Source organism: Quercus suber, unplaced genomic scaffold (assembly GCF_002906115.3).
Source record: "Quercus suber isolate HL8 unplaced genomic scaffold, Cork oak 2.0 scaffold_510, whole genome shotgun sequence".
Lineage (NCBI taxonomy): Eukaryota > Viridiplantae > Streptophyta > Magnoliopsida > Fagales > Fagaceae > Quercus > Quercus suber.
The window spans coordinates 63,870-129,394 of NW_027069959.1; the positions used below are offsets into that span (position 1 = coordinate 63,870).

The 65,525-nt window shown below is 36.8% G+C and overlaps 4 protein-coding genes and 1 pseudogene across 5 annotated transcripts; all 5 read right to left on the reverse strand.

The window, feature by feature from the left end:
* Positions 1–2,928: 2,928 nt before the first annotated feature.
* On the reverse strand, positions 2,929–3,478 carry LOC112017443 (acetylornithine aminotransferase, mitochondrial). Its single transcript, XM_065763496.1, has 2 exons — positions 3,389–3,478; positions 2,929–3,312 (listed from the first exon to the last, which is right to left on the reverse strand). The coding sequence occupies exons 1-2, from the start codon at positions 3,476–3,478 to the stop codon at positions 2,929–2,931; spliced, it is 474 nt and encodes a 157-aa protein (XP_065619568.1).
* A 2,214-nt stretch (positions 3,479–5,692) lies between these two features.
* LOC112017447 (purine permease 21-like) lies at positions 5,693–6,833 on the reverse strand (annotated as a pseudogene).
* Positions 6,834–9,184: 2,351 nt separating this feature from the next.
* On the reverse strand, positions 9,185–9,784 carry LOC112017445 (probable purine permease 10). The gene has a single exon (XM_024049893.2). It carries the CDS (start codon positions 9,782–9,784, stop codon positions 9,185–9,187), a length of 600 nt encoding a protein of 199 aa, XP_023905661.2.
* Positions 9,785–15,061: 5,277 nt separating this feature from the next.
* On the reverse strand, positions 15,062–19,296 carry LOC112017449 (probable purine permease 10). Of its 2 annotated transcripts, none has more exons than XM_024049899.2 (2): positions 19,161–19,296; positions 15,062–16,473 (listed from the first exon to the last, which is right to left on the reverse strand). In XM_024049899.2, the coding sequence occupies exons 1-2, from the start codon at positions 19,195–19,197 to the stop codon at positions 15,326–15,328; spliced, it is 1,185 nt and encodes a 394-aa protein (XP_023905667.1). In that variant the 5' UTR covers positions 19,198–19,296; the 3' UTR covers positions 15,062–15,325. The 2 variants fall into 2 exon arrangements, with proteins under 2 accessions (XP_023905667.1, XP_023905666.1); XM_024049898.2 differs by having other exon boundaries at positions 15,062–16,476.
* Positions 19,297–24,506: 5,210 nt separating this feature from the next.
* On the reverse strand, positions 24,507–49,960 carry LOC112017450 (protein REDUCED WALL ACETYLATION 1). Its single transcript, XM_065763506.1, has 14 exons — positions 49,822–49,960; positions 49,685–49,740; positions 49,524–49,596; positions 48,530–48,688; positions 47,764–47,913; positions 47,366–47,621; positions 32,190–32,305; positions 32,010–32,096; positions 31,871–31,892; positions 25,734–25,839; positions 25,533–25,595; positions 25,362–25,418; positions 24,761–24,857; positions 24,507–24,678 (listed from the first exon to the last, which is right to left on the reverse strand). The coding sequence occupies exons 1-14, from the start codon at positions 49,834–49,836 to the stop codon at positions 24,523–24,525; spliced, it is 1,413 nt and encodes a 470-aa protein (XP_065619578.1). The 5' UTR covers positions 49,837–49,960; the 3' UTR covers positions 24,507–24,522.
* Between the last annotated feature and the right edge of the window lie 15,565 nt (positions 49,961–65,525).

Sequence of the window (65,525 nt, forward strand, 5' to 3'; positions counted from 1 at the left end):
ATCTTTCCTTCGAAGAGTGTTTTGAATAAACCTTTATTTCCTGTCATATGCCTGGAACAACCACTATCCAAATACCAAAGACAAGAATCACGTGCCTTTAAGGCGGTTAAAGCAGTATAACATACATAATTCTTATCACATGTGATTGTGCCAAGATACTTAAGGAAAGATTTACCAATAACAACAAAAGGCAAAGACAGCAAGTAGACAAGTTGACAATTAAGCACAAAGATTTTCCAAGAATCCATGACAACAGGGGTCAAGGATCAACTCAGAGATCAAGAAATCTCCAACAAAAGAGCTACCCGCTCTGATACCACTTGAACGGTTTTAGACCCCTTAGAACAACCAGATTGGTTAGCCTAGATTAATTAGCCAAGTTGTTACTTAGTCAAATTAAGATATAAAGCAGCGGAAAATAAATGAACACAAGATATGATGACCCAGGAAACCTCACGGTAAAAACCTGGGAAGGATTTGACCTAGTTATCCTCAAGGTAAACCTGAATCCACTATGCGAAAGAATCGAAGTTCATACAGAAGGACTACAAGCTCCCCGCTTGACTTCCTAATGCTACCCACCAGTAGAACTTACTGACACAACCACGTGCAAGCTCCGAATCCACCGACTCCTTCTTTCTTGGATTCTCCAATCAGCTACAAGCACCCCCGCTTGATATTCTTTAAGTTTCAATGGTAGCAACCAAGTTGATCATCAAGATATTGATATTATCTCTAACTTGAAAACCCTAAGCTTTGTGTAAAGGAAAGCTCCTCTAGATCTCACAAGAGATTTACACAAAACAGTAATGTATGAGCAACAATACAACTAGAGCAACCTTCAAAAACGTGGCTAGGGTTTAGTTTATATACCTAGGGTAAAAACATAAAACCCTAAACGTTTAATGAAGTAGGGCTGAGTTGGCAATTCTGTAGAATAATCAACCTGTGCGATTCTTCGATCGGTCGAGTCTATTCTTCGATCGATCGAGCCAGGCCGAAAGTCCCAAGTACTTCTGCAGCCACTCGATTCCAACTTTACAATAATAAACCAACTTTGAGCAAGCCTAAACAAGACTAAATACATTGTTTTGATCATGGTTTGCCAACATTACAAATTAAAGTTCTAAATACATAAAATCCTAAGACCTTAGAACCTAACACAAAGTACACAAACTAAGCTTGAAGATCTTAATAGCTAAACTAATTAAATCACATTCCTTACCAAATTAAAGGTTTTCTATAAAAATCACTTCAATTTTTTTTATGTATAAGCAGACACTTATTTTCTATTTAATACTTTACAATGAAAATTCATAATTAAGATTAAAATCAATGGCCGCCTTATGGTTTAATGGCATTCTATCCCCTTTGTGGAGTTGGTTCCAGGGTCTGATTCCTCCATCTGACACTAAGCCAAAGGAAATTTAACATCAAAAAAGTTTGTCATATGGAATAACAAAATTTACTACCAAGCAGAGGGACTAATCACAATTATCTACCATATTATTTCTTCAGTAAACGGCTTGCCAGACAAAAACTGATACCTCAAAATAAGATGTTGGGCCTTTTGTTCACAATTTAGATCCATCAGACACCTTTGCTCAACAGACCAAGAAACCTACCAAGCAAACTATTTCAACTCTCTCTCTCTCTCTCTCTCTCTCTCTCTCTCTCTCTCTCTCTCTCAAAAAGCAGAGGGTTTTGCACGGACACCAAACAGAGTATCAGAATTAATTCTCTCAGTACAATAGAACAGGGCCATGAAGTCCTATGTCAATTGACTCTTAAAGAGGCTCAAGGGGTTACATACAATTAAAAATATATTTTAAAAAAAATAAATTCTAGCTAACACTTCTGTCCTTAAAATATCTTAAATAATTCATATATTGTTTCCACCATTTACGAGGAAAAAACTTAATATAGGCAAGCCCCACATTCTTGAAAACTCATATAACAAAAGTTTTAAAAAGAATAAGCTTGGTAAATATTTATGGGCAAAATAAAGGAAGCAGATGCATATTAATTATTGGTTAAAAAACATAATATAAAAGCAAGTGTATTTCAAACAATAGCAGTGGAGATTAGAAAGCTCAATTCATCAAGTTTGTAGCTCTCCATGTTGACAAAAGAAACTTACACTTCAGAAGGATGTGAAGATTTCTTATATTCTAGAAACTCTGCATATATCCATGAGACGAAAATTGGGATAATTCCAAGCAAAAGGGACACCTGGAACATATATAGGGAAGCTTCATTTAGTATCAGGCAAATTAGTCAAAGGAAAAAAGAACTAAGCAGTAAAAGGACACCACCTCTGCTTTGCCAAATTATTGAAAAGATCCTTTACATTGATGAAACTAGTTTACCATACCTTGCCATGACACCACCTCCGTTACTGCTATTTAAAAAGAAAAATTGATACATTCCAATAGGTGATCTTAGTGTTCTTAAAAAAAAAAAAATGGTGTGGAAAATTAGGTACTATAAGAAACAATTTTCTAAACTAAAAAGTTCTGCACAACGTAAATAAGACTCCAAAGACTCTGGAGAAGAAAAATAAAATTTCCCAAACTATCTTTAAAGACTTTACAGTACAAAGTCTTTACAGGTACAAAGTCTTTGGATTTTATATTTGTAATTTTCAAAACAAAAAGGTATATAAATTGAATTAACATTATTTGAACAATCATAAGTTCAGAATTATCAATTTTTATTTTGATTTTTATCACAATGTTTGCAGTGTAGGCATAGCAACCCCATTATGTTTAGGAGACATATGATCTAATTTGGGTTTTCAAGTAAGAGATTTGGATCACATAAACTAGCATCTATAATAGAGTATCTTTCCAAAATGAACAGCTGCTTACCTCGTCAAAAACCAGGAGAGAACCAAAATCCAAAATCATCACAAGCTCTACGCAAGGATTATAAAAATTCCTTTGTTGCACTATATATGCCACCTTCACCCTGGATAGGTTCTACAAATACAGCCACAGTATTTCCACACTGAATCAGTTCCGTTGCAGCTTGTATATTACCATACTCCAAGAATGTGACTCCAGGCATGACGGGCTCAAAGGGTGACCGGTAATGCTCTTTGCTTGTCAAAGCAACAGCCCCCATAGTTCTCCCATGGAAGCTGTTTGTAAAAGAAATGAACTGTGTTGCTAGCTGTCTCTCATCAGGATGTGAAAATCTTTGAAATTTTCTTGCAAATTTGATAGCAGCTTCGTTAGCTTCTGTCCCAGAGTTTGAGAAAAAGACACGATCAGCGAAAGAACAAGCCACAAGGCATTTTGCAAGCTCCACCTACAGCAACAAGACGTTGCTTTATGTTTATGGTGAGCAAATTTTGTTAAAGTACTTAAGCAGCTAATGCATATACAATCACAATAGGCCAATTTTTGTGATTGGCAGATGTTCTATTTGCAATGAACAACATTAGGATATCTTTCTGCTCATATTCACGTTTCATTTCCTTTATTTATTTATTTATTATTATTTTTTTATGATAATTCATTTGGGGTCTTTCTGGCTTCATTGGTCAGTAGGCAAAACTCAAAAACTTCACAATATGATTCTGACCTGTTAATAAGTACCACTTGCGATTGAAAAGTGAAACTTTTCACTGGTAATAGTTACAATTTGGCCCAGTTTTTTGGTGTTTGGTGCGGTAGACATATTAGGCTAAGTAGCACAATCCTAGGATTTTGCCATGACACCACCTCTGCTTTGCCAAATTACTGAAAGATCCTCTATATTGATGAAACTAGTTTATCCTACCTTGCCATGACACCACCTTCGTTACTGCTATTTAAAAAGAAAATTGATACATTTTAATAGGCGATCTTAGTGTTCTTAAAAAAGAAAAAGATGGTGTGAAAAATTAGGTACTATAAGAAACAATTCTCTAAATTGAAAAGTTCTGCACAACGTAAAAGAGGCTTCAAAGACTCTAGAGAAAAATAAAAATGAAATCTCCAAAACTCTCTTTTAAGACTTTACAGGTTCAAAGTCTTCAAATTTTATATTTGTAATTTTCAAAACAAAAAGGTATACAAATTGAGTTATCATTATTTGAACAATCATGAGTTCAAAATTATCAATTTGTATTTTGATTTTGATCACAATAGTGGCAACGTAGGCATAACAATCCTATTAGGCTTCCATAACCCACCTTTATACGTTCGCTGTTAAAAATACAGAAAACATAACAAAAGCATAAACGGCATTGAAGTTATTTCTAAAAAACACAATGAAGTTAGTAGTGCAAAACGGCATTGCCTTACTTAAGTATAAACGGTGCCGTTTTGTTCTCCTCTTAAGTTGACACTGGACGACATCGTTTGAAGCTGCTTGTCTTCTTATTCAGAACTCCTCATTAGCTTCCAGTCTTCAGTGTTAATGTCCAAGTCCAAGAGATCTTACGCGCTCCGCAGATATTTTTTGTTATTAGAGATTTCCCTCTCTTGTTAATGCACATTAATCACGTGTGTATTCAATGTAACTAATCCCAATCTTTACGGGATTATTGTTAGTTCCTTCTCAGTTCTAACAACGGAGAAGTGGGTTCGAAAGTTACAATTACTCTGGTCATGGAAAACCTCTTATTATTAGCTCCAGTAAGTACCATCACCAGTTAAAGCTACTGTTACATTTGTTATTTGCATGTGAGAAGTTTTAGGAGTATTTACAAGGCATTAAATTCTCTAAGATCATATGGGTCATTTCATTTGCTTGTAATATTTGTTGTGTTGGTTTTGATTTGAGCATGTATTAGAGAGAAAGAACTGATCAGCAATATCGTTTTTTAATGTCCTGACAATGGAAGATACCTCAATAGGGAAAAATTGCCACTTTAAAACCATGGGTAAGCAATTTAACTGTAATGTGGTTCAGTATCATAGATCCAATATGTGGGCTTGTGATATCTAAAAATGCTGTTTTTTTCGTACCATAGTACAGTATCAACCTGACAAATCTGTGGGTATTTTTTTTAGTTAGTAGTTATAATCAGCATTTTATAGTTAAATGGCTTCTCTGCCAAAATTTGAGTATCTATAATTGCAATAAACAGTTCAAACATTTCCCCTCAAAATTCTTTGACTGGGGTATAATTTTTTGGCTACCAACAGGCTTCACATATTAATAACAAGTCTTGAGATTGTTAAATAATGGGGAAAACAGTGTCAAATATTCATTTTTTTGTGCCTTGTCTTAAAAGTCCCAACCTTGGAAGAAGACTCACTTTTACTTAAAATGCATGTAACATAGTGATAGCTATATGATGAAGAATTCAACAAATTTTTATCCTAAATTTGGTTTGAAAAGTCATATTCTAGTGTTATGCTTTACCTTTGGCCATATATGCCACCACATATTTTGCATTGGTTCTATCTCATTTGTCAGTTCTGGCTTTCCTTTTGCCCTTGAAGGACCCTGAACATGCTTTGCTATCTCATATTTTGCATTGGTTCATGTTCACCTGCTGTAAAGGGGGTATAGAAGTGGTGGTTCTGCTGTTGGGGTTTGTGGGGAAGGGGTTTGGGCCCCTTTAATTTGCCAGATTGATGGTCTAACATGGCAATATGCACAAGACTTGCTACCAAGTGCGATACCCAAATTGTATGAGTAGTTTAGACAAAATAAAAAGGGCCCAATTATAGTTACTGGAATCTGAAATATTGTTGGAAATGGAATGAACAAGACCATGATTTACACTTCGTGTTGAGAAACAATGGCATGGGGTTTACCTACAAGTTTGGAAATATGAGTTTGTAAACCATTCTAGGAATCAAGACATAGGAATAGCTTTAGTGCTCATAAAATTTGTTTCTGTGGAAAGTGGAATTTTTTGATAAATATTCTTTATAGCCCATCTTGTTCGTCGGTAACCTCTTTCAACAGGGGATGCATTGAAATTTCTTCCTTAACATCTCTCTTTTCAGCCTTGGACTCAGAATCATCAAGGTAGTGTTGATAGAAATATGAAATAAAGCCCCAAATAGCCAAAACCATGGAAATCACCTTTACCCCATCCATTTTGTCATGGAAGAAGATTATGGCTAGAACTGGAATAACAGGCAAACCCAACACACTTATGACATTGGAGAGCAGGGAAGACACTTCATGTATCAAGCCTTCTGTGCCAATATTGAAAATCTGCGAAGCTATAGCTGTCCAAATCAAAGTACTGACATAAATAAACTTCCCCAGTTCAAACTCGTCCATCTCTCTCTTTAGACCTTTCCACTCTCCGCTTGCAAAGAGCCCCACCAGTGTAGCACAAATTGCTACCAGTGACTGATAGATTATCATTTCCAAATCACTATAAATGTTTCCCTTCTTAAAATCTTATGGAAGGAGAGCTCTGTAAGGGAAAACATCAATCCGAATCCAGCAGATGCACCAACAGTGCAAAAGAGTCCAATTTCATAATTCACATTAGAGTTTCCGATGGGGCTCGTAGAATTGGTTTGAAATACCAGCAGGGCAGAGGAGATGGTGAGAAGGACTAGAGAATTGATTATAAAAGGAGTAAACTTCTGGGAATTTATAAGGAAGGAGAAGAAAGCATTGAAGGTCAACTGGGATGTGCAAATTAGTGCAAAAGTAGATAATGGAAGGTGCAAGAGCCCAACTGAATACATCATGCTGTTTGCTGCCTGAAGTACACCTAAAGAGACATATCAAAGTAAGGATTTGTTGGGATTTGTGGGCCTAGTTTTGTTTGATCTAGTTGACAACCTGAATAATGTTGCGTGGTCTTTAATGGGAGATTTTCTAAAGCTTAGTCCAAGCAGAAAATTTTTGCCCGTTTTGTAGCTCATTGCGAATCCTGTGCGCAGGATGTAGAAAACGCAACTTTGGTGATTAGGGTTTTGTTGTTGTTGTTGTTCTTGAGAGACCAAAAACACTATACTGCCGCACTTTGTATTTTTCACTGATAATAGTGAAATTTCTACAACTTTGTGGACGAAGGCAAATTGCTGAACCAAATAAATATTGTCTTGTGTGTTTTTTTTTTTTTGTAGTGTGTTTTCTCTAATTTTGTTTTTAACAGGTTGGGAATTTCGGGTTTAATTCCTTTCAGGATTAAGGTGGAGGGCTCATTCCTGTGGATACTGTTTGCAGTAGGCTTTTCGGGTGGAGAGATGTAGTAGTAAGGAATGATGATTGGGAATCCTGCAACTTGCACTAGTGTTGCTGTCCATTTGCTCTTTCCACCTTTGTCATGGTAGAATCTTCCCAATAGTATAGCTCCTGACTGGCCAGAGAGGACAAGAGTGTAAAGGTGCTCATTCGGAGCCACTGCATAAAGTTTTGGGTTGAGAGATTGTTGATTGGCTGGCGGCATTGATATGACCAGGTGAGTTTGCTTCTTCAGCTTCTTGAACTGGTAAGAACGTGTAAGGGATTACTAGGGAGAAACTTTGCTATCTTATGAATTCCGATTTAATTTTGATGTGTATTGCTTTCTAACTAATTAGTTTGTCAACAAGCATTATTGTTTAGCAGCATCAATAAACACACTCAATCTATGCTATTAATAGGGTCTGTTTTATTCTGAAAAATTGAGGGTCTTCCACTGAAGTGTATGTGCTTTCTTTGTTAACTCTTTATGTTTTGTACTTTTCTGGCTCCCTGATCTTTATCAAAGATTCAAAACTAGTGATGTTTGATGTACAAAATATAAACTATTTTATAACATATTCATGTTGCTCTGTTCCCATTTTATTGCTCTCTCTAGTTATTAGTTAGGGATGTGCACCAACTCAACTCAATGCCTTGGGTGGGTTTTTTTTGTGTGTTGATAGATTGGGTTGTGTTCTAAAACTTTTTCAAAACTTGGTTTGGTTAGGTTTGGTTTGGCAAAATATTTGACCCAAGTAACTTGGCCAAACTCATGCAATTAATAGTTTATAAACATATTTGTATTTTAAGGTTATTTTTTAAGGACAAAGTTTAGTTAGAGCATTCGCATCAAGTCTTTATAAATGTGTAAAATACACATTTTGACCACTTTTACACATTTTGCACCCAAAAACCCATACATCAGCTCTTCTAAAATCATTCAAATATGTGTAAAACTATAAACGAGCTACAGTACCCGTGTAAATTTACACGGGTTACTGTAGCTCATGTATTTATTTGTTTAATAGTTTTTTCTCTCTCTCTCTTCACTGCCACTCAGCTCCCTCTCTATCTATCTCAGACGCACGCTGCCTCTCTTTCTCTCCACAACTTTCATCCTCAGTTCTCTACCTATCTCACATCTCTCACTCTCTCGTTCAAAGCGTGCCACCGGCGCTGTGGGTCACAACGTGGCGAGGTCGATGAGGATGAGCGTGGCGAGGTTGATCGCGGCGATGATCGGCGATGATCGAATGATGATGAAGAATTCAACAAATTTTTATCCTAAATTTGGCTTGGAAAGTCATATTCTAGTGTTATGCTTTCCTTTTGCCCTTGAAGGACCCTGCACAGAACCTCTCTTTCATGTTGTATTCATGGGTTCTCAGGACATCTCTATTTTTATTGCCCATCACCTTGACATTGTTCATTTTCACCTGCTGTAAAGGGGGTATAGAAGGGGTGGTTCTGCTGTTGGGGTTTGTGGGGAAGGGGTTTAGGCCCCTTTAATTTGCCAGATTGATGGTCTAACATGCCAATATGCACAAGACTTGCTACCGAGCGCGATACCCAAATTGGATGAGTAGTTTAGACAAAATAAAAAGGGCCCAATTATAGTTACCGGAATCTGAAAATATTGTTGGAAATGGAATGAACAAGACCATGATTTACACTTCATGTGGAGAAACAATGGCATGGGGTTTACCTACAAGTTTGGAAATATGAGTTTGTAAACCATTCTAGGAATCAAGACAGAGGAATAGCTTCAGTGCTCATAAAACTTGTTTCTGCGGAAAGTGGAATTTTTTGATAAATATTCTTTAGCCCATCTTGTTCGTTGGCAACCTCTTTCAGCAGGGGACACGTTGAAATTTCTTCCTTAACATCTCTCTTTTCAGCCTTGGACTCAGAATCATCAAGGTAGTATTGATAGAAATATGAAATAAAGCCCCAAATAGCCAACACCATGGAAATCGCCTTTACCCCATCCATTTTGTCATGAAAGAAGATTACGGCTAGAACTGGAATAACAGGCAAACCCAACACACTAGAGTCCAATGTCATAATTCACATTAGAGTTTCCGGTGGGGTTCGTAGAATTGGTTTGAAATACCAGCAGGGCAGAGGAGATGGTGAGAAGGACTAGAGAATTGATTATAAAAGGAGTAAACTTCTGGGAATTTATAAGGAAGGAGAAGAAAGCATTGAAGGTCAGCTGGGATGCGCAAATAAGTGCAAAAGTAGATACTGGAAGGTGCAAGAGCCCAACTGAATACATCATGCTGTTTGCTGCCTGAAGTACACCTAAAGAGACATATATCAAAGCAAGGATTAAGGTGGAGGGCTCGTTCCTGTGGATACTGTTTGTAGTAGGCTTTTCGGGTGGAGAGATGTAGTAGTAAGGAATGATGATTGGGAATCCTGCATCTTGCACTAGTGTTGCTGTCCATTTGCTCTTTCCACCTTTGTCATGGTAGAATCTTCCCAAGAGTATTTCTGCTGACTGGCCAGAGAGTAGAAAGAGTGTAAAGATGGTCATTCGGACACACTGCATAAAGGTTCTGGGTTGAGAGATTGTTGATTGGTTGGTGGCATTGATATGACCAGTTGAGTTTGCTTCTTCAGCTTCTTTTACTGGTAAGAACATATAAAGGGATTACTAGAGGAGAAACTTTGCTATCTTATAAATTCCTTTTTAATTTTGATGTGTATTGCTTTCTAACTAATTAGTTTGTCAACAAGCATTATTGTTTAGCAGCATCAATAAACACACTCAATCTATGCTATTAATGGGGTCCTTTTTATTCTGAAAAATTGAGGGTCTTCCACTGAAGTGTATTGTGCTTTCTTTGTTAACTCTTTATGTTTTGTACTTTTCTGGCTCCCTGATCTTTATCAAAAGATTCAAAACTAGTGATGTATAATGTACAAAATATAAACTATTTTATAACATTTCATGTTGCTTTGTTCCCATTTTATTGCTCTCTCTAGTTATTAGTTAGGGATGTGCACCAACTTGACTCAATGCCTTGGGTGGGTTTTTTCGTGTGTTGATAGATTGGGTTGTGTTCTAAAACTTTGTCACAACTTGGTTTGGGGCAGGTTTGGTTTGGCAAAATATTTGACCCAAGTAACTTGGCCAAACTCATGCAATTAATAGTTATAAAACATATATGTATTTTAAATTTATTTTTTTAATTCATTTGGATTTTGGGACTTATTTTATATATGTTAGTTGAATTTATTTTGGTATTTGAGGCTTAGTTTTGATAAAATTGAAATATTATTCCTAATTGTGTAAATTGAAATCATTTATATAATAATGGTCTTAGATATCAATGAAAACATTTTTTTTTTGTTTGTTTATTAGGTATAACAAAATGAGTCCAACCCAACTCAACCCCTATGGTCAAATTGATTTGGTTTTCAGAGTTGCCCTGACTTGAGTTGAGTTAGATATTTCTGAAATTGAGAAAGTAGAATTAGATTGAAAAATACTCGAAACCCAGCCCACCCATGCACAGCCCCCTTCATTATATGTGCTTTAACTAAGAAGAATTAAGCATGAGTAGGGCTTGTGAAAGAAATGCTGATTTTGAAGCAATAGAGTACTAATTACTAAACTACTAATAATAAGCGTCTACATCTATACGTTGAGTGAATATTCAAACTAAAATTGATTACATATTACTTCGAAATTTCTATGTTAGTAAAGAAACACATTAGTAAATACCTTTTATGAAAAAAATTATCTGATGATATTTACTTTTTTATTATTAATTTTTTGGTATAGTTTATGTTACTTAAAACTTTGATAATTTGTATCTAGAATGCCAATATGATTGTGAGACCGTCCTAGTATGCATTGTGTTTCTAGGAAGTAATTCAGAACTCCCCAGATGAGCTATGACAGCAGGATTGTGTCATCAGCTCATCACATAGAGGACACTTACTAATGCCTTTCCTACTGTTGAGACTAGAGAATTTGCACTTCCTGTATAAATTATTTCTTAACAGGTAATGACTATCATACACGGTGTGTGCGTATATACCATGCAACAAGGGCTGAAATTGTGTTTAAAAGTTTAAAAGTCGTATTTTACATTTCACGATCTCAATAGAGTGTCTATGGCTGTGTGTGATAAGTTGTGTGCAACAAAATTTACCATTACTTACATTGTGAGTTGATTAATGTGTTACAATGCTATACTGCTATACAGTTTTCTTTCATATCCATCAACTGTTATACTTCCTATTTCAAACTAAGAGATACCTACGAAAAGCTTTTGTACTAAAATGATTTTAATATTTCTTCCTTATAATTTGGAGGGGAACAAAAACAGAAGGGGAAAAAGAAAGAATATACGGATGGACTGAAATATTTAGCAAAAAGAACAAAAAAGAAAAGAAGAATATACAGGTTAGCTGCTTTTCTTCTCTAATCTTTGGAAACAGAATTTTGACTTACCCGTGACTTGGAGTTGCAGATTTTGAGCTTGCCCCATGTTGAAGGTGAATATAGGAGAGAGAGAGAGAGAGAGAGCCTTTATGCACAAATAAATTGAAGCATGTACTTGAACTGCATGCAATTTATGGCTGTAATGGTTGTCCTACTCCAATGATGTTAGGTCTTATTCCATAATTAACACGTTATTGCATCATTTTAAACATTTATAGCTTCTCAACAATTGCAAAATAATATGGGCTCAATCACAATAGTGATCCAATATCATGATAGATATGGTTTAATTTGATGATTTATATTTCTTGGTATGAGTTTTTAAGTTGTATGGATTTCATTTTATTTTACTTTTTGTAGGTAGTACGATGAATATCATTAAACTATGTTGGGATTTTGGCAAAATTATACCATTTTGCAGTAACCTTTTTGTATGTAAATCATCAATGCAACTGCCAATTTCACTTAAAAATTCATAGTTTGCTTGATTTGCTTCAATTGAATATATGCTTCAATTACAGGACTATATGAGAATTAATTTACCCTAGAACTCCCATGATCTATTTAGATAGGCACATGTTGTTGAAGATCTTAAGCTTTTTAAATGTGGGAAACAAAATTTGAGAGAGAGAGAGAGAGAGTTTATGTACTTGAAAACTTAGCAGGTACATGGATTGCATGCAACATGCATGCTGGGTGATGGGTTTCCAGTACCTATAATAGTATAATGTGCAGTCTTATTCCATAACTAACACCTTATTGCACATTTAAAACAGTTTCTTTCTAATAATATTTGAAATGGTTATATCATATGAATGGTGTCACCATATCATTTGAATCTTGTTAGCCTTTATTTATTTATTTATTTATTTATTTTAATAATAGTTACAATAAGTGGGTAGGGGAATTTGTGTCCTAATTCTCCTTATTAATAAATCGGATTAGATAATACCACTAAACCACAAAGTGAATAATTACACAATAAATAAGGAAGAAGATTGAGAGATATGGTAGAGATCAGTCCTACTAGTTTATCTGCTTGACTAATACTACTTAATTAGCCATTCCATACAAGTAGAAAGATTCGAAAGTCTTCTTTTGTAGAAAATTAGCCTTACATTGATCTAAGCCTATCTTATGCATTCATTATTGTAGTCTAGGCAAACCTTATTCATGATCCATTAACCTCTTGTAGTGAGGAGGCATTGGAAGCTTCATTTGCATTTCTATCTTCATGCTGCTTGGACTTGAGATCATCAAGGTACTGCTGATAGACATACGAAACAAAACCCCAAATAGCCAAAACCATGGAGATCACCTTTATTCCACCAATTTTGTCATGGTTTGTTGATTTTGCTATCTATAACTCGATTCTTCTTTACCTAATAAAGTTTGGAATTTTTTTGTAAGTATATTTTTTCTTCAAGAAAATGAATAGAAATCTACCTTCATGTTCATGCTCATGTTAATGTTCATATTTGTAAACCTAAATCATATTTAAGCCCTTAATTTTAAAAAGAAAAAGGGAAAAAAAAAAAAAAAACCCGTAGGGGTTTCGGTGTCTTGATGGTAGTAGGTGGCTTGTATAACAAAGGTGGTGACTTCTTAAATTCCTCTTTCTCTCTCTTTCAAATGTTTTGTCAGTCTTAGATTTTTTTATTTTGGTAATGTATAGTGAAACAGTGTATTTTATATAACAATCCACAACATTTTTGTGTTTCTCTATCTTTCTTCAAGGCCTTATCTAGTTAGTTATTATTATTAGTCCTTAATTATTATTTTTTTGCTTTTTTTAAAATACTAAAATGGTGGGTGTGCTAAAAGACATGAAGAATAGAGAAAGGTGTGGTGTAAGTTTAGTAAATTAATGAGACATTAATAAGCTAACAGCAAAATAAGTTAATATGAACTTTTGGATAATAGTAAAAATACTTAAAGAAAGAGGTAAAAAGAAAAAAAAATGCACAAAGCAAAATTAGAGTGCCACTTGGCAAGACCTCATGCACTCCCGCATATGGTCTCTGCTTTTATATATATACTAGCCGCGAACCCGCGCGTTGCGCGTGATAATTATTTTTATGATGGTTTTATTTAAAAAAAAATTTACAATTTAAACTAATCTAATAATGAGTAGTGTATTTCATAATTATATTTTTATTTATTATAAGAACAATCATAAATGTAATATAGGATCAATCCAAAACACCAAAAAAAAAAAAACTAAAAAAAATTAATAAAACTTAACAATGATTAATTGAACCAATATTAGGATAAAATTTTGTTTTTGATAATCTATTAAAGTTATTTTCTTTGTAGAAATTATAATTTCGGCCACTCAAAACATATTATCAAATAAACAATTATTAGCAAAATCTAATAATTAAATTTCTATACATGCATTGTTAAAAAATAATAATAATTAAAATAAAATTGCAAAAGTTAAAATTTGTCACCTATCCGATTATTTTTGTTTGGCTAACCTTTGCTTTTCTTTCGTTTGGCTAACCTTTGTTTTTCTTTAAATAAATGGCAATATAGAGTACTTCTAGTATAACTATTAAGAGTACTTTATCCACCACAAAGGATTAGAAAATAAACAAAAATTAGTAAAGTCTCATAGTTTAACATCTAAATTGAGCACTATAAAAAATCATGCTATGTAACAGAATAAATACCAAATTATCCAAATCATGCTATGTAATAGAATAATATTATATTTTTATATGTTATATTTAATTCTTTAGAACGCAATAGGATAACATTTAACATTCAAAGAGAATAAAAAATAAATAAAAAAACAACAACAACAATTTAAAAACTAAACTAAATCACAATTTAAAAAACTAAACTAAATCGCATTAATCCAAAATAGAGTTTTAAAGAATATAAAAAATTATCAACCTAAAGTAGAGATGCAAGAAAAAAAAAAATCCACCAAAAAATTTAGAGAGAGAGAGAGAGAGAGAGAGAGAGAGAGGGGGAGAGAGAGAGAACCTTTTTTTTTTTGAGGGAAAACTATGCATAGAATAGAAGAGATAGTGACAAATTTATAGTAAGAATGTGTGAATAAGAAAAGACAAAAATAAAGGAAGATAAAGAGAAAGAGGAAAAATGATATTAATGGAGAGAGTAGTGGATAAATGAAAAGGTAAAGGAGGGAGAAAGATTGAAGAAGTAGTGGGGAGATGAAATGGTAAGGGAAAGAGAAAGGTTGGAGAAGTGTAAATAAGTAGTGAAAGTAAATAAATAAGTAGTGGACTGCATTTATAGGGTTGAAAATTGTAAAAATCATTTTTAAATTGTAGGAAAATTATATTTTAAAAAAGAAAAGAAAAAAAAGAATGACGTGGCAGCTGATGTGGCGCAACGTGAGAGCGGCAGCATTAAACACTACGCTTCAGCTTTTAGTAATATATAGATTGATTTTATTTTTTTAATAATAGTTACAATAAGTGGGTAGGGGAATTTGTGTCCTAATTCTCCTTATTAATAAATCGGATTAGATAATACCACTAAACTACAAAGTGAATAATTACACAATAAATAAGGAAGAAGATTGAGAGATATGGTAGAGATAAGTCTTACTAGTTTATCTGCTTGACTAATACTACTTAATTAGCCATTCCATACAAGTAGAAAGATTCGAAAGTCTTCTTTTGTAGAAAATTAGCCTTGCATTGATCTAAGCCTATCTTATGCATTCATTATTGTAGTCTAGGCAAACCTTAGTCATGATCCATTAACCTCTTGTAGTGAGGAGGCATTGGAAGCTTCATTTGTATTTCTATCTTCATGCTGCTTGGACTTGAGATCATCAAGGTACTGCTGATAGACATACGAAACAAAACCCCAAATAGCCAAAACCATGGAGATCACCTTTATTCCACCAATTTTGTCATGGTAAAAGATCACAGCTAGAACCGGAACAATAGGCAAACCCAAAACACTTATTGCATTGGAGAATAAGGAAGACACCTCAAAAATCAAACCTACACAACCTACAGCAAAAACATCCCACATTAAAGCTGTCCAAACCAAAGTCATGATATATGATACTTTTCCTAGTTCAAACTCCTCCATCTCTGTTTTTAAACCTTTCCACTCTCCACTAGCAAAAAGTCCCACCAAAGCCCCTAAGGTTGCAACTAGAGACTGATAGATTATCATGTCCATGACCGCTGTAAATGTCTCCTTTTTAAAAACCTTTTTGAAGGCAACCTGTTGAAGTGAAAGCACCAAACCAAATCCAGCAGATGCACCAATAGTGCATATTAAGCCAATTACATACTTTTCTTTAGAAACTTTGGAGGAGTCTGAAGAAGGGTCTGTTTCAAAAACTAGGAGGATGGAGGATATAGTGAGAAGGACTAGAGAATTGACTATCAAAGGAGTGAACTTTTGTGAGTTAAGGAAGAAGGAGAAAAAAGCATTGAAGGCCAACTGTGATGCACAAATGAGAGAGTAAGTAGACACAGGAAGGTACATTAGCCCAGTTGAATACAAGAAGCAATCTGCAACTATAAGTAGACCAAGTGATACATAAACTGATACATGTACCAAGGTGGATGGTGGTTTAGAGTGGATAGTGGTGGCAGTACTGTTTGTTTTGAGATTCTTGAGTGATGGGATGAAATAGTAGGGAAGAAGGACAGGGAAGCCTATGAGTTGCACAACCGTTCCCACCCATTTGCTCTTTCCACCTTTGTCATAATATAATCTTCCCAAGAGTAATGATATTGACTGGCCAGAGAGGAGAAAGAGTGTGTACATGCTTATTCGGAGCCACCATCCATAATTTATAGGCTGAGCGATTGTTGATTGGCTGGTGACATTTATATGCTCTGTTGTTGAGTTTGCTTCTTTCGCTTCAAGCTGAGCTGCTAAGATCACATTGAATGGACAATTATAGTTGGAAAAAGCTATCTTTGTGAGTTTAGCAAGTGTTAAAAAAAAGTTATATTTTTTATTATTATTTATTTTTAGTTTATTTTGGTTAGCCACATAAAAAAAAAAAAAAATGATCCCTTATTCTAAAAGATAGCATATGGAATTATACATATACGAATGCCCTCTTACATAAAGATGAGATTCACCATTATGTGAAATGGAAATTACATTATATCTTTTTTTCTTTTTCTAGAGTACTGCAATAAATAAATAATCTCCAAAACGATCCCAACGCACAAATTAATTGGCATAATATCAAGATGTTCTTATATTTTTCAATTAATTTTGTGCGGGGTAAAACTTATATGCAAAATATGTTAAGTGTAGTACACAAGGTTTTCTAATTGAATTTAAACACTAGGTTATATATAAATATATATATATATATATATAATTTACTACCCCTAAAAAATATAACACTAGTTATGTCTTATTGGTCAAAATATATATAACACTATTCAAGCTTTAATAACACACTTTATTTTTTCTAACCAGAAAAGAAATGACATACGGTTCTTGATTTCCCTTTCTAATTTTTTTTCCCCTTAATAATGGTTAGAGAGTAGAGGTCTTATATGCATATAATAAGTTTCAAGCCATGGATGCCCAATTGCCCACAGCAGGAATGGAACCAATATATCATCTTTGTGGGCCTAGAGTACGATTATTTTTTTCAACGTTTAATAATGAAAGTTTTTATTTTTTTTATTTTTTATTTTTTATTTTAAAGTAAACTTTAATAATGAAAGTTATACAAATAATATTACGTTATCATATCCTATATGGCACTTAATTCCAAATCTAAAAAGCCTAAAATGTTAGGGAAAAAGAATTTGAAAACCCAATATATATATATATATATATATATATAACTTTGGGAATAAAAAGAAATGATAAGTTGATGACTATATATGACAAGAGAAAAATATTATTTCTTTGAGAAAATGCAAAAACCAATCATTTTGATACAAAAATGGTGCATTCAATTAGGCTTTATTGTGTGTGTTCTAATAAATATTACTATTTACTCAAAAAAAAAAAATTAGGCTTTATCGAAAATACTTAATATTATATTTTACTCACCAGATAATTTTCAAATTATAATTTGTTATCTGCTCTCTTTATAATATCAAGATCCAAACATACAAACATACATAGTTAGCATATACAAACGTATATAGTTATAATTTCTATTCTTATAACTAAATTTAGTAATTCAACTAGGAAAACAAAATAATAATAATAATAATAATAATAACAGAAAACAATATATGTATTTTCAAACCCAAAGTTTTAGCATTTTGTAGTTAAGAAAAAAAAATTATTCATAATAGTGATCCTAATAAAATTTTCTTTTTAAAATTAATTTCGGAGAAAGAGTGAAAACATGGGGGTGAGAGCCCTTGTCTCAATCAGTATCACAGGTAGATTGAAAGACCTAGAGGAACTGGTAGTCTATTAACAAGTTAACAACACTTAATTAAGTTAATTGAAGGCTTAAATATTGTAGCACCACATGTATTTAGGTATCTATTAACTAAAAAGGCCTTTTAAGTTTTAACCTATCCAAAAAAAATTTAAAAAGGTTTTTTATGATAAGGCCCTGAGTGTAAGATATTTGGTAATTTGCATTTTTGGGTTTTCTATGGGCCAACTTAATTTTTAAGAGAGAATTAGATATCATTTTTGGAAGGCTAAACTTCAAGTTTTAATTATATATACTATACCTTCTCAATATATATATATATATATATATAAGGTTGGGTTAACGGGCACCTTATGTTAACAACAACTTTTTTACTTTTTTGGGTATATTCTTTTGTTCTCTTTTGTAATTTTTTGCAGTTTTATACTATTTTTTACACACTTTTACAACTTTTTGCAGCTTTTTGAATGAAAAGTACATCCTTAACTAGCATCACACCTCTGCTGGTTAACATTTGCCATATATACATACTATAAAATAATTTAACTATATAAATTGTTCAAAAAAAAAAAATTCCTTAGGGCCAGGGCCATGATCCCCTGGGCCTCAATATACTTCCTTCCCTGCCTAGGATGCTTTTCACTTAGCATAGGTGGCACCTTCATCGCTATGAATATAGATTATAGGCATGCATGGTATATATATATATACCTATAATTACATCCTAGAGATATTCTATTACAGAAATGCGATTTTTCCTGATAGAATTCCAGCAATATAAGAGAAAATAACCATATATTGTTCTTTAAGACACAAGGATTTCTTCAAAGGTGATGTATCATGTTCAAGTTTAACTATTTTACTGCTGGATAGTTCTTAAAATATCTATTAGTTACTATCATAGCAGAAGTAAGTTCAGAATTACAGAAACAAACTTCTCTACCAAAATCAAATTAAATCTCTCTCTATCTCTTGTAACTTTGACCATTGAAAAGTCAAGAACTTTGTAGTTTAATTAACACTTCCCCATATACAAAGTATTTCATGGTTTAGAGAGAAAAAAAGTTGAAGCTATGAAATTAACAACATTTTGTAACTATTTTTAAAAAATAAAAATAAAAAAACTTCTGAAAGACTACAAAAAATAAACTTCTTGCTCTTTGGTAATAAAGTGATGAAAATATGACTTACTCATGATATGGAGCTGAAGTTCTTGAGCTTCTTTCATGTCAAAGTTGAATGAGTTCAAAGATGTTTCAGAGAGATAGAGCTGGAGAGAGAGTGTGTACACAATAAGTGAATAATGTACATTTATAACTTGTATTCTGGCAGTAAATGGGTGTCGCAATCCAATAAGCAATTTTGTTGCATTATGGTCACCGTTTCTTCTTATCATTGGACAAATATTCAAAGGAGAGCCAAGTGCATACAAATCATTGGAGCAAAGCGGTGAGGATTTTTTTTTTTTTTTGTGATGTCAAATTGAGTTGCCATAACCCCACTAAATGTTTGTATGGCTATCAATTTCCTATAAAAATCAATATTAAGTTGTCCTATTTAAGGCTATATTGATTTTTAATTGTTTGTTTGTTTGTTGCTTCTTGTTGTTTGTCCTATTAGGGGAATAACTTGTTAATTATCACCTAATGGAAAGTGATTAAAAGAGAGATGAAAAAGAAGAGATTTAATATAAACTAATTACCATCTTATTTTACAAAACACTTATCATTAGTGATTTTATTTTAGCATTCAATAAAATAATATAAACACAATCTGCTACAATAAACAACAACCATCACATCACCACCCACACAATAAAATAATATATCTTTTAATAAAATATTAGATTTGCTCCACTGATGCTGCCCACTTTTGCTACATTTTGATGGTAAATTTATCATTTTAGCAAAATGCTTGCGCCAATACAAATGCTCTGGGTGGTTATTTAACTAGATTTCATAAGGATCACATTGGTTAATTATTTGCAAAGGTTAGCTCAACCAATTTCTAAAGGGTTGGTGAGAATATTCAGAGCAAAAAGATATTAAAAAAAAAAAAAAAAACTTTATGAGATAGCAATACCTGCTTTGTCTCTATTACGCAGCAATAGTGCCATATCATATATATATATATATATATATATGTTCCACGTCAAGGTGGCTGTATGGATTTTCAGAGTATATTGGCTAGAGGGATATTATATCAGCTGCCAGTTACAGTTGCATCCAATCATTTAGGGTTTTGAGTTTTGACAATTGCTGTAGAAACTCTGTTGCTGGAGTGGCACTTGATTATTGAAATATCATCAGCTGTTGTTCTTTCTTGTGCCTGTTTCTCTTAATCGACGAAGAGAATTCAGTTCTTAATTTCATGAATGTGCATGGTTTGTAAGTGGATTTATGTGCATAATGTGATCTCAAAGTGCAAATATATCCATGCCGACCATGCCTACATATAGTACTACTAACAAAACAAAACCTATGACAGCTTTTTCATTACCTAAATGTCACGCACAAAATTCCTACATGCTTTTTCCTTTTTCTTTACCATTTTTTTTTTGGTTAGCGTATTGAAAACTTCAAAATTTCTGTTAATAAGACACGCAAAAGTATAATTTAACTATGTGATGAGAAAAAAAATTTAGATATACAAAAAAATGTATCAACTTTTTCACATCTCTTATTTTCAGTTGAGGTAGTATTAACACCTAAGTTGTTATGAAAATATTGTGACAATTTGTTCTGTTTATAAAACAACTCTGTGATGAATTAAAGAAATCAAGAAATGAAGAGAAATAAGTGTGGAAAGTATCATGAATTAGAGCTCTATTTACCCAAGGCACTTCCTCAGGAATGAAATTTCAGTGGTGAAATTGATAGTAAAAATGACTCTAATTGAACCAAAGAGAAGCTCTCAGTGATATACTAATATGTCCTCCCAAGTTGAGTAAAAAAATGCCATCAAAAAGAGAAGTAGAAGAAGCAGCATTGCTTGGAAACAAAACAAAACTAGAAAGGCCAGAGAAGATTCGAGTCAAAGACAAAGTGCAGAATCTAGGCTCAAGCGACCCAGTTTGAGACTTTGAGGTTAGCTTGGCCTCATCATCAAGCCCTTTCCTCAAGGACAAACTGGATGATGTGTACAATTTTTACCTCATGTGTTTTAGCAATTATATGCCTTCCAACAATAGCCAAAAAGATAAAGACAACTCATTTCCTTTCAAAGTTATTTTTTTAACCCCTTGATTTAAGTTTCAGTTGACACTTCAACAGTTCAACGTTCAACACTCATTTCATGAAATTAATGGTCACATCGCTACTCACGCACTCACTACACTGGTGTTAATAATGGCCTATATTGGCCACAAATTAAGAGAATTGAGTTGTCACACTACCAATACATATTCAATGGTTTAGGGTCCAGTGATTAGGATCTAATATGTGTGGATTAGGACCTACTTAGAATTTTGAACCACTTTGAGTGAATGCTGCCGGTGGATCTTCACTTGGATGGGTCCCACAAGTATAAGAAATTTCTGAGTCAGTCATGCGCCAAAAACTAGGTGAGTTTTCCAAGTTGGTTGCTCTTTTTAGTCATTTTCATTTATAAAAAGAAATAAATATTGCCATATTTTGATGATTGAGATTAGATGCAATGCCTAGGGTATTACAATACTTAAGAGTATTGGACTTGATGCAATTCCTATGAATGATTGAAATTGATAGTTGTAAAAAACAACTTTCAATCTCAACCATTAATTCAAAAAAGTTAAGAAATGTAAAACGTAAAATTTAAAAACATGAAAAGTGAAAAAAACAATTGTGAAAGGAGATGAATGAAGGGTATTGCACCAGATTCTAATCCATGTTTTGACTACTTTGCTACAACTTTTGGCAATCTTGATGAGTTTTCCAAGCTGGTTGCTCCTTTTAGTCATTTTCATTTATAAAAAGACATAAATATTGTTGTGTTTTGAGGATTGAGATTAGGTGCAATGCCTAGGGTATTACAATACCTAAAGTATCGCATCTGATGCAATTCTTATAAATGGTTGTGATTGATAGTTGCAAAAAGCAACTTTCAATCTCAACCATTAATTCAAAAAAGTTATAAAAAAAAAAAATTAAGAAAGGTAAAAAGTGAAAGTTAAAAAGGTGAAAAGTGAAAAAAATTTGTAAGAGGAGATGAATGAAGGGTATTGCACCGGATCATAATTCGTGTTTTGACTACTTTGGTGTAACTTTTGGCAACCTATTTCGCACTTGATAATATTGGCAACCTTGATGAGTTTTCCAAGTTAGTTACTCTTTTTAGTCATTTTCATTTATAAAAAGACATAACTATTGTCGTGTTTTGAGGATTGAGATCAGGTGCAATACCTCTAGGGTATTGTAAAACCTAGAGTATTGCACCTGATGCAATTCTTATGAATGGTTGAGATTGATAGTTGAAAAGAGCAACTTTTAATCTCAACCATTAATTCAAAAAAGTTAAGAAAAAAAAATTAAAAAAGGTAAAAAGTGAAAGTTAAAAAGGTGAAAAGTGAAAAAAATTTGTGAGAGGAGATGAATGAAGGGTATTGCACCGGATCCTAATCCGAGTTTTGACTACTTTGCTACAACTTTTGGCAACCTATTTAGGGTTTGATAATATGCTCACGGTGCTAATAAGTAAACCAAAACCAAAAATGCTCACAAGCGGCATTAAAAGTGTGAAGCATCAAACTGCCATGCTTTTGGCCCCTGAGGAAAACAAACTTCCCAGCTTTCTTAAATTTCCTACTGGAATAAAATCGAAAAATATGAAACTAACGTCACAAACTCGAAATAAATAAAAGGATTGTGTTGCATGAATATACGAAAGAATCGCTCACAATTAAAATTTCCTATTGAATATGTGGGGCCCGTGGGCCTGATAGCCTTGGCCCATCGGGTAGCAGGCCCAAGGCCCATGCCGAGGAACACTAACTATTCAAGGCTAAATTGGGGAAAGCCTCTTTTCCCAATCCACGCCGAAAACCTCCTCATCCTCGGCCTGACAAGGGTGATTTTCGGGAAAGACCAGGCCTAAAGTAAGCTGTCACCCTCGCATTTAATGCATTCGCCTAACCCCCCTGGCCGCATTAATGGGGATATAACCCCTTAGCAGGGCAACGTTGATCAGAGTGAACCATTCGAGTACTGATAAGGCCTCTGATGGGACGGACGGCCAAAAGAGAGGCAAATGAATGATCAACAGATGGAATAAGGAGATAGGAAGATGAAGACTATATAAGAAAAGCAAGTAAAGTAAAAAAGGGGGGGGGGGGAAAGGAAAAGCAAAAGGCCTCCTCGGCCCATGGCCGTGGAGCATCCTCCCAGTTGTAAAGAAATTCTAAGTATCTTTTTATAAATGAGAGTTCATGTTTGATGAACGACGGCCAGCGCCTAAACCTTTAACCCACTCTCTATAAATTTATTGTTTGGGCTTGTTAGGCTGAAAACCCATTCATACTCAGGATCAATCCAAATTGAGTCCCTACAATTGGCGCCGTCTGTGGGAAGGATTAGGGTGCTGGCCGGCGCACCAGGCGAGTGTTCTAAGTATTCGTTTTACAGTAGGTTGAAAAAAGAAAGAAAGAAAAAAAAAATAGAAGATTTGACAGCGAAAAGAGAAATCTTGATATTGTTATTTCATAAATAGAAAGAGTACAAATTACAATCAGAGGCTCAGGCAGGCATGTTTTACAAACAAATTTACAAGTTAATCCTACCAGCTATTTCTACAATCAGAGGCCCAGGTGGAGCCGCCCTAAGAAAAAACTAGCCAGTGGGAAGTGTCAAGCCGTCCCTTTATTGGTATAAAGAGAATGGGAGAGCTTGACAAAAGGCAGAGAAGGGGGAGGGCCATCATGTTTCCAGGCCACCGACAACTCCCTTCTCGGCCAGGCGAAGCTGGAACAAAGAGAGGAGCAGATGCAGGGGCTTCGGGATACCTTCCCCCATGATGTTCCCTTGATTCTCTCCAATCCTCATGAGTGTTGGCCGTTGGAGATGGCAACACTCGAGCACCGCCCATGAGGTGAATTCGCACGTCTTCTTCGTCGGGGATGCGCTCCGAGGAAAGACGTTAGGTACTCTAACAACATCCCTCCGGGCCACCTTGTAGGGCGCCATCGGGGTTACGCCTAGATTCTGCCGCACCGAAAGCCCAGTGGGGGCTGCGGCCATACCGACTTTTGCCAGCTCCAGTCACAATTCCGGCGGGGTTGTTAAAAGGGCTTGGAAAGTTGGAAGAATGTGTTCTGTTTTTCTGTTTGTGTTGAAAGGTCCATGGGTTGTGGAGAAACCATCTCGCCACCTTTTATAGGGGGTGGGGGTAGTAAATTGAATTGCTAATCATCATATACAGGTAAGTAAAAAAAAAAAAAAAAAAAGGCTCAAAGATCCCCTTTTTTTATCCTCTCTTAACATGTGTGTGCATGTATAATATATTAGAATCAAAGCTCTTCATGAATCCAAACTATGAAAGTTCACTCTCAATAACAATTAAGTGGCAGAAAGGCACTTACCGGTTAATGGGGGATCTGAACGAGAATGAATGCGATGAAATACACACACACACAAATGGCTGCCCCAGCAACAAAATTAGAAAACAACCGTCGGTTGTCTTTTGTGGGTATAAAAACTGTCTTCAGTGTATTGGTTAATTCAAAAAGGCGATGAGATATCTGCATAAGCAAATTCAGAGAGCAACATGTTAGTACTGAGTGGCTTTCACAAAATCAGAGGGTAAAGAAGAAATATGCTTACTATGACATAAATGGCAATAGTGAGCATGAAGTTAAGCATGGGATATTCTGGAATAAGAGAAAGGAGCCACTTAGGCTGTCCATTAGGCACATTTGATCTGCAGAAACATATATGGAAATTAGAAATGCACTTGAGTTAATCGTCAGCATAGTCTTCCCTTTTTGGGTGCTGTTTTTCTTATAGTCTCATACTTTCTTCTTATTTTTATCAATTTCTCTCTATACATTTGCATTTTATTAAACCTTTCAATATTATCTTTTTATGAGCTGTAGGAGGAAGAGAAATGACTACCTTTACTTTAACTTAGAAGACGGAAAAAAATTTCAACGCTCTTTTAGAAATCTTATGAAAGCTTAAATGCCTCATCCACCAAGTAAAAGATGGACATGCTTTTCACATCATGGTATCAATTCAATTCTAGGAAGGGTTACACAAGATTATGAACTCATATAAAGCAACAGAAGAGAAATAAAAATGAAAGCCAATATGCTTATGCATAAAGATGTGCTCAAACTAAACAAACATATTTTATAATGGTTATATAAAACATCACTAGGAAAATTAGGGAAAAATAAATGAAAGTATGAATTAGTTTACACACCTCAACCAGATATGGAATTGTGAAATATAGGTCTCCAAAGTTATCTTGCCAAGCCACCTAATAATACCAAGTAGACAATTAAGAAATCTCAAAATGTGGTAGCAGAATACACAGAGGTTGAGGGGGTGGTTAAAGGGCAGAATGGTTTCATGATAGAGATAGAAAACGTACGAAAGAAGAGCTAAAGAGAAACTCCGAAACTGCTGAGTGAAATTCCGCAAGCAAATATAAACACTGAAATCATAAAGAAGGCGAAAATAAGATGCTGGAAAATGAAAAAGGAAATAACTGATTATGGATGGAAAAATTTTGCATGTAATGCCATGATATGATTCCCAAATAGGACCAATAAAACAACTACTCAATATACACGTTATAGGAATCCATGATGTGTATGGATGGTATTTGTTGTATGTAACTTTGTCCGGCTTGTAAATACATTTTTTTTTTTTTTTGGGTAAACAGTAAAAACAAACAACTAACAAACAGGGGCCAAACCAGGACAAAGCCTGTTACAAGGGACGCCATGACAGTCAGCCTCAACAAAGGAGACCAAATCCACGGGAGGAGCTGAATGAATAATGAACTCTAAAGCTTGAGCATGGCCGGAATACGCTAAACGATCCGCGCATTTATTAGCCTCTCGAAAAATGTGCCGGATACGAACGTGGGGGATTTTGGAAATCAAATCTTTGCAATCATCAAATAAAGGAGAAATTACTGAATTGTTGTAGTGGGGATTATTCAGAGCCTCCACAAGAGCCTTTGCATCGAGCTCGACAATAATTGAAGGGAGTTTCATTTGGTGGCAAATCATTAGCCCATCACGAAGAGCCCAAACCTCTGCCGAGAAACTGTTCACGTTGCCCAGCTTCCTAGAAAAACCAACCACCCAGTTTCCCACTTCATCTCTGATCAAACCTCCCCCTGCTGCCTTTCCCAAAGTTTCGCTCCAAGACCCGTCAGTATTCAACTTCAACCAACCCAACTCCGGTCTCTCCCACTTCACTTGTCTGAGAAACATTCGCTTGTTCCGACTTGGATGAGAGGCACAAAAGAAAAACTCCGAAGCCTGCAAAGCAATAATCTTACAAAGATTTGAGTTAACACTCTTACAATTGAAAACAACTTGGTTATGTTGTTTCCAAATCAACCAAAGAGCAAAGGAAAATAGAACATTCCAAGGAATACCCATTGCACTTTGAGCGAACTTGAGGCCTCCATTAGTGGTTAACCACTCCCTGATGTCTTGGGAGAAAAAAGAAGAGTGTAAACCATGGTTACCCAATTGATGCCATACGGATTTGACCAAGCTACAATCTCTGAGGGCATGCATGATTGATTCGACTTCTGAATGGCACAATGGACAGGTAGTATCAAGAGGGAGTCCTCTTCTGGCTAGGCACTCCTTAACACCAATGCTCTGCTGCATGCACTTCCAAATAAACATTTGAATCCTAGGCAAGGAGGGAAGCTTCCAAATCCAAGAACCAGAGAATGAACCAATACCTGAGGAGTTTCTGGCAAGGAGATAGGCACTACTCATATCAAAATTTCCTTTTGAAGAAAACTTCCAGGCTAATTTGTCGCTACACCTCGCCACACGGGGGACGGGGACAGCTTGGATGTCAACTTTTACCTCAGAGGGAAGATCAAAAGGAATAGAATTCCAATCCCAACCAGTAGGAGTAAGCACATTTTTAATTTGCAAATTTTCCGATGCTTAAGGCAACGGGCCTTGAACAACAGACCTGATGGGACCAAGTTTAGACCAAGTATCAGACCAAAAATTAAGACTGCTATCATGACCTGGTATCCATATGACCCCTTTTTTGAAAACTTCTTCACCTTTCTTGAGCCCTTTCCAGACAGTGGAGCTTGGCAGTCTTGCTTCGTTCCTAGCATTAATTCTTTGTCTATTGCAGTACTTGAATTGAAGAACCTTAGCCCAAGGGGCATTCCCCTCTTTGTGAAACCTCCAATTAAGCTTTGCCAATAGTGCCGTATTCCTTCCTTTAGCAGTTTGTAGCCCCAAACCACCTGCCTCTTTTGGTTTAGCCACTTCGTCCCAATTAACCCAATGCATCTTTTTGGCATGCTCTGTCGTCCCCTAAAGGAAATTTCTATTGACCCTATCAATGCCATTAAGGATTTTATTAGGAAGGGAAGCATATTGTATCACATAATTCGGAATAGTTGAGGAGGATGCTTGAATAAGAACTACACGGCCAGCCATAGAGAGTAAGTTAGCTTTCCACCCAGCCAGCTTCTTCTTGACTCTATCTAACACAAAATCAAAATCATGCTTACAGTCACCTAAATGTTTTAAAGGAAACTCCAGGTACTTGCCAAGGTTTGGAGTTGAGTTGAACCCAAGAATACCAGAGAGGTGCTCTCTATGATCCGGATCCACATCAGGAGAGAAAAAAACATGAGATTTGGCTTCACTCACCCTCTGCTCGGATCTTTGGCAAAATTTATGCAGCATAGCCTTAATGGTATTATAGTTATCTTGATCCGCACTTGCAAACAGCACCAAGTCATCCGCAAAGAATAAATGCGAGAAAAATGGGCCACTCCTAAAAGCTTTCATAGGAGTCCAGAGCTTAGTTTCACACTTCTCTTCAATCAAATGACCCAAGTATTCCATGCAAAGGATGAAAAGATAAGGAGAAAGGGGGTCTCCCTGTCTAATACTTCTAGAAGGACAAAAGGAATCAAGGCATCCCCCATTGAAAAGCAGAGAAGTCGACACCGAGGAGACACAGCTCATAATAAGCTCAATAATAGCAGTAGGAAAATTGAAAAATAACAGCATTTCCCTAATAAAGCTCTACTCAATCTTATCATAAGCTTTTTCAAGATCAATCTTAATAGCCATATACCCCTTTCGACCTTTGGCTCTACCTATAGAATGGATCAACTTTTGAACAATAATAACATTGTCCACCCCTCTTCTACCTGGAATGAAAGCCGTTTGGTAAGGCGAGACAAGAAACTCCAAATGAGGTCTAATCCGAGCAACGATAACCTTGGAGATGATCTTATAAATAGTGTTGCAAAGACTAATAGGTCTGTAATTACCAATGGTTTCTGGGCCTTGGATTTTGGGGATAAGCACAATGTGGGTCCTATTAAGATACTCAGGAACCTTCCTATCACTGAAGACTTTCCTTACTTCCTCCAAAATAGTCCCCCCAACTATAGGCCAGAAACGTTGAAAAAACCTGGCGTGAAGACCATCCGGACCCGGCGCCTTGTACGATTTCATAGACCAAAGAGCATCTCTAATTTCCTCCAAATTAACCATGCCATCGATAGAGTCCTTAGCTTCCTCAGACAAATGCACATGCCCACTCGCCTTGTGCCAAGGTACCCGAGAGGCTTCTTCTAGAGAAGTGGTATACAGAGATATAAAACCATTCCTAAAATGCTCCATCACTTCACTCTCAACCATTAGCCACTCTCCCCGCTCATCTTTAACCGAGGCAATGAGATTCCTTTTCCTTCTAGCTATGGCAGAAACGTGATAGAAAGAGGTATTGCGATCCCCTTGAATCATCCAATTAATTCTAGACTTAAGCCTCCATAGATCCCTTTCCTGATCAAGGACCACCTCTAGCTCCTGATGCAGTTTATTCTCAAGATTAAGGAGGGAGGAGCTCGGCCAATTGGAGATAGCTTTTTGGGCACCATAGATTCTTGCCATAATTCTCCTCTTCTTCTGATGGATATTCCCAAAATGATCCCTATTCCAAATGGTAGCTTCTTTAGAGAAAACCTCAATAGACTCAGCTAGATTTCTGTTACACTTCCAAGCACTGGTAACCACACTAGGAAAAGACATATCTGAGAGCCAAAATTCTTGAAATTTGAATGGACGACTAAGGCGAACTGATCTGAGCGGCATTGTCTCCAAAAGAACCGGACAATGATCGGAGTGACAACGAGGAAGATGGGTTACTTTCGCCTCAGGATAAAGGACACACCAGTCTGGATTCATGAAAAACCGATCAATCCTTTCCATAATAAGATTACTAACATCCCGTTTATTTGTCCAAGTGTACCTTGGTCCAGAGAAACCCATATCAACCATACTACAAAAATCTAAGCAATCTTTAAAAGCCAGAGACCGATTTACACTAACCCCTCTTCCACCAAATTTGTCATCTTGGATAAGAGGTTCGTTAAAATCCCCTGCCAATATCCAAGGCTTATTATGAAGCCCAGCAACCTTGGACAGATTATTCCATAAAACACACCTCTCTTCACTCCTAGGACTAGCATAAATAGCAGAGAAAATCCAGGAAAAATTAGAGGCATGCACCTTGACTTCAACATGAATTTCCTGCTCTGTTTTAGCTAACTCTTGAATCTCTACTTGATCATCATTCCACAGCAACCACAACCCACCAGTAAATCCAGTCGTCTCTGTATGAATAGCACCATCAAAAGGTAATCTGTCTGAGACTTCTTTAGCTCTGCTAACCCAACTTAGTCTCCATAATAACAAGAATGGCCGGATCATGCCGCTGAGATAACTCATGAATATAAGGCTGGAAGGAGGGTTTTAAGGCACCTCTACTATTCCAAATCAGAAAATTCATGATTAAACCAGCAAAAGAGGAAAAAAGAATCATTCAGATGGAGGGATTCCATCCCCTCCTTCCGATACCAAACCATCCATCCCCACTTCCTCATAAATTGAACCTTCTTTAGAACAAGGACTCGACAGCTCTTCAACAATGATATCCTCATCCCCCACACTAATGGGTTGGCCATATTCTTCAACAATGGGTTTACAATTAGAAGACTCACCTAATTTCCCATCACTGTTGACTGTACTCACCTCAGGAAGCGAAGGAACATTAGAAAATGCCGTGAATTTAAATGCATGATCAACAGGAAAGGGAGGCACACGCTTAGGTAAAGAGGCATGGAAGGGAGGCAGGGGATTGGCTTTAGCAACAGGAAGATTTCTCACAGAGGACCGGTTTGTGTTAGGTAGAGTACTTAAGCCCCTTGCCAAGACTTTTTTACCCTTAACAGAATTCAGATATTTCCTATGAAGTTGGGCTTGAGAATACAAGCTTGGGCGAAGCCCATTACCATTATCATGAACATTGGCCTCTTTAGTCGATAAAACACTCTCCACTGGGCCCAAATCGACGCTTTCCCTCATGTCTGTGTAGCCCAAACCAAAAACAATAGGACTCCAGACCGGTTCGGTCCTCTTGTAATGGCCCCCAGAGCCATGGAAACGGTCCTTACGTGGCATGTACTGCACTTGAGCTGGACCTTTAGACGTGCCCCTCCATTCCGAGTTTTTAGGAGTCTGTTGAGGCGTGGCATTCCGAGCTGATTTGTTAGTACTATCCGTACTGACAAGGGAGTATGTTCCCTTACGCCCGCTTGTCCTTCTGCTAACAACCATCCACGATCCGTACTGACCGTCCTCCATCGTATTCGTAACCACCTCAGCCATGTCTGTACCGGCTTGAGCACCTTGACCATCATGTGCTCCGTGTAATGGCTCACCTTGGTTGGGCAGCCCTTCCTCCACCGGTGCCACATTCTCCTTACTCTTACGTATGGTATAAGGGCATGCTTCCACTTTATGTCCAAGCCTTCCACAGGAGAAGCAGAGGCTCTGGATGCCTTCATAGCTCACAGCTTGCTCAAAATGACCAATAAGGATTGTGTTTACTAAAGGTTGGTTGATGTCAATCTGGATGCACAATCTAGCGTATTTGCCACGAGCCTCCATTGCTGTATGAGAATTAATCCTTGGACCTTACCAATGGTTTCTCCTAACTCCTTTAATACCTCCGCTTCATAGAGTTCGATGGGAAGTTCATAAAGCCGGATCCAGACTACAATTAGAGAAACATTCACTGTCGATGGCTTAAAGAACGGTTCCCAAGGCCTTATGGACAGGAACTGGTCACCAATAAACCATGGACCTTTCTTTAGAACACTATCAAGATCCTCTTTAGAATAGAACCTGACCAGAAAGAAGCCAATCCCAAGATCCACACAGTCCATCCTACTCGTCGGCCTCCACATTTGGTTCAGCTTGGACCGCATGTAAATGAGGCTATTTGTCCTTCCAACGAGCTTGACTATAATCAATTTGGACCAGGGTCCTCTAATGCGCCGTTTGGTCTCCTTGGTAAGCTTGTACGAGACCCAACCATCTCGAATCTGACCGTTATCCTCCCCATCTTCACCGTCGGAACCGTCGTCTTCCTCCATAAGGCTATCAAAATCAAAAGCTTTCGCATAAGCCCCTGGCATCTCGCCTACTAGCTTCTCCTCGAAGGAGGCTCTGTCAACAGACTCAGCATTCTGAAAACCTGGAGGTGGTGAGCTCTCCCTTGAACCTTCATTATAACCACTGTGATGGTAGTCCTTAACTTTCTTGTTACTTCGAACCAACTCTGCCTCTTCTTCCCTAAAGAGCGTGCGTGGTTTCATATCTTTAAGCTAAAAGGTTTGCTTGTAAATACATTCATACCACAGATAACCAACCTAGAAAAAATTTAAATAAAGAAATAAAACCAATAAATTAGAAAACTCAATAATAAATCATCAATAATTTATAAGAAGATAATAGAAACACCATGGTAACAAAATCAAGCAACTCACAAACACGGAAACTGCAACAATGCTTGCTTTGATTGACACTCTCCTCTTGGTTTCACATTCCTCCAATCTCTCCATCCATTTCTCAACCTTAACATTAAAATATTTGAAAATTTTAGTAGTTGGCAGTTGGTGCAACAAGAAAGCAAGATCTACCATACAACCAAACTTTCAAGGGATTACATTGGGGTGATAGTATGCATATATCATTCCAATGATCCAAATATAGCGATCAAGTCCAGATCTGAAATGCCACTCATGTAATCGAGGGAGATATGGTTTTGCAGGATCGGTATACCCTGTCTTAAAAAGTAACTGTTATGCATGTGCATAAGCCAATAAGTCCACTTGTATTAAAAGGTCATACCCAGTGCACAAAGTAAGTATACATGAATTAAGAAGAAAAAAATCACCTTGAAAGTTGGGGGTGGTTATTTATCAGGACTTCATGTGGCCATGTGGGGAACAAGGATAATGGAGAGTTTCTTATTTCTCATTCTTTGTTTGTGACTAACACATTCATTTATTGCAAGGTAAACTTGGAGGACATTCTCTCTCTTTGGTGTATTCTTCTGTGTTTAGAGGCAAGTTTAAGGACTCAAGAAAATTTTGGAAAGAGTGAGATTGTCCATGTTGGACCAGTTCAGGATGTGGATAATTTAGCTTATCTTTTTGGTTGTAAAGTGGGTGCCTCACCCATGAATTATTTGGGGTGGCTGATTGGGTTGCCTTAGATAAAAAATGGAAAAAAATATCATAAGGTAGTTTTTTCCCCCCCTAGGACAGAAGCTCATGGTCAAATTCTGAAGGCAGATAATTTTTGTAGGCAAAACATAGTCATTGTTGATTGGTGTTGCATGTGCAAAGCAATGATAGAGACAACTGAAATCTTTTCTTGCATTGTCCCTAGGGAGCTTTGTTTGTTGGCTTTTGCTTCATTTAGAGTAGCTTGGGTAATGTAATGCGGAACTCGATACAGGATCTTCTAGCATGTCGGAGAGCTAGCACCGAGCAATCAATGTTTAGATGTGTGGAGTGCTATTCCATCGTAATTGATCCAGTGCATTTGGAGGGAGTGAAATGCTAAACTGTTTGATGGTCTTGTGGACTCCTAGCTTCACTTGAGACTTTTACTCTTTAGCTTTGTTTGAATGGTTAAGGGATACTATGGATTTAGCTTGTGTTGAGATTCAAAATTGACCACAGACTAAGGCCCAAAGAAATAAAATGCTGGGCTCATTTCACAAAATAAATAAATTTGAAACTAAGAGAAAAAAAAAATGAGAGAAAAGGAGGGTGGGCTCCCACAGTGAAGAAAAAAAGAAAAGAAAGAAGAAAAGGGCAAGAGGCCCAAAGGATTGAGATCCAAAGACCCATGAAAGAACAAAGTTTAAAAGACATAAAGCAAGAGAAAGGGCCAAACCGGCCAGGGCCAATAAGCCAAAGGAAGTCCAATAAGAAGAGCTGGGTTGGGATTCCTGGGGCACACGAGGAAGATTGAAACAAAAAAGGGATCAAAGACAAAAGTATGCAGGTCTTATAGTCCAGACATGTAGTGGGACTAGGAAGTACGAAGCAAAAAACGCATGAGCCGTGATTCCAACCATTTGGAGAAAATGACAAGGAAGAGTACAACTGAAAAATCTGAAGAGGTGAAAAAGGCCAAATAGCTGAAGATCAGCTAACGGAGAAGCTGGAAATAGAAAACTACCTAAGGGACTTTCGTTTGGTCGCACCAAAAGTAAGAAGCTATGAGGAAAAAGGGAAACGACATAGCCTTGAGCAAAACTGGCACGACACAAACTCTAAGGGGCAAAAGGGAGAAATCACCAGTACCTTAGAGCTCGATCTGTGCTATAAAAGGAGGAGAGGTCCATGCTAAAGAGGGTATTCGGATTCAGATCAAGATTCATTTTTGATTAGATCATTGAGGCATTCATGGTCATTTTTTGGAGTCTCACAGAATTATAGAAAGAACTTTGTAAAATTAAAAGAAAACAGAGGAGCCGCTCTTAGTATTCCAGAGACAGCCACTATAGCACATGCTCGGATTTAACAGATTCAAACTTTGCAAGTCTTGGAAGATTAAATAGCTATCCAAGTCTGTAATTTTTGAACTTAGTTGAACCTTGTATCACGTCTTAGTGAGCATTGTAATAATAACTAAAGAAAATTAATAAAATGCACCTCACTAATTTGAGGATCCCTAACCTTTTCTTACATTGTATTTCATTTGTTGTGCATTCCTTTGCTATTAAAATATCATTTAATACAGATATTTTTACTTGTTAGTTATTTGTATTGTAGGAAGCTTGTTTTGTGCACCACTCGGTTCTTAAACAGCCCTTTTAGCTATGGCGAACCGAGCCCAGTCCACCAAGAATATTTATTTGGCCCAGAATCTTTGGGCCGTTGTGCTGAGAAGAAAAATGCACTCTCACATTTTGGCGACTCCACTAGGGACTGGGAAAAGGAAAGGGAAGAAAACAATCCCTTTGCAAAACATGCCTCCAAGACCAAGAAACAACAATGGTGCTAATGTGCCACTTGCGGCCTCTGAGCCCGTGGGAGAAAATGAAGTGGCCTTTAGACAAAGAGGCGAGGTGCACCTAACAGAACAGGAGGTCGTGTCAGAACAAAGGAATGTAAGGCAGGAGCCAGACCCCATGGCTCAGATGACTGCAATGTTGAAAGACTTGCAACAAGAAGTTCGAGAAGGCAAGACACAGGAAGTTAGGGACAATGCCCCCCTCTTAGGCAACCAAGACAAGACCCAACTAGAAGGAGGGTCAGCAGTGGGAGGAGGAACCAACCCCAGTACCTAACACTGGCAGATGTCAGCGCCCTCCTGGACCAAGAAAAGGAAAAACTTTCGGGGATCCCCAAGCAATTTTCTCGAGATCCCCCATTCCTACCAGAACTCCTTGGCAAGCCATACCCCAAGTGATATGAACCACTAAAGTTCCATCCTTTTGATGGAAGGAATGGAAGCGGAGTAGAACATGTGAGTAGGTTCGTCCACACTATAGGCCTTTACGCAAGAAACCAAAAGTTGGGTCTAAGGGAGTTTACTTAGTCCTTAGTGGACAGAGCATACACTTGGTACACCACACTGAGACCTGGGTCCATTAAGACCTGGGACGAGATAATGGAGAGATTTTGCGCGAAATATTACCCTAGTGAGGACAAGGTCACTTTCCAAAGCCTTTAGATGGTATGACAGAGGCTTAGAGAGGATCCTATCCAGTTCATCAAAAGATTTGAAGATGTGTCCTTAGATTGTTATGGGGACCATGAAGAAAAGGAACTCGTAGAGACTTGCATATCTAACATGCTTTTCGATTACAGACTCAACCTCGAAAATTTATGTATCACAGAGTTCGCTGACCTATTACAGAGAACTAGAAGGACAGCACAAACTATGAGGGTAAAGAGGATGCCAGTGTCCCAAGCCATGACAGCATCGGTGGGAGAAAAAAGGAAGAGGTCTGATGGAAAAATGTTCGAGGAACCATCGATGATCCCATGTACCGTAGAAGAATTAAACCATGTCTTGGACAAATGAATCAGGGATGGAGTGGTTAGGCCATTCACTGTGTCCAGACCACCAACCGAGGAAGAAATGAAAAATCCTTTGTTTTGCAAGATTCATAATTATGTCAAGCATTCCACCAAGGATTGCTGGACCCTCCGCAGGCTTTTTCACAAGAAGCTAAGAGAAGAAACCTTGGAGCTCACCCAGAAGGAGCCAGAAGTACAAAGGAACCCCTTACCCAACCACAAGAGAAATGGGGTAATGGCAGTAGTAATCCATGGGAATCCAACAGAAGCAGAAGAGCTAGAAGGATCTTTCCATCCAAACACAGTCAGGACCCTTTAGAAGAATCCCAAGTTCAGATCACTATTCAATCAGCTGGGATTTAGACCAGAAGCAAGAAGGGTGGCCACGGAGTCTCTCATGACTATAGCAATAGATTTAGGAATGAAATGTTTCACAGCAGAATCACATGCTAGTCGAGCTTTCCTGGAGATAACCAATGCCATAACTTTCACTGATGAAGACATGGAGGTTGAGCATCCAGACCACCGTAGACCCTTTTATCTAATGGCTACCATAAACGGTGTCCAAATTAGAAAAGCACTGGTGGACACAGGGGCATCACTCAACCTTATAGTCTTGAGCACCTTGGAAGCCGTAGGCCTAGCTGGAAGGAGGATCTTGGGGGCTCCCATGGAGATAACTGGATTTGGAGGATTAGTATAATCAATCGAGGGATATATACAACTGGCCCTAAAAGTGGGACCAATAGTAGCCTTGACTAGATTTCATGTAATCAACTCAGAGGTGTCCTACCATGTACTGCTGAGATGGCCATGGGTCCATAAGCACCATCTTATACCATCCACATACCATTAGTGTGTTAAGGGGAGATTGAACGGGAGGCCTGTAAGGATCCCTGCCAACCATAACCCTTTCAGCCAAGGAGAAGTAAACTTTGTAGAAACAATGTTCTATGATGAGTTAGAACCTGACGATGAGAGTCCCATGCCAGGGACCCCAGGAGCACCTATCTTGGAAAAAGAAGAAGGATGAGGTACCCATGACTTAAGAGGCCTCCTGAAAAGAAAAAGGCAAAAGAAGAAGCCCAACATCTCAGGATCCCAGGAATGTGTAGTAATACGGGAACCCGGGGGAAGATTAATTTACTGCCTGTGAAGGTGCGCGGGGCTTGAGTGCATCATGCAGGAGGGTCCTGGACCACCAGAATGTATGGTAGCTCAAGAGGAAGTCCCAGAGGAACCAGTTAAAGAGACACAAATTCAGCCTGAGCAAGAATTGGAAGAAATAAACTTAGGGGCTCAGCTAGGATCCCAGAAACCTGTTTTCATCAGTAGCCAGTTGACAGCATAGGAAAGGGAACCACTGGTAGCCTTACTTAAAGAATACATGGATGTGTTCGTGTGGACCTATAATGAGATGCCTTGCTTGGATCCTGGGCTCGTGGCCCATGCTCTCAATGTAAACCCAGGAGTCAAATCAGTAGTCCAACCAGTTAGGGTCTTTCACACTGATATAGAAGCTTAGATAACCCAAAAGGTTAAGAAGCTGCTAGCAGCTAGTTTTATCAAGCCCATTCAGTATCCCAAATGGCTTTCGAACATAGTACTTGTGAAGAAAAAGAACGGCCAAATTCGTTGCTGTGTGGACTTCTGCAGTCTAAACAAGGCATGTCCAAAAGATGAGTTCCCTCTGCCTAACATTGACCTTCTTATGGACTCAGCTGCAGGAAGTTCTATGTTCTCATTTATGGATGGGTAGAGTGGGTACAACCAGATTCGCATGGCTGCCAAGGACGCTAAAAAGACAGCATTCAGGATCCCAATTGGGAATTTTTATTACATTATGATGCCCTTTGGCCTCAAAAATGCAGGAGCCACGTACCAGCGAACCATGACAGCCATCTTCCACGACATGATGCATAGGACAATGGAAGACTATATGGATGATATTGTGGTTAAGTAAAAAAACTAGGACAGGACACCTCTAGGTACTTGAAAAATTTTTCAAAAGATGCAGAGAATACAAATTACGTATGAATCCCATGAAATGTGCCTTTGGAGTATCTGCGGGAAAGTTCCTCGGGTTCCTAGTACATAATAGAGGCATAAGTGTAGATCCAGCCAAAGTAGCAGCCATTGCCACCATGAAAAGACCAACAACAGTGAGGGAGCTCAAAAGCTTCCTAGGAAGGGTCTCCTACATCAGGAGATTTGTGCCAGGGCTGGCTTCAGTCACAGATGGCTTATCCAAACTATTAAAGAAAGGAACTGAGTTCATCTGGGGAGTGGAACAACAGGAAGCCTTCTAAAGGATTTAGCAGATTATGAATCATCTACCCACCCTCCAGGCACCAGTACGTGGGCGACCCCTGTTATTGTACTTGGCATCAAATGCCAAAGCAATAGGAGCCCTACTGGCGCAAGAAGATGATGATGGGAATGCGCAACCTATAAACTATATAAGTAGGACACTCAAGGATGTCGAGACCAAGTATCCCAAGATAGAAAAGGCTTACCTAGTGGTCATTTACGCATCCTAGAGGCTGAAAAGGTATTTCTCAGCTCACCAAATCCTGTTAGTGACTAAGTCACACCTCCATAAAAGCACTCTTGCATCAGCCTCTCCTAACAGGAAGAATAGCACAATGGCTAGTTCTACTTTCTTAATAAGACATAGGCTTCAGGATCTCCAAGGCTGTCAAAAAGTCAAGCCATAGCTGATCTTTTGGCACAGTTCCCAGGGAAGGAGGAAACCTCATTAAGTGAAGAGATCCTAGGTGAGGTAGCAGTGGTAGAAATCTCAGGAAAGAAATGGACAATGAGATTCGATAGGTCAGCTACAGCAACCTCAAATGGAGTAGAAGTTGTACTAAGCTATGAGGATGGGGACACTATACCCCTATCTTTCAAGCTTGGGTTCTCTTGTTCCAATAATGCAGCTGAGTATGAGGCATACTTGATCGGGCTAACTATAGCACTCAATATAGGGGTAAAACACATTAGAGTATTGAGAGATTCCAATCTTGTAGTTTCTCAGGTGAAAGGTGACTTTGCACTAAGGGAAGCAAGTTTAGCAGCCTACAGGACTTGGGCGCAAAGGCTGGAGCAGGAATTCTTGACATTTAGCATAGAGTACACACAGAGAAATGAAAACAGGTTCGCAGATGCGCTTGCCACCCTAGGGTCCCAAGTACCATTCAAAGGAAAAGACACTCTGCTCAGAATAGGAAGGCAGGAGCATTCCATCTTAAAAATCCTCTAAAGGATATCCCCCGGAAAGTCCAAGCAACGGGATTGGAGGAGCTAAGTGAAAGAAAAAATGAAAGAGACAGGATCCGGAGGGAATGTCAAGGAGCTGAAGGACTACGCTCTAATAGAAGGAGAACTATATAGGAGACTATCCGGAGAGATCCTATCTAGATGTATCAATGAGAAGAAGGGGAAACTAAGGTTGGAAGAGCTACATACTCAAGTCTACAGGACCTCAGAAAAGATCAGCCTATATAAGAGAATGCAGTGCATGGGATACTACTGGCCAAATATGAACAAAGAGGCAGCAGCTATACAGGAAAAATGTCAAGAATACCAATCCTCGGTGGACAAGGAAGAAAGCTACACTGTATTTATTATAGAAGATTGGAGGACTCCCTTCATGGAATACTTGGCTCAAGGGATCTTGCCGACTGACAGGGCACTGGCCCACCAGCTCAAGAAACTCGCAGTCAGATACTTTTTTTGTAGAATAGGATCCTATTCAAAAAGGGATACAGTGGGGATCTCCTAAGATGCTTGGGGCCAAGGGAAGCTAGGGAAGTAGTCAGGGAAGTCCATTCCGATGATTGTAAAAGTCACCCAGGAAAAAGGAGTCTCTATAAACAGTTAATATTGTTGGGGTACTACTGGCCAGCAATGAAAAGGGACTTCGAGGAATTAGTCAAAACCTGCCATTCATGTCAAGTCCTCGGAGATGCAATCCATACTCACTCAAATATGTTACAGGATATGACAACTCCATGGTCTTTCCATACTTTGGAGCTTGATCTCATAGGACTTATAAATCCCCCATCTAGTGGTTACATATGGATCTTGGTAGCTACTGAGTACTTTACAAAATGGGTAGAGGACATCCCCTTGAAAAAGGCCACTGGAGTAGCTGTAGCAAATTTCATTCGAGAACATATCATTACAAGGTTTAGGATCACCAGGAGGTTAATCAGTGACAATGTAACTCTATTCATAAACAAAGACGTGAAGGGGTTGACTGAGGCCTACTATATCAAGCATGGAAGGTCCACACCGTACTACCCATAAGGAAATGGCCAGGCAGAGGCCACCAAAAGGGTGATATTGAAGATCCTTAAAAAAATGAAGCAGGATTATGGAGAAAAATGGAATGACCATTTGGCAGATGTACTTTGGGCATGCAGGAGCTCTGTGAAAACAGCCACGGGATTCTCACCATTCTCCCTGGTCTATGGGACAGAAGCCATCAGCCCTGTAGAATTAATTGTTTCCACACCAAGAGTAGTACTTGAAGAAAGCCAGGAGGACACCGAAGACACAAACAATGAAAGGAGATTAGCAGACTTTGAAGGGGTAGAGGAAGAAAGAGAGCTAGCCAAGAGAAGAAGCTAAAGGTACCAGCAAATAATGACTATGCACAAGCAATACGCGCAAGAACTTTCACTAAAGGGCAACTGGTACTAAGGATAGCAGAGCATATGAGAAGAAACCTACCAGGACCCTCCAAATTTGCCCCAAAGTGGGAAGGACCATAGATCATCAGGGAGGCCCATGATAGTGGGTATTACTACCTTACAAAGGAAGATGAGACAATCTTGACAGAGCCCATAAATGGGAAGTGGCTAAAACAGTACTATGCATGAGAAGGGAGAGGTCTCAGTGCACTGGAATCCTTTTTGCCAAACTCTCCAACCTGCTAAGTGTTTCTTTCTTTTTATATATTATCGCTTAAGTAATGTTGTTCAGGGACTCGTGGTAGAAGGACACTCTATGATCCTTACTATTTTTGTTAGATTTGCTGTGTTCCTTGAATGACATTTATGTTTTAAATTCAATGAAATTTCTTTTTATTTCTCAGCTATTAAAGCTTAAGTATTACAAAGTCCTAACACAGACGAAATCAAGGGAGGATATCTAGGGAAATCTTTTTGATGCATGACCCAGGGTCACCCCACAGATAACTACAAATAGTTAAAGTTTCAAATACATGGTCTAGGATCCCAGGCAAATACTGAGGATACCTAGCCCAGTACTTGATAAAAAAAAAAAAAAACTGCCAAGTTCATGAGCTGGGACAAAAAATATATATATCGCCCTATGTACCCAATTCAATACTTGCGCAACCAAGAAGAAAAGGGGTGGGTACCTGTCTGGAACCTGCAGCAAAACTTGTGGGAATCATGGACCAGGACTCAGTGCAAAAAAAAAAAAAAAAAAAAAAAAAAAAAAAAAAAAAAAAGAAAGAAAGAGAAAGACAAAAGGAAAAGAAGATCCACATGCCATTAAGAAAGATTAGAAGCAATTTGAAAACACCAATACTTAAAAGCAATCCTAAAGCATAAGTACATGGAAGCAATCTCAAGGCACAAATGTAGATCTATGTAAAAAAAAGAAAAAAAAAGAAAAGCCAGAAGCAATGTCCAAACAAAGAGATAGAAAGCTTATACAACCCCAAAATTTTCATACACAGCTTAAAAAAAAAAAAAAAAAAAAGACTAGGAAATAAGGCCAGCCAACAAAGAGCCATTTGAGGAAAAAGCAGGGACAACTAAAGAAGAAAGAATCCTCTGTCTTTTGATCTTCAAATCTTGCAAAATCTTATGAGCATGAGCTAAACCTTCCTCAACAGCAGTAATTTCAGCATCAATACTCTTAGAGGCTTGCCTCTAGAATAGCGCGTGGGCTAATGATTGCAGGTACTCCAGCAAAAAGGACAGGTTGAATTTGGCTTCTAAGAGGTCCTGCACCACTCTCCTCCATTGTAAGAGCTTTTTCTCAGATAAAGAGTTTACCGAAGAATCTCTCAAGGAAATCAACATGGTGCACAGTAGCTCCATCAAAAGGTTCCCCAAAAATACACCTCCTCTGAAACCAATGGTAACAACTTTTGAACAGCCCATAACTTTTGAATAGCCCTTCCAGCAGTGGTAGGCCTTCCACAAGCACAGAGAACCACAAAAAGCTGCCATAGGAGGGCCCGAAATGGTGAAATGATTAGCAGGGAGGTTGTTAAACTCCAGACTATCAAAGCGAGCCAGAAAGATTGGGAGCCTTGAAGTCAGATCTAAAACAACCACCCTTAGAGCCTCCCCCATTGTTACATCACCACCTGAAAGGGTTGAGGAACCTTCAACCCTCTGGGCAGTATGAAGACTAGCAACCTGAGTAGATCCCACACCCCCCTCAGGAATCACAAGTTTAGGATCGTTGACACCAGTAGCAATTCCTGTAAAAAAAAAAAAAAAAAAAAGAGAGAGAGAAGAGGGTAGAAGAGAAGACTTAGTTCCTTGTTTAAAAAAAAAAATAATAAATAAATAATAAAAAGAGAAAGGAAGAAGAAAAAAAGAAAATAAGAGAGGGTAGAAGAGAAACCAGTATCGGCCTCTTGGGGCAGAGCTTCCTCCTCTTGCTCCTCTAACTTTTTGGAGGACTTTGGGAAAGAGCACATAGCAAGTTGAAGAAAAGGTGAGGAAGTCTCAGCAAAATGACTAAAAGAGGGCAAGGATATAGGAGGCTTCACCATAAATAAATAAAGAAGACAGAAGAAGGGCACAAATAATTAAAAAAAAAAAAAAGGGAGGGAGCCAGAGCGATCAACACCCACCTTCAGAATCCTCCGATTCTAAAGAAGAAGCAGCACCAGAGGCAGATTTCACAATGGCTTGGCCTGGAAAGAAAAGGGAAAGAAAGAACTCAAAAAAGGGAGAAAGAAAAAAAAAAAAAGGGGATGCAAAAGAAATATAATTAACGATATTGTAAAAGAATAAGGCTCACCTGTTTGCCCAGATGGAGACACGCCTCCCAAAGTCATTGTACTTAACCCCGTTTGAGGTAGCACAGTCTTGATAGGACTAGGAGTCTGCTCAGATTGGGGACCCTGGGACGCGGGAAGCTCAGGAACCTCAGGATCTTGGGTAGCCTAGACACCCTGCATTGGCTGCCTAGCCTCCCCAGCAATGCCACAACTGGGAGTCTCCTCTTCAGTACCCTGAGATCCAGCTGCAACCATTTCCTCTTCCAAAGTCTCACCAAACTCGGGGGGAGAGACCTCCACCTAAGAAAAAAGGGGAGGGGCAACATGAACAAAAATAAAGCTTAAGGGCATCACAAGTACAAAGCGCTAAAAAAAAAGGATAAAGACAGACAGTAGGAAGGCATGGATTAAAAAAAAAAAAAAAAAACATACCACATCTTTACCAGAAGAAGGACTTCTACCTTTCATAGGATCCAACTTACGCTTGGACTGCAGAAAAGACAACCACTCATCAGTTCAAAAAAAAAAAAAGAAAAAAAAAAAACTACAATGTAAAAGAGAAAAGAAGTGAAGAAGCCTTGCCCTTCTCTCTTTCTCAACAGGGTCTCCGGGTCTCTGTTGTTTACTACGGGTACGTCCAGAGGGTCCCAGAGAACCATGGACTGAAGAACTCACCCGGCCCCTTACGACCAAGGGTTGCTGAACTTCTTTTTCCTCAGCAAGCACCAACTGTTTATGAGATTTCTCAGTTTTCTTCTTTTTTGTCTTAGGGCCAGTACCCCCTACACTCTCTTCAACTGTAGCCTCCTTCAATTTTTCCTGCTTAATTGTTTTTCCTCTACTTATGCCAACGGGAGTACCAGTACTTATGGCCTCTACTGCCTCCTTCTTAATTGGTACCCCAGCAGAAGCACCAACAATAAGGTCACACCCTAACTAAGTTTCTGGGAAATCCTGCATATATGTCACCCAACCTTCCCTGGAAGCATGCCATTCTGCGAAACCAGTTTTGCTACTTACAGTAGCAGAAACAACACCAGTAGTAGACAGAGACAGACATTTGTTGGATGTTGGGGTAGAAGAAATGCCAGGGTTAGGGACTCTCCCAATCTTGTCAAAACCAGCATAGTCAACAAAGGACTTTTGCACCCTTCTCCAATAGTCAGCATAACCACTGGAGGCATAAACTCCTCTCTGAAAGTTGGGTACTACAAACTGAGGACTCCTTCGTGACCAATAAGTATGGCCTAAAGTCTCATAAAAGGATCCAAGGAAGGAAGAAAGGGTACTATGTCATTAAACACTAGAAGGATATCCTGATCGAAACCAAACTGCTGAAGTACTCGATGCGCCGAATAATGGGTGTACCATGGGCCACTTGAGAAAAGCACAAGAAGCTAAGAAGGACGAATGCAAGCCAAGTAGGCTAAGCTACCCTCATCATCACGACGTAAATCAAAAATATTTCCTGTAGAAGTCAGAAAAGAAGATAACATAGAATCACAAACAAAACCAGGGCCAAACTCCCGGGGGGAGCGCTAATGTAGATGGCCTACTTGATCAAATAATTCAACCAAGTTATGGCTGCCACCTTTCAAACTCAGCCAACGGAAAATAATAGGGTGGCTGTCAGTTGAGCTACCACAAAGTCCTTTAACCACATCAGGGGACCCCTGAAACTTATCTTTTACAAACTTTAAATTCCTACATCTTGCTAAAGTAACCAAAGAACGATCCCACATAAATACCTGGAGAATGGCGCAATGAAGAGAAGAAGTAATTACATAACAAGAATCACCCTTGGCTTCATCTCCATGAAGCTAATCCAATTGAGAATAGACATGGCCCAAAAACATAGAGGCTAGAGGATATTGAGAGCCCTGAGCCAACTTAATCGCCAATGGAAAAAGAGTGGACTTGATTCCATACCCAGCGAACTCGCTGAATAGAAACTTGCTAAGCTAGAATGCGAGGAACTCGGCTTGCCTAACTTCCTTATCCTTCTCGCGCAAAAGATTCATAACCCACCTACCCATCCTAGCCGGTTTCCTACCAAGAGAAGCAGTACATCCACCAAAGTGAGCAAATAACTTTTCTTCCAACTTGAGATCCTCGTCAGAAAGATTAATATCAAAGGGGTTTTCATCCCTAAGCACCGGAAGGAGAAAATTGCTGACCACGTCATCCAGGGTGACAGTCAATTCACCAACAGAAAAAGAGAAAGTGTGCAGAGCAGGACACCAACGGCGCACCAAATGCCTAAGGCTTTTGGCATCTCTGAAACCCTCAAGATTCCTGGAAATAGACACTACCTTCAAGACACCGGCGCACTCCAAGTGGGCCACAAATTCCTCGTCAGAAAGTTCATTATCCATCCAAATGGGCCAGCCTTGGATCTTTCCAGTGACAAAATCGAAAAAGATGGGGACCGCCTCTCGAAGTCCTCACTTGATCTGGAGATCAAAAATCTCCCTAGGATCTGGAACTTGTGCAGAACCAATAAAGCCCTCTTGACCAAAGAATACCTAGGCATGAGTGGATGGAGGGGTCTCGCCATGGGACACCTAAAGGAAGAATAAGCTAGGAGTGTACTAGGGGTCTCGTAAAGGAAAAGTAGGGCACCCAATGACAGACTCATCTTGCGCAGAACTAGAGGAACCTTCACCTTCAAAGGTACTAGGAGTACGCTTTTTTCTTTTTCGAGAAGAGGAAGAAGCCATTGAAGCAATGGGTATCTTGAAAGAAGAAAGCAGGTACCAACGAGACTGATTGAAAGAAAAGAAAAAGAGACTAGGAATAGAAGATTCAGGCAGACAAGAAAAAAGGTAATGTGAAAAGGCTAGAATGAAGAAATAAAAGAGCTGTTAGAAAAGACAATATGTGGAAAGACGCACCAATTGCCAGGAATTAAATTTAAAGAGGGAAAAGTTATTAGCAATTATTAATGGGAGTTAAGGGAAACGCAAAAGTAGGTGGTGGAAGTTCCTTTTCGAAACTCAAACTACCACGTCCCATGTAAAAAGAAGGAGTTAAAAAAAAAAAAAAAAAAGCGAAGGGTCCAAGAAACCAAAGACCAAAAAAATTAAAAAATCAAGATCCCCGAAGAAGAAAGAAATACTGCAGAAACTCACGCATGGGCTACAGGCAACCCATGAGCTCGGGGGGCTAAATGTTGAGATTCAAAATTGATCACAGACTAAGACCCAAAGAAATAAAACGTTGGGCTCATTTCACAAAATAAATAAATAATGAAACTAAGAGAAAAAAAATGAGAGAAAAGGAGGGTTGGGCTCACACAGTGAAGAAAAAAAGAAAAGAAAGAAGAAAAGGGTAAGAGGCCCAAAGGATTGAGATCCAAAGACCCATGAAAGAACAAAGTTTAAAAGACATAAAGCAAGAGAAAGGGCCAATAAGCCAAAGGGAGTCTAGTAAGAAGAACTGGGCTGGGATCCCAGAAGTCACCAGAGTCCGGGAATCCCTGGGGTGCGCGCAGGAAGATTAAAACAAAAAAGGGATCAAAGACAAAAGCATGCGGGTCTCATACTCCAGACATGTAGTGGGACTAGAAAGTACGAAGCAAAAAATGCACAAGCCGTGATTCCAACCATTTGGAGAAAATGACAAGGAAGAGTACAACTGCAAAAGCTGAAGAGGTGAAAAAGGCCTAATAGCTGAAGATCAGCTAGTGGAGAAGCTGGAAATAGAAAACCAGCTAAGGGACTTTCGTTTGGTCGCACTAAAAGTAAGAAGCTATGAGGAAAAAGGGAAACAACATAGCCCTAAGCAAAACTGGCACAGCACAAACTCTAAGGGGCAAAAGGAAGAAATCACGAGTACCTCGGAGCCCGATTTGTGCTATAAAAGGAGGAAGGGTCCATGCTAAAGAGAGTATTTAGATTCAGATAGAGATTCATTTTTTATTAGATCATTAAGGCATTCATGGTCATTTTCTGGAGTCTCATAGAATTATAGAAAGAGCTCTGTAAAATAAAAAGAAAACAGAGGAGCCGCTCCCGGTATCCCAGAGACAACCACTATAGCACATGTTCGGATTCAACAAATTCAAACTTTGCAAGTCTTGGAAGCTTAAATAGCTATCCAAGTCTGTAATTTTTGAACTTAGTTGAATCTTGTATCACGTCTTAGTAAGCATTGTAATAATAACTAAAGAAAATTAATAAAATGCACCTCACTAATTCGAGAATCCCTAACCTTTTCTTACATTGTATTTCATTTGTTGTGCATTCCTTTATTAGTTAAAATGTCATTCAATACAGATATTTTTGCTTGTTAGTTATTTGTATTGTAGGAAGTTTGTTTTGTGCACTACTCGGTTCTTAAACAGCCTTTTTAGCTGTGGCGAACTGAGCCCATTCCACCAAGAATATTTATTTGGCCCAAAATCTTTGGGCCATTGTGCTGAGTAGAAAAAGGCACTCTCACAACTTGTAATTCTTTTAGGGAGTTTTTAGCTTTTTATAATGTTAGATGTTAGATCTTTGGTGGTGCTCTTGTATTCTCCCATACTTCCTTTTTATTAAAATTCTTTTGGAAAAAAATAAAGGAAAAAAAAAACGGATCACAAAGTATGAGACCCAACACCAAAGTCCAACCTAAAGCTCCAAAAAAATGTCATTTTTAAACTTTAGTACAATTGATTGCTGTCACATTTCTGCTAAGTTCGCTTAGAGTTAAATCAAGCGAGCTTAATCGCTGAGCTATGAAATGACTTGCTAACTCCCAGATCAATAATAAATGTAGCAGAAATTGAAAACCAAAAGACAGAAGATAGGTTACTAACCTAAAAGGAATGCTAGAGGACGCCAGAATATTTCAAAAAATCCCGGGATTTGCCATATCAAGATGACCACAAGAAAGCTTGCAAGAAACTTCACAGCCATCACTGATCTTATCTCATTATACTTGTTAAAAATCCCAAGGGCTCCATACACCATTACAGTGAAAAGCGTGTGCATAGGGCAGATATAGTACAGCATATAGTCATTGTTCAGAACAATGCAGCAAAATGCCACTGAGAAATTTAACCGCCACATCATCTGTTTTATACCGTAAGGATTTAGAAGATCATAGATTCAAAATATATACAAAAAAAAAAAGAAAAAAGAAAAGAAAAGAAAAAGATAATAAGTCAAATAATAAATGATTATACATTTTATATTCAGTGAATTAAAAGGTTACCTGAGTAAAACGTGCAACGCTAAAATCCTTTCTAATATAATAATAGGAAAAGTTGCCAAATCCAGTTAAAAAAACATATGCAGCAATAAAGACGCGTATTGCATTGTATATCTCTGTTGCAGCAAAGTAATGGTACAGTAAAAATAGGACCTGCCAAAACATAAAAGAAAATTTAAATGCAGTCAATGACAACTTGTAAAGCAAATTCACTAACCCAGGTAAAAAAACTTACTAAAGCTAATTATATAAAAGATGAGTGTAACAATAAATTGATAAATGTAGCATACTGTGCACACAAGCAGTTTCAGATATTAAATTAATATGTGAGATTCGATACATCAGAAAAGAATGTTTTCTGATTAGTGATATATTAGCAAAGAATGTTACAGTCTCAAATCTGTTATCATTCAATAATTAAAAACCAAAATCAAATCAATCCATCAAATAGGTTCACGGTTTCTTTGCAGCATCTATTATCAAAATCATAATGCATGGCTAAAATTAACAAACGAGAAAGCATGTGAGCCAAATTTTAATAACGTCTGGAACAAAATGAATGACAACTAAGGTAAATTAAGCTAGTTTGTCACCATATGATCACAAAGTAGTGCCAGAATACAATTATCCAAAATAAATAAAGCATGAAGTAGCAGGCATAAGTTTGAGAGAAGTTAAATGCTTTACATATGTTTTCCCAAGTAAAAGCTACAGCAATGCAACTAAGTACAAGTTATGAGCTTTAAAAAAAATAAAAAATAAAACTTACCTGCATCCATCCTTTCCACTCCTCAGTTTGATGCCGATTAAGGTAAGGTAGGGATTTTCCAGAGAATGCTGACATATCACTATGATTTTTCAAAGAAGTAAATGCTGAAACTATGATCAGCAGAATGTTGAGAAAGAGGAAAAGATCCCGATTGTAATTCTGCCCAAAAAAGCCACCAAAAATTAATCAAAATTGTCAATAATAAATTGCAGCCAATTGTGTTTATCAACATGTGAATTTAAAGCATGACTCTACATCATCACCTGTTAGCTAGAAATAGACTGTGGGGAAAACAAGGTCATAAAAAAAAATGCATCACATAGATTAGCGTGGTTATTTTTCTATTCTCTTGTACTAATAACTTAATAGAATAGTACATTTTGGCTACAAATAAACTGTAGCATAAAAATTTGAATTTCTAGCCCAGCTAAATAATAAATAAATAAATAAAAGCAAAGAGTTTTAGGCTATCATCTTATGAGGCTTTCCACTAAGTGTTGAATAGAGAGAGTTCTTTATTATTGCCAATGACCTTATCTTCACCTTTTCTTATGAGAGAAGGCATTGTTTGAGCTAGAGCTCATTGGCGTGTTGAAAAAGGGGGAACAAGGAAGGAAGAATAAAAATTTCTATTTTCCTAACCTGAAAGAAGTTCATAGATTACAACTTAATCCCGTATCTTTATATAGATGAAGCTGGTCAGGCCCAATGGAAGGTACTCAAATCCACATAAATAATAATAATAATAACAAAAATGATTTTATTTTATTTTTCTTTTAGGGGCAGGGGCATGAATAGATATAAGGCAACACTATAATGAGGAAGAAACGAACAAGAGTCCAGAATTAAATAGAAAACAAGTGCCTCACTGCCTTGTGTGATAAGTATGCAACTATGCAACACAACATCTTAGGGAAGCATCTGAGTGCAAAGGCGTCAATTAACAATATATATGGGATTAAAGAAATACGTTCAATGAGCAGGAGAAATGCACCTTTGTAGATTCTCCCAGTAATTTTGTTCGATCACATATGTAGAAATAGACCAGAATTGCCCCCAACTCGGACCTACAGCATGCAGTTATGATATGAAGATAGAAAGAATGCTAAGTTTTGTATATCAAAAAAAAAAAAAAAAAAAAAGATAATGACTTACATTGCTCTCAAAGTTGCCCTATTTTCTAGCAAGAAAGAGTCATCCATTGTCAGAAACCTAGAAACATGAGAAGCAAAGGTAAGAACACCCAAAGATAATCAAAGCAGAGCTCCAAAAGAATACATAATAGCAAGTTTCCTAATTAGGTTCATTTTAATGGATGTACTATGAAACTTTGCAGATGCTGATCTTGGGAGGCCTCCTTCCAGCAAAACAGCCCGATCATCTTCTTTGATTGTCTCCTTTCCCAATTCATCTAGATTAACGTCTGAATGACTGCAACGAAGAAAGTATTTTGCATCAAGAAAAGAATGAGAAGTTGTATATTATTTCTTCCTTCCATTTTTATAAATAAAAATATTCTCAATTTTGAGTATATTCATTAAACAGAATCTTGGAGACTTAAGTGTATCAGAGCCCAAAAGGATGATCCATTTGATTTATAATCATATTACATACTTGGAAACTAAATAAATACTCCCTCATCCTAAGTAGTTTGTCCAATTTAGGAAATGATAAAGTTTGACTACAAACTTGGTTGTAGTTTAAGACTACAACTTCACTCAATATTGTTTTGTTATATGTGAATTTTTACAAATCCACTATTGATTTACATTTTCTTTTTATATCTTCTATGTTTGAAAATTTTCTAGAAGATCAAAGATCAATAACTATGTCATCAATCATTTAAATTGCAAGTTTTTGTAGTCTAAAATTATGCATAAAAAATAAGTTTATGAATCTTATAGTAAATAATATCTGATTTTCACAAAATTTGATACATGTGTTAAGGGTACAAAGAACATGCAATCCAATGGTTAGATTTTCAACATATGTAGCAATGTTAATTTTTTTAAAGAAAGTTTTAGCCAAACTTTGTCTTTTAAGAAAACCAATTTTTTAAGGAAACATCATTTAATGTATTAGTAAAAAGTTACTAATTTCCAAAATTAGTCTTTGTTATTTAAACTCAAATAAAGCAAATGGAAAAGAAGTATTGACTTCTCAAATAAAGTACATGGTTTGCTAGAAAAGTTATAATAATTGTGTTTATTGACTTTTCAAAGTGGACAATATTTTGGTATGTCCTAAAATGGAAGAGTAGAAAAACAATGTCAGACAAAGGGATTATAATTTAAGAAACCACTACATCACATGGAGATCACATGTTCTTAAAAAAATTTAAATGATAAAATTAGTAGAATCAATAGTTTCTAGTGTTTGATAGATATTAATGAAGTTCTAATAATAACAACTGCATGCTTACTATTATTAATCTATATATTACTGAAAGTTGAAGCGTAGCATTTAATGTCGCTACGCTCACATTGAGCCACGTCAACAGCCATGTCATTCTCATCCTCTTTTCTGAATTTTTAATTTAATTTTAAAATAGATTTTACCAATTTTAAAATACTAATAAAAATAAAATTATTTCTAGCCCTATCTCTACTTTAAAGTCCACTTCGTATACATTTAATTCCACTATAAAGCCCAAGCCCACACCCAAAGCCTCTTCAACTAAATCCCTTATGTTTTTTCATGGTTACAACTTCTTGTCTCCCAATCCCACGTTTTGTTTCATTGTTTCAGGTTTAGTCCCTTCCCCTTCCCCACTTTTTGATTCTCACGGTTTCAGCTCATGTTCTATTTTTTCACTCACGGTTTCATCTTTCTGTTCTACGGTTTCAGCTTCTGTTTTGGCTTCTAACGGCAGTCTCTTTGTCTTTCTTCCTTCCTTCCTCTCCTCACATCTATATAAATACTGATGTAAGCGGGGTGGTTTAGTTGAGGTATTCCTACATTCCAATTTCTTTTGTGCTCAGTTCTTTTGCTTGAAGGTTATGATTTTCTAGCTATATTGAATCTATATATTAAATATGTCACCTTTTACTATTTTGTGCTGTGCTCTATTCTTTTGTTTGAAGGTTGTTGTTGTTGTTGTTGTTGTTTGTTTGTTTTTTTTTTTTTTTTTTTTTTTTTTTTTTTTTTTTTTTTTTTTTTTTTTTTTTTTTTTTTTTTTTCTTTCTACGTTTGTTTCTGCCCAGGGTGTTGAATTTATTACTGCTGGGTTACTTAATTGGAGCACTACTTCTTTTGGGTATGTTCATTCTGATTTTCTAGCTATATTGAATCTGTATATTAAATCTGTCATCTTTCTTATTAATCTTATTTTTCCACTTGCTGGTTGGTTTCTCACTGTCCCAAAAAACCAACAGTATGATTTTGAATTCTAGTTTCTATATTTTATTTTGCGAATTGGAAGGTTTAACATCAATTAAGACAGATATCATGTGCTTTCTTATGATATAAAAGCCATGGAAGAGTTGGGTTTTTGGCTTTACACTATTCATGGAATAATTTAATTAGTTTTGTAGTTTCATATGTTTGATAGTCTTCAATTTGTTTGTTCTATCTATTTGTTATGTTGTTATTGTTGTTTGTTGTGTTACAAAAACTGTTCAATGTGTAAATAAGTTGTATATTTCTGTTTTAAACTATTAATTTCTTTTATTTATAATAACAATCGTTAATATCTTAGACATTAAAATCCTATATCTTAGACATTGATACATGAGGTGTGGATTTCTGACTTGGCTTTGATTGTTTGAACTATTTGATGTGCTCATCCCACACTTAGGATTGTTCATTATCGATTTTATGGTACATTCTAATGTCGAAATTTTGTGCACACCATGTGTTTGACAAAATGTCTTACTTACTCTTGCATTAGTTTATATCGACTTCATGGTTTGTGCCTGTTGGTTTTAGTTTCCATTGGTCATTGCATTTTTTCTAATGTACATTTAGGCATACTATGTCATCAACATAAGTGGCAATTTAGTCTAGAACTTTCCATCATCAAAACCTAAGTTGCAACATTAGAAGATTTAATAATCTTCTTAAATAGGAATGAATTCTAGACTATACCTTCTTTGTTAATAGGGATAATTACAAGTTGCCCACCTGTGGTTTGCCCCGATTTCTATGTGCCTACCTGTGGTTCAAATGTTGACACTTTGCCCACCTGTGCTTGTTACCGTTTATGCGTCGTGTGCCCACCTCTCCCTCACTGTTACTCTAACACAAAAATAGATCAAAACACTCTCAAAACTCACTCTCGCTCCCAAAACTCCCATTCGGCTTGCTCACCAAAAATCACGCACTATCACTCCCAAAAATCACTCACTCACTCACTCCCATCGTGCATGCAAACCAAGCCAAGGAAGACAGCTCCTCTGTTCAGCTGTGGCAACAAGACTCACTTACTCCCATTGTGCAATGTGCTTCGCTGCACTTGAGGTAACTAGGATTTGATCGTGCATGCAAACCGAGCCGAGCCGAGGAAGATCAGGGTTATTGCTTCTCTGTTCAGCCATTGCAGGTAGATCAAAACCCTTTTTGATTTTTAATATTTGAAATCTAGGGTTCTAAATTGGGTTTTAAAATTTCTTCTTCCAAAGTGGGTTTTATTTAAAATTCTTTCTTCCAAATTCGATTCCTACTTAACCATGGAACTGGTTAAGCAAAAACCCAAATTTTTTTTTTACAAAGTCGAAGAAATTTCCAAGTTGAAGAAATTTTCGAGCAAAAACCCTTTTATTTTATTTTATTTTATTTATTTATTTATTTATTTTTACAGTTGCTCCTCATTTTTACAGTTGAAGAAACTTTGTTTTTGGACTCTGTTAATATGACACTTGAACCATGGAACTGATTGATTAATTAAGCAAAAACCTAAATTTGTTTATTTACATCATCGGAGAAATTTCCCAGCTGAAGAAATTTCCGAGCAAAAGCCCAATTTTTTTTCTACAATTGCTCCTCATTTTTACAGTTTAAGAAACTTTGTTTTTGGACTCTGTTAATATGACACTTGATTTATTGCTTGAGGCCAAGTTGCCACATAGAATTGAGGATTCTAAAATGGCCAGCTGTGTGTGTGTTTTTTCGATTTGGGTATGTGTTTTGAAGGATTTTATATAACATGGCTACTTTGAATGTTTAATTGTTTTTGTGGAATGTTATTTGTATATATTTATGTAGAATTAGATTGTGAGCACTGATGCATTAAGCTTGAAATTAAGATTCAAATTGTATATGCTATAAGGCCATTAATATAGGGACCTATAGCAATTAATATGCACTGATGCAAATTGATATATGCTATATGCACTGATGCACTAATGCCTTAAGCTTGAAACTAACTGATATAAGCTTGAAACTAATTGAAATTGCATTAAGCTTGAAATTGTATTGTGAGCACTTTTCTGGAACTAACTGATGCATTAGTTTGTATAGGGCCATTCTGGAATTAACTGATATATGCAGCCAAGTACTGATGCACTGATGCATTAAGCTTGAAACTAACTGATATAAGTACAGGTACTGATGCACTGATGCATTAAGCTTGAAACTAACTGATATAAGCTTGAAACTAATTGAAATTGCATTAAGCTTGAAATTGTATTGTGAGCACTTTTTTGGAACTAACTGATGCATTAGTTTGTACAGGGCCATTCTGGAACTAACTGATATATGCACTGATGCACTGATGCATTAAGCTTGAAACTAACTGATATAAGCTTGAAACTAATTGAAATTGCATTAAGCTTGAAATTGTATTGTGAGCACTTTTTTGGAACTAATTGATATATGCAGCCAAGTACTAATGCACTAATGCATTAAGCTTAAAACTAACTAATATAAGCTTGAAACTAATTGAAATTGGACAACATGATAGAATTAGATAATTGATCCTTTCATATAAATACATGTTGCACTCCCATATTCGTAAAATGATCAAAAGCCACAACCTTACAGCTTTTGTTCAGCTTTTGGATTTGGGCAGGGGGTTGACATTTGGATTTGGCATGCAAGCCCATCTCATACTTTATTTTGTTGTGTTTTATATGTAAATGGTTGACTTGGCATTCAATTTTGAGATTCATCATGGTGGGCAGTTTGTGTGGAACCCGGATTTGGTATATTTAGGAGGTAGTACTTCATTTGTTGATAATGGTGACCCAGGTAGACTTAGTTATTTTGAAATACAAGATATTTGTTCTGATGTGGGGGCAGTTAGTACAAGTAGATATCATTATCTTATTCCTGGAGGTAATTTGGAGCAAGGGTTAAGGCTTATAAATAGAGATGATGATGTAGTTTATATGTGTGAGATTCATGTTGCGTGGCCTACAGATAAGATAACATTATATGTTGAGGGTGGTGAGAAGCCACTTGCAGTTGAACAACCATTTGGTAATGAGGAAGTAGCAAATGATGATGATGTGCATGAGGTGGTTCAGAATGATGATGATAATGTGGTGGTTCTACATGAGGGAGGTAATGTGGATGCTGAAGGAGGTCAGAGTGATGATGATTGGTTAGAGGAAGGGTTTAAGGGGCCAGATTTTGATGATGATGTATTTGGAAATGTAGATGATCGGCAATCTACACATGCAGCCCCACATAGGCCCTCTGAAGGAGATGATGGGTCATCTACACATGCAGCCCCACATAGGACTACTACAGCTAACAATGACCCACCTCTTGAAGATGACATGGAAAGTCTAGTGGGGTCTGATGATGATCAGCCAGTAACAGCTACTGCTGCAAAAGAACCTGAGTTCAATGTCCAAACTGACATGAGAAAACCAGAGTTAAAGAAAGGAATGAAGTTTCCAAACTCTAAGGTCTTTAGGGAGGCATTGTGGGAATATGCCATAAAGAAGCCAGTAGATATCAAGTTCAAGCTGAATGAGAAGAAGAAGATTTCAGTTTATTGCATAAATGAATATGGATGGAGGTGTTATGCATCTCAACTACCTAAGGAGTTGACATTCCAAATAAAAACATTCAATCCAGAGTGCACCTGCCCTAGATCCTTCAAACACAGCCAAGTGACTTCAAGTTATGTTGCAAAGAAGTTTATGCAGGAGTTTAACAAAAACTCCAATTGGAAAGTGGCTGCTGTTCAACATCATGTGAAGGAAGCACTTGAAATTGACATATCTGACAGACAAGTGTATAGGGCAAAAAGGAAAGCTACTGACTTGATTACTGGGGATGAACAGTTGCAATATGGGAAGCTTAGGGATTATTCAGAGATGATAAGATTGAATGATAAAGGAAGTAGGGTTATTTTGCAAACTCAAATGGAAGATGAAAATGCACAGCCCAAATTTAAGACAATGTATATCAGGTATAATGCACAAAAACTTGGGTTTTTGGGAGGTTGTAGACTAATCATTAGTTTAGATGGGTGCCACCTGAAAGGGAGATTTGGGGGGCAAATACTTTCTGCCATAGCTAGAGATGTAATTGATAATATTTTCCCTGTTGCATTTACTATTGTTGAGCAAGAGAACAAAGATTCATGGGTATGGTTTCTATAGTAATTTTTAGATGACATTGGGAATCCAGAGCAACTTAATCTGGTCTTCATCACTGATAGATAGAAGGTATGACCTACAATTGTACTAACATATTTAACCCACATATTTAAAGTTCAATAATACATGCTTCAGTTCAGTTCAACATGTTTAACTAACACATTTACTTGATCTGTTTTGTATATGAATTAGGGCCTTATACCTGCAATTGAGATGTTGTTCCCAACTTGTGAGCATAGGTATTGTGTGAAGCATATCTATAATAATTTCAAAATAGATCATAAGGGCTTAGAGTTGAAGGATGCACTGTGGAGATGTGCTGGAGCCACAACAATGAGGGAGTTTGAGAGAAGAATGCAGGAAATGAAGGATTTGGATGTCAAGGCATGGGAGTATCTTGCTGACATCAACCCTACACAATGGTCTAAGTCTCACTTTAGTAGTAGAGTTTTGTGTGACTGTTTAGCTAATAACTTGAGTGAGTCTTTTAATGCCTTGATCTTAGAAGCTAGGGATAAGCCAATTTTAGCAATGTTGGAGTGGATCAGAGTTAGGCTCATGACCAAACAATACAAAAAGATAAAAGGTATAACAAAATACACTGGAAAGGTTTGTCCTAATATTCAAGACAAATTAGAGAAGTTAAAACATGAATCTATACCTTTCAGTGCTACTCCAGCAGGCAGCTTCATGTATGAGGTTGATAATGGTCGTGAGAGACATATGGTTGATTTGGCTAAGAAAACATGCAGCTGTAGGATTTGGGATTTGACAGGACTTCCTTGCAAACATGGGATCTCTGCTATTGTTAAGAACCTGGAGAGAGTGGAGGACTATATGCATCCTTGTTACTTGAAAGAGACATTTGCTGAAACTTACAAAGAGATAATATAGCTAATGTCTGGTTAGTCTGAGTGGATTGAGACTAACCAACTTGCTCCTGTTGCTCCTCATATGTATAAACCACCTGGCAAACCACCAAAGCAAAGAAAAAGAGATCCTGAAGAGCCAAGGAACCCTTATAGAGTTTCTAGAGTGAACAAGACAATTAAGTGTGGGAAGTGCAAGAAAGAAGGACATAATGCAAGAGGGTGCAAGGCAGACATTACTGGTGAAACTCCATGGCAGAGAAGAGATAGACTTGGTAAATCACATGCTGTAAGTATTTCCATGCTTTGAAATATATTCATTTCCTCCTATATTTCATGTGTATTTAACTTTTACAGCCCTCTTTGTAGGCACAAGGCAGTAAATCTACAAAAACAAAGCAGACTGCAACACCTCAAACTGCATCTCAGCCACCAAGTACTAGCTCTCAGCCTACATATACAGCTTTTGGTCAAACTGCATCTCAACCTACACCAAACAATAGATCTGAGGCAGCAACTCAACCTCCAACAACTAGATCTAGAGCCAACTGGTTCTCTTCATCCTCATAGACGAGCTTCCATACCCTTAGAGAGACATGGGATTCTTTACCATCTCAGGCATCTCTGCTTTCTTCTATTTTGTTTATTTTTTTCCTCTTACTTGCTATTGTTGGACCATTTTACTAACTGCTGGATTTTGGTTATGCAGCCAAATGCATCTGTGAGCACTAGTGGTGTACCAAGTGAAGGAAGTGGTGGTGGTGCTGCTAAGGGGTTTAAAGGCAGAACGTGTGGTGTATCAAGGCCGACAAAGTTTCAACTAGTTGGTGGAAAGGGCAAGAAGGCAGCTGGCAAGGGCATTAAAAGCAGTAAATGAAGATGAAAGATGTTAAAGTAGCAGACCACTTGTTTTGTTATAGTTCCCACTTGTTTTGATGTAGTCCCCACGCTTAATGTATGTCTGATGTGTAAAGTCAAAAACAATATCGGCAATTTTGGTTGGAAGATGTGTATGTCTGATACAATAGTGGACTAGTAGTTAGGTTTTTGTTGGAAGATGTGTAAAGTCACAAGATGTGCCAAAAACAATATTGGCAATTTTGGTTGGAAGATGTGTATGTCTGATACAATAGTGGATTAGTAGTTGGGTTTTGGTTGGAAGATGTGTAAAGTCACAGGATGTGCCAAAAACAATATTGGCAATTTTGAATGCATGTGACATAAAGTCACAATGACTGTTCATTTTTATTAAAAGTAGTTAATATGCATTGGTTGGATAAAGTATTTTGTTGTGTTATGCTTGTCTTTGCTTTTGGTGGATTTACACAGGACTGTGTTTTGCTTTTGGTGGATCTACACAGGTGTGCATTGACACAATAAAGAAAATTATGTCTTTGAGCTTTATGTTACAACAAAATTATATGCACAATCTTTATATGCAAAATTATGTGCACAATCTTTATGTACACAGTCTTTGAGCTTTATCTTTGAGCTTAACAGGAGTGATTTTTATGTGCACAATCTTTATATGACACAGCAAAATTATGTGCACAATTTTTATGACACAAGTATATGACACAGCATAGTTATTTATATAGGCCAAAACAAAGGGATTCTCAACTCGTTTTATATTATTGCACAATCTTTCCAACACAAAGTAAAATGTGAATTGACAAACCCAAATGAGAATGCTTTTATGGAAGGTTATTAATCATTGGCAAGTTCCAAGTTCCATTCACGTTATTAACATTTCCATATAACACTTTGTGCCAATATATATCAATCACAGAATGAAGTAAAAAAAAAAAAAATTATACTAAAGAATATTTGCACAAAAACAACACTTTCCATTTCAGGAGATAGATAAAATGACATTTTAATTACCTAATCACATTTCAACTCCCTCCCAAGCATCATGGTAGATTAAGGTTCCTCACCCTTACATTGTTGTTCATTGAGGCAAAACACAACGACAACATTACAAAAATGAAAAATAACCATGACAAAACTAGTGCAACCTTGTACAATCTCTCACTCTCTTTAACCCTCTTAAGTTTCTCCCTAACTTCTACATAAAGCTCATGAGTTTCTCTTTCCCTTCGGTTAGATCTTTCTTTCATTTGCCTAGTTGTCATTTCTCTCTGATTTGCAAGCTGCAGTTCATTCTCAAGCATACTTATCCTTTCACGGTCACTCTTACAAGTTTTATTATCCACCCACTGAAAGAAGCCACATTTGGAACCAACCTAATCATTACAATTATAACAATTAATTCCACAGTTCACAATAAATCACAATTAATAATTCAATTCAATTCAAATACAACAATGTAATTGTTTCTTACATTAAATTGACTACAACCAAGGAATCTTCTTCCATAGTTACCAGCTTTTCGACTTGTTCGTAGGGCACAATGCTTAATGGTACATAAATGACCATCTTCGGCATGGTAGAAACCACTAGTTGTAGAGCCATTGCCGGTTGATGAAAACATAGCAAAAATTTGTTACAAGCTTATAGACCAACAAATCTGTTACAAGAGGCATAGTTCAAATTTTCAGCATGTGTGACAGCATAAACCATTGTTAACAATTATCAAATTAAGTAAGATAAACTCACATTGAAGTCCAGCATTAATGCATTGTAAAGGTTTCAACAATCAAAGGTACCATAAAGGCTAGACTACTAAATGCATCATATTCTACCACTAGATTTACTACACATTTTTCTTCTATCAGGTGTATCCCAATTGTTCTCCATAATTATCCTTTTGCAAAGACTCAACCATTACATTACAACTATGTTACAAAGAATTTTTGTTCAGTCAAAATACTGGTAGACATGAATATGAGATCTTTCATATTAGAAATTTTTTGTTGTACAAAGCTCACAACTAAGGCAAAGACAATAAAAATAAATAGACATTTAACTTCATAATGATACAATATTAGCACATTAAGACAGTGATGGAAACTACGCGGCACCCATTGTTTATTTTTTTTTTATTGGCTAAGAAAAGGTCATTTAAATTGGATCTAGAGAAGCTGTACATGCATATGTAATAAGCATTAGATATATGGCTAGCAGCCAAGAAAGTGTATTAGAAAATTTGAAAGTAGTTGACATGTGAAGGAAAGTAGTTAGCATGAGAGAGATGTCTCGATAAATTAAGTTAACAAAACCATAGATAGATTAAATGGGTCCCTCACATTTGCATTGTTCTCCACACACATACAGAGGTTGTATATGAACAACAAAAATCAAACAAGTTATAAAAATATAATAAAAAAAAGTGGCTTTATATAAACAACAACTCAACAACTTCATATTGGCTGTATATAAACAACAACTCAATAACTTCATATTGTGATTAAATTAGCAACTAGTTACACAACTACTATTATAATCTTTCATGAAACAAAAGTAAGGAGAAAAAAAACCCAATTCGAAGAAACATGGAATCAAGAACAGTTTAAGAAACTCAAATTCAAAGAAAGAATAAAAAAACCTGAAGAAAGCATTAAAAAACCCAATTTCAAACCTTACGTTTCAAAAATTAAAAACTAAAGAGGGTTTTGATCTACCTACTGATGCTGAACAGAGGACCATGCAAGATAAAAACCCAAGTTCAATAACCCACGGTGGCACCAAGAGCAAGCACGATCAAAACCCACCCACGATCAAAACCCACTTCCATTGGAAAGTTTGCGAATCGAAGCCCATAGCTAAACAGAGGAGGAGCAACTGTTAGTAACTTGCTTCCTCATCTTGGATCTGAAATTAAGAGTCTCAAACGATGCTTGTTGTAGGAGTGAGTAAGTTTTGAGAGTTTTGGGAGTGAGAGTGAGTTCTAGGAGTGAGAATTAGTTTTGATCCATTTTGGAATGTTTTTTTTACTTATTTGGTGTTAGAGTAATGGAGAGTGGAGAGGTGGATTACGGCTGGGTAACGGTGACAAGCATAGGTGGGCAAAGTGTCAAAATTTGAACCACAGGTAGGCACATAGAAATCGGGGCAAACCATAGGTGGGTAAATTGTAATTATCCCTTGTTAATATATGTATATAACTAAACAGCTACAACTTTAAATTTGATTAAGATCATCTAGATAGACATGTTTTATAAATTAATTGCGGTAACGTGAAAAAAAAAAAAATTACATCTAATTATATGTAGCCATTCTTAGACCTCATACTCCTATTAATGGCCCACATCTTTCCTAAATATCTAAGTCAAGTTAATTACATTTCAAATGTATGCAATTCATATCACTTCTTGGTGGTAGTTTCTTATTTGATGTGTTGTTTAAGAAAATAGGGCAACGATTAGTGAAGGAAAAGACAATTCAATTTTGGTTAGTGGAGATAAAGGTGCTGGTAAATTGAGACAATAAAGATGCTCATGAGATATCTTGCACACTTAGGCGGGCAATCTGGAGTAGAAGGATGCACAGTTGGATTTCAAATTTTCCTAAATGAGTGTATGCTCGACATATTATCAAAAGAATTAAGTAAGAATCAAAGTTTATGTCCACATTGACCTCTAATGTCACAATCCAACCAAGTTCTTAAGGCCTTTGGCAATGCCAAAACAATTCGAAACAACAACTCAAGTTTTTTATTAGTTTTCCATGGTTTGCTTTTCAATGAAGACTATCTTTACACTTTTATTTCTTTCATTTCAATTATACATACTGCATATATATTTCTTAAGCATGCATTTGTTTTAGGTATATCTGTTTGAACTTCTCATTATAATGTCTCTTTCATGTCATAGTGACATTTTTTTTTTATAATGAAAAGGTCATAATGACATTATTATGTAGATATAGTTGGGCAGAAATTAGAACGAATCTGCTAGAAAGTTCGCTTGTTTCCTAGATTACTAATTCAGAAAGAAAATACCATTGCTTTTACCTCCTATGTGCCACACCATTGAGGCATTTTACAATATTCTGCTCATTAATTTGTCTCTTTATATATGTCAATTTAAATATAAGTTCTATTTCAAGTTTTTTTTTTTTTTATAAATAATTTGCTCGTATTTTCTTTTTATTAGGGAGGATTTGATATGATCTGCAGTGGGAGAGACAAGATTGAAACTCTAGAGCAGTTAAGATTCTTTTTTTTTTCTTTTTTTTTTTGTCTGGCTTATTTATTGACTTTCTACCAAGTATTTATGCACTAAGACTAACTGATTGCAAATGGATATGATTTTCAGTTTAAGCAAGCAAAAGAAACAGCATTGAAGCTTGATTTGGACAGGCGTTAATATGTTGTTACTTATGCAGTGAGCCACATCAAGTGTAGTTTCTACTCATTATAATGTCTATCAATATTGTATGCTTTGTTTGAGGACTCAGGTTGTGTTGTAAATCTATTTGTACCATAAAATTGTTCATTTCCCTGCCTTTGTATTGATTAATAACAGCAGCTAGATAAATGTGTGGCTTGGCAAAATAAACGTGTGGCCTAGCAAAATGCCACATGTAGAAATTATCATTTCTTTAAACTTTAAAGTTCACCTATTAAGGCAACATGGAGCAGTTGTAAGTTATTAATGAAAATAGAATATGGACGCACTAATATAGGTGAGTGAGTAATAGGGATACTTTGTCATGGACAATGGGAATTAAATTGCGAGAACCATGATTGCGGCTAGGGGGTTTGGTGTCATGGTGAAGAATAAGTTTTTATTTAATTTTTTGGTTATCTTATATTCATTATCAAGGAATAGGATATGTTCGTGATAGCTGAATGAGCACCCTTTTCAATATTAATTGTTTAGTAACCAATACCAATCAGGCTTTATACTCAATAACAAAAATTCAATTCCTTAATTAAAAGATTAGTGTTATTCTATAAAAATTCAATTCATAATATATTTGAATTGTCATTGTAAATATGAGACTTCTTTTTTGTTCGTTTGTTTGTGTCTGGATTTAATTTAAGTTTATGGATTGTGTTTTTGTTAATTGTAATTTAAGTTTCATTGATATTTTTGATTTAGTAAATTAATGTTTCATATCAAAAGTAGGAATTTTTGAGACTAGAATTCAATGTACAATCAAAGAGGAAGAAACAAAAAATTGTTTAAATTTTCATACCCAATAACTTTCTCGTGCATCGTATAGGTTAGCGACTAGTTAATATAAAACTTCCTACCATAAAATCATTGGATCATAAAAATATTTGTGTAAACCAATTGCATAAAGTATATATAATCATAGTAAGAGCTTACTCTGATGGTCTTCGTTACCTAAAAGTATCATTTCATGAATTTCTTCTCTAATTCTTTCCTCTACTCCTCATTTTCTCATATTAATTCTTTAAATGACAGAATTAACATAGAGTTTCATCACCTTCAAAATCATAGTCAATGTATGTGATTTTGTCCCCCTCTCCTCTTTGCTTCCATCAACTCACTCTCATATCCTATCTCTGTTTCCTTTCTTTCTCTTGTTTTTCTTTAGCATGATTATACTATATGCTCCTTCCTTAGGGATGGCAATAACACCACTATTAACCCTCATAGGGCAGGTTAGGGAGCATGCATATTGGATTTGAGTATTTGGATTTGTGTGTAGAGTGTAGACAATCATTAAAGGACTAGGTTTGGAATAAGTTTTGGAATCAAGAGGTAAGGTTCTGAATCCTACCACCAAGTAGTTTTTCCTAATAAATACCCTATTAAAAAAAAAGTTCATATCTAGTGCACAAACCTCTCACTTTTGCAAGAGTTTAAAAGAGATAATTGGTAGGTAGCCATACCCAAATTTTTTTAAAGATGCCAATTCCTGTGAATGAATACCCTACCAATGGCCAAAAAATAGTAGTAATACTGATAAGTGACCCTCCCCACCTTTATATTCTTCAAATTATCCTTGACCACATAAAGCCACAATACAGCCCCCATTTTCATTTAGTGTTGCCTCAATCATAATTCCTCAACTGTTGTAGTTTGATGCTTTTTTTTTTTTTTTTTTTTTAAAACCATAGTCATTCTTTTTTTTTTTTTTTTGATAAGTAAAAGAGTAGAGATAAAAACCAAGTTCATTCTCTCTCTCTCTCTCTCTCTCTCTCTCTCCCCAAGCCACTTCCCCTTCCTAAATCCTTTAATTCTCTTTAGATTTCTTCAACGATTATAAAAATAGAAAATAAGAATTTCAATATTTTTTTTCACACTTGCTTTGTCTCATCTAGATGCTATGACTGAAAATGGAACTTTTCTGTTTGGGTGCCACTAAACTCATGTTAAGGGAACATAATAATGCAGGAAGGATTAGAACCAAGTCTCCCAATTCTAAATAAGACAAGTTAGGGTAGGGAATTATCACTTCAAATTTCTTTTTCATTTTTTGAATAAGTAAAACATGTTTGAATACAGAAATTGATCTTGGTCATAAGCTAAAGTTTGCCTCAAACTTTTAAACAAAGTGAACGGTTTTAGACCCTTAGAACAACCAAATTGGTTAGCCTAGATTAATTAGCCAAGTTGTTACTTAGTCAAATTATGCAATTCTAGGTTAAAGCAATCAAATAATCATATCAAGATATAAAGCAGCGGAAAATAAATGAACACAAGATATGATGACCCAGGAAACCTCACGGTAAAAACCTGGGGAGGATTTGACCTAGTTATCATCAAGGTAAACCTAAATCCACTATGCGAAAGAATCGAAGTTCATACAGAAGGACTACAAGCTCCCCGCTTGACTTCCTAATGCTACCACCAGTAGAACTTACTGACACAACCACGTACAAGCTCCGAATCCACCAACTCCTTCTTTCTTGGATTCTCCAATCAGCTGCAAGCACCCCCGCTTGATATTTTTTAAGCTTCAATGGTAGCAACCAAGTTGATCATCAAGATATTGATATTATCTCTAACTTGAAAACCCTAAACTTTGTGTAAAAGAAAGCTCCTCTAGATCTCACAAGAGATTTACACAAAACAGTAATGTATGAGCAACAATACAACTGGAGCAACCTTCAAAAACGTGGCTAGGGTTTAGTTTATATACCTAGGGTAAAAACATAAAACCCTAAACGTTTAATGAAGTAGGGCTGAGTTGGAAATTCTGCAGAATAATCAACCTGTGCGATTTTCGATCGATCGAGTCTATTCTTTGATCGATCGAGCCAGGCCGAAAGTCCCAAGTACTTCTGCAGCCACTCGATTCCAACTTTACAATAATAAACCAACTTTGAGCAAGTCTAAACAAGACTAAATACGTTTTGATCATGGTTTGCCAACATTACAAATTAAAGTTCTAAATACATAAAATCCTAAGACCTTAGAACCTAGCAAACTTCCCTTTTGGCAATTCATGACAAAACCTAATTAAAAGCTCAAAGTTTTACAAGTAAAAAGCCCTTTACAAAGAAATGCTCATAAACTTTAAATTCAGCCTAACTACTATCCATCGGTTGCAAGTGTAGACAGCAGCTTAGTTGAATCAACCTGTAAATTCCTGAAATACTCAACAAACGCATAAACGCATGTGTGACAGAAAAGAGTAAAACAACAGGTATAACATTCTTGTAAGATTCACACAACACAAAATAAAGACATATAT

Bases quoted from the DNA above. Each gene is read 5' to 3' on its own strand.
- LOC112017450 (XM_065763506.1), bottom strand. The intron at 25,840-31,870 runs GTATTTACAAGC...CCTGTTTGTTAG, and splicing joins TGGTTATCTGTGGTATGAAT to TTGTTTGTTTTTACTGTTTA. The intron at 25,596-25,733 runs GTGTATATTGAG...TTATGATTTCAG, and splicing joins ACATCATGGATTCCTATAAC to TGTTTATATTTGCTTGCGGA.
- LOC112017443 (XM_065763496.1), bottom strand. From the start codon at position 3,478: ATGAAACGTGAATATGAGCAGAAAGATATCCTAATGTTGTTCATTGCA. The intron at 3,313-3,388 runs GTATATGCATTA...TTGTTGCTGTAG, and splicing joins AAAATTGGCCTATTGTGATT to GTGGAGCTTGCAAAATGCCT.
- LOC112017449 (XM_024049898.2), bottom strand. From the start codon at position 19,197: ATGAAAGAAGCTCAAGAACTTCAGCTCCATATCATGA. The intron at 16,477-19,160 runs GTAAGTCATATT...ATGTGATCTTAG, and splicing joins ACTTCAGCTCCATATCATGA to CAGCTCAGCTTGAAGCGAAA.
- LOC112017445 (XM_024049893.2), bottom strand. From the start codon at position 9,784: ATGTTCTTACCAGTAAAAGAAGCTGAAGAAGCAAACTCAACTGGTCAT.